This window comes from Haemaphysalis longicornis, unplaced genomic scaffold (genome assembly GCF_048455015.1).
Source record: "Haemaphysalis longicornis isolate Haplotype H1 unplaced genomic scaffold, Haemaphysalis longicornis Haplotype H1 scaffold_7, whole genome shotgun sequence".
Taxonomy (NCBI): Eukaryota; Metazoa; Arthropoda; class Arachnida; order Ixodida; family Ixodidae; genus Haemaphysalis; species Haemaphysalis longicornis.
This window is the reverse complement of record NW_027526422.1, coordinates 192,421,374-192,493,462: the sequence shown is the minus strand read 5'-3', so window position 1 is coordinate 192,493,462 and position 72,089 is coordinate 192,421,374. Positions and strand designations below refer to the sequence as shown.

The 72,089-nt window shown below is 47.2% G+C and overlaps 1 protein-coding gene across 1 annotated transcript; it reads right to left on the bottom strand.

Annotated features, from left to right (window-relative positions):
- Nucleotides 1–12,753: 12,753 nt before the first annotated feature.
- On the bottom strand, nucleotides 12,754–59,378 carry LOC144145661 (acetylcholinesterase-1-like). Its single transcript, XM_077677330.1, has 9 exons — nucleotides 59,311–59,378; nucleotides 55,435–55,537; nucleotides 55,230–55,363; nucleotides 42,251–42,579; nucleotides 39,490–39,712; nucleotides 35,055–35,259; nucleotides 19,828–20,133; nucleotides 17,386–17,543; nucleotides 12,754–14,766 (listed from the first exon to the last, which is right to left on the bottom strand). The coding sequence occupies exons 3-9, from the start codon at nucleotides 55,340–55,342 to the stop codon at nucleotides 14,589–14,591; spliced, it is 1,512 nt and encodes a 503-aa protein (XP_077533456.1). The 5' UTR covers nucleotides 55,343–55,363; nucleotides 55,435–55,537; nucleotides 59,311–59,378; the 3' UTR covers nucleotides 12,754–14,588.
- Nucleotides 59,379–72,089: the final 12,711 nt, after the last annotated feature.

Genomic DNA, 72,089 nt, shown 5'->3' with positions numbered 1-72,089 from the left:
CGCATTACATGCCCTGGCCACGTCCATTTCTTCTTAATTTCTACTATGCCCTTAACACGCGTTTGCTCCCTGACTAACTACTCTCCATCCTTGTCCCTCAATGCTACATGTGTCGTCTTCCCTTCCATTGCTCGCTGAGTCGTCCTAAGTTTAAGTCGGGCCCTCTTAGTAGGCCTCCAAGTTTCTGCCCCGTAGGTGAGTACCGGTAAGAGGCAGCTGTCATACACTTTATTCTTTCATTATCTGCCATTCTCAGTCATTAACAGCCATTATAATCTGAGAATACCTGCCGAATGAACTCCACCCCAGTCTTATTGTTCTATTTATATATGCCTCTTTGGGTGCGATCTGGGGCCACAACATGGCCTAAGTATATATATAATCGCTTACCACTTCCACTGCTTCGCCACCTATCTCAAGCCGCTGTGCTGTCCCGCAATTATTCATCATTACTTCAGTTTTCTGCATATTAGTTTTGAGGCCAACGGTTCCACTCCGTTTCTCCAGTGCCGTAAGCATGCTTTGTAATTCGTCCCTGGGGGACGAATTACAAAGAGTAACAACATTGCAAAGCATTTCATGCCTGAAGAAATTAATGCCAGCACGGTGATACGTCTTGTAGAAGCAAAAGTGTCCGCTGACCGTTCATCGTTAAGAGCAGGGGTGCTATGGTGGCGTAGAGTTCCCGAAACAACGAGAAGCCATTTCGGTCAACAAGGCTGGTCGGAGAGGCGGTCAAAAGCTTTGTCACGAAGTTTTTAGTTGGTTAGCTTACAACGCAGGCGACTATTTGGTGATCGTTTGGCACCGCGTATATGTTCCGTTATTTTGAGGGCGTAGACATCTGTCTGTTGCTAGAAAACGAAATTAGAGTGGCTATTCTCATGAATCTAGTGGAGAAATTTTAATGCGAGGACTCTACTGACTAAAGACACCTAATGCTAGGTCAAACAAAACGCGTTATGAAACAGCGCGTGTGCAAAGGCGATTTTTGTTTTGTTGTACGCGTAGGTAAAGCCATACTTGTTTAGTTGAAAAATTCAGCAAATACGTCTGCTGAGGATTTTTGGGGAGAAAAGCCTTCAGGTTGCATTTTAATCAGTCACAATTAGGAAAAAGTTACTTCAGGGCGCCTCCAAAATTGCTGGATTTATCTAATAACAGTAAAACAAACCTGCTGAGTGAAAAAAATTATTTTTTTTCAACAGGGATCAGGGAGTGACTGGCGCACACAACAGCCTTTTCTCGAGCCTTAGCATACCGTGCCGGGATTACAGTGCTTATTTCTCGTGCAATAGCGTCTGCTTGAACAAGAGAATGGCCAATCTTTGTAAAATGGCTGAGAACTGGTTCAGAAACATGGCTGGCGTTGAGATATTCCTTCACGTCTTTGAGCCCCTCAAAACACCTAAAACTAGTGCTACGTATACAAAGCTTTTCGAGGGGAGGAGGTTTCTAGCAAAAGTACAGTCAAAGCGATGCAAATATCACGTACGTTCGAAAACACTCCTGAGGACTTCCTACAAATTAATTGGGAAAGCGAACAACCGCGGCACTATTGTCCGGGTGTTGCCGTGTACCACCCTGCCTGGACAAGTGTCCAGAGTATTTGATTCTTATGCAATCAAAATGGTATTTCTTTGTGTTCAGCTACACATCCTCCGGAACAACGCCTGCGGGGACCTGCTCCAGGGCCGCGGATATTATTGAAAACTACAATAATAATCAACTACCCCTTCGTTGAAACAACATCGCTGGGACACGCGAAAATGTCCAAATAGAAGTCAAGCACAAAAAGAACCAACCCATGAGCGAGCGGACCCACATCACACCAGTACCTTACCATACCGCACTGCGACTTTTATATCTGCTGTTTTCCCATAGGAGAATTCCTTGTCGTTCTCTAGCATCCAACCACTCGTCGTCATTAGACGGAGTGGTGCATGTTATTTCTAATATCGTACGTCCTTGCACCCCCCCTCCGAATACAAACTGCTGCGACTATGCAGGAATGGCGCGACTTGGATAGACGTCGGCTTGTTAACACGAGGGAACCATGTTCCATTTCGATCGCGGGAAGAGTTTCAGTTTTAAGTGCGAATGCACTTTATAAGCGACCCCAAACCTTCCACCGCCGGCGGCGGCGGCGGCGGCGGCGGCGTCCGCCGTCCTCCTCTCCCTAGCAACGGCGTGGAGCGGAGAGGAGCGTCGGTAGCAACGGCGCGGTGACGTCACTTCACCACGTGACCGCGCTCGCTCCGCCTCCTCGCCGTGGCTGCGCGGGTGCGCGCCGCTCCCTGCACCGCTCCTCGCGCCGTGACGTCATGGTATGACGTCACAGCGCGCCTCCTCTCCCCAGCAGCTGCCGCGCGCCTCTCTCTCCACCGTGACGTCACACTCTCTCCTCTCTCCCTGGCTCGGCTGCAGCTGCCGTGCGCCGCTGTCCCTCTCCCCTTGCGCTCGCCTCCTCTCTCAGCCACCTGGCTCGGCGCGCTCGGCGCGGCGTACCCCCTATATATGCAGCGATAAACTGCCAGACCTCCGTGGGTCGGCTCGCGGGCGCTCACGGGCGAATGCCAACGGATTTTAACTTTACTCCCCCTCATAGCATCACCCCGTGCATTCGCACTTAACCATGTTCACCCTCGGGGAAATGCTTGGGAGTTTTTTCTTCACTTGAACCACAATCATCATCACCGTCAGAGAAAGTTGGCTTTCTTGCAGTGCATTTTGGACGGGCTACGGAAGACATCTGCAAGAGGCTGAAATATTCGCTGTAATAAGTATGTTGCCGAGAAAGCACAAGCCCGTGTTGCCATTCGAGGCCACAAAGAACGCTGCATGTTATTGTGTCAAATGTGGCGCGAGAATTGAAAGGTCTGAAGAGGATAAAGTTATATAGACGTACGAAAAATCCCGCTTAACAAATGTTCTTCTTTGTGTCCTGTTGGCGCATTAAAATGTGTTAATAACCGGAGCGGATATCAGTGCTTGAAAAAATACCTCTTTGCTTCTGACATTCCGAAGCGCTATCGATGCGGGGCTCAGAACGTTTTTCTTTGCAGGTGATCGTTTTCAGCGCTCGATCTTACACGGAAACGTAGACCAACCTGTATTTTTTCTTCTCAATACGGCAGGAAATGAGCAGGTGCTAGATTAAGCGCGAATTATATTGCTAGAATCTTTGGCCATTCACGCGGCCGTGCCGCCGCTGACACACTGCATGGGGGCACTGAATTGGTCAGCTACCATTCGTTGCTACCCCGTGTGTCATTTCTGTAGCGGTTCCTACTCACTAAACTTTTTTTCTCACTAAACTTTTTTTACTCACTACTCACCACCCTTTTTGATAACACCAAGTATTTGCAGGTTGGCCTGAGGTTGCAGGTTCTCTTGTTGGTCTGGCTGCTTTTTCTGAAAGTGGTTTGAAAAAAAGAGGAGGAGGACCTTGTTGGTTTAAAATTTCAATAGGGGATCAGGACCCCAATGCTTTAAATTAATCCGTGCCCTCGTTCTTCTCAGCTGGCTTTTCAGTGGCAGTGCTGGTGAAAGAAAAGCCAGAGGCCTTGCTCTCCAAGCTGTTATGCATATTTTTCTTCTGTATGTTGCCTAAGTGAAATCCAGGGTGGTACTTGTGAATTAGGCTAAATATTCTATGTGTAGACCTGCCAAGCTGTATCTGTGTTTTATGTGAAGCTTTATTATTTTTTTCCCTCTACAACTGTTAGGTGAGATTTTTCGGGCGGTCAGTGTGCCAACATTTCCCATTTATAGGTATGCCGTGCATTTACTGGATGCGGCAGAAACTGTGAAAACGGCTGTTGCTCCTGCTGGCACGACATCTAGTAGTCGAGCTTGGTATTTCGGCACCTAGTCTTGTTTGACAGTAAGTAAAACTGCATTATTGTTCTGCGTGATCACAACAGCTGTTTCAACAGACCACTGCAGAGCAAATGCGAAGGGAGGAAAAACTGCAGTTGCACATACTGCATATGTTGCTGACGCCGTAACTAGGTCACTTATTTTGTGGTGAGTTGAGGTCACAGGCAAGGCAAGAAATCACCTGGAAACGGAACATCCCTCTCGTGGATGAATACCCCTCGGGGATAAATTTATCTCCGAATTTAAAGGGGCTATGAAGAAAAAGTACAAGTATGGTTCATTTGCCCCGACAACAATAATGCTATTTTTATTGCAAGCTTCAAAAAGTATTCAGGATATTAAGGGAAACAGATGAAGCAGTGGCTAGTCCCCAGCCATTTTCCTGCAGCACCTCTGACATCGCAGCATCTTGTTCGGGCAATGGGCAGCCGCTGACTAAAGCAAATGCCAATTTGAACATGGATGGGTGATTGTAGTGCAATGTTCCTGATTCTAGGATTTAACGCACCCATGCAATGCAGGCAACGCATACCACTTTAACGGTAACGTGCAGTTAACACACTGAAAACTATGGTTTTCGTGCGGTCCACTCTTTGTATCAGGCCTGCACATTATCAGTCGCTGTAGCATGAAATTTCAACGCTTTTCAATATTTCTTGTGTTTTCTTCAGCTAAAAAAGGTCTTCTGTGGCTGGAAGGAAGCAGAGTAAGTCACCGAAAGATCGTTCTTTGAAATTGAATAAAGTTTTGTCTTAATGGCCTCTGTAACTGCAGGCTTGGGGAGCTCTAGGCAAGCTAAAGCTAATACCGTAAAAATTGTTACAAATGCCGAGTTCAAAAAAACACAATTTTAGTAAGGCTACATCTTGACAACTGCATTATGAAAGCATGGATATGGCTTTCAAGTAAAATATCTTGAATTTGAACTCGAAAGGGACCATAACATTGCTCGAATTCAGCGGAGTTCGAATTAGCGGGTGGGCACGTGAATGAATAGACATCGTGCCACACTTCGCGGGCAGAACACAACGAAGCCACCTCTGGAATCGTTATCGCCGATTAGATACTACACTTTTAATGCGCATACCCCGAGATCGCAGGCCAAAAGCAGCGACTGCGGCACAAAGAAAACCTGCACCAGTGTGCACCGTTGCAGCGAAAAAAGCCATTGCAGCAGCAAAGCGAGCGCTAAGCTGTTGTTTTTCTGTTTCATTACGTTGCATCTCTAGTACTTTTGGTTTGTTTTGGATTTGCAACAGATTGTAAACTCTCTGGACCGACGTATTGTGCGGGGAGCGAAGGAAACCAAGGGATCCCAGTTCGATTTAATCGTTCTGGATACATCAGAGTTCGAATTATTAGGCGTTTTCCTCCACTGAAATACAAAGGGCTTTGTCGGGACCACGGCGTCAGTTCGAATTAACTGTGTGTTCCAATAACGAGCTTTTACTACACTTGACTCTTAGTGTTTAGCTACTTAGGTTGCCCCTTTTAGTGAAGTCACAATGCCTGAAGCAATGACTCATAACAAACACTCAGTGCAAATATTCGAAGCATTCCAGGCACTCAACTAGCCAGCCATTGCGAGCATATCAGCAGTTTCTGCAGACGTTAAAAAACTGCCTCATAGTGGAGTGCTGACCTCCAGAACTTGAGGGCCTGACAATTTTGGTGTAGTGACCATCACAGCCATTCAAATTTGATAAAGAAGGGAGCATTGTGCCTCATCAGTGGACAATTGTGAATATCACATTGATGAACCATTAGCATAGTCACTAAATTGTTAGGTTTACGTGTATACACTACTAATTAGCGATTCGTTTTCCTGAGAATCGCTTTGTACAGTGGTTGGGTAAGGCAGGTCATGCAGTGAATGTGTCCACTGAGGAAAGAAGAGCAAAATACTGTTACTTGTGTTTCTTCTGGCACTTGCATTTGTGTGTTTTTTTATGCAGGAGCCAGGAGAGACTTCCCCTAACCCCAGGATCTTGTTCTCGGGCCAAACAGCGTAGGAATCTGGAGCCGTGACCGTGCACTTCGAAGAGTTCCAGCTGACGGCTACGGACATAGTGGGCGGGTTCGCTTTGCTTTTGGCGGTCTACTGGACCTTCAACATCCAATATGCCCCAAAGGCAAAGCAGACCTGTCTGTTTTTTGAGATGATGCTCTTCCTACCGCCGACAGAGCAGATGGTTTTGGTCATAAAAGCAGCAACTGCAATACAGGTGGAGCGACGTGTGTGAGGATGTCAAAATAAAGCATGAAATGCATTGTGAAAATGATTTGTCTTATTTTTTTGGCTAAGCACAAACGACAGCTTTTTTTGTAAAGACGCTTGCTATGTTTACTTGTGGAGTAACTTTACTGTATTTCAGTTTGAAAACATGAAGTAAAAAGGGCTGACACTAATGCTGTTGTGGATGCTGAAGTGTAGTCTTGTAAAAGGTAACACCGCGCCTCCTCTGAATAGTAGAGTTAGGCAACTTGCAGGTAATAGATAGATCCTGATTCAAAGGAATACATTAGTTCTGACGAAGAGTAAGCTAGCCGTCCTTGACAAGGCATTGTGGACTCTGGTTGAAAGAATACAATGATTCTGAAAAGAGTACGCTAACCCTTCCTGGTGAAGTATTGCAAAATGCCGTTTGGTGGAATAAGGTAATTCTTAGGGGTGTAAGTTAACCTTCTTGGCAGAGGTATATCGAGATTCTGGTAAAGAATTGTATAACTCCCTGACTGGAGGAATTATTCGACCCGTGGTGAGGGAATTGCCGGACGCGGTTCCCGCAACTCCTGTGAGAATACCCCGACCCCCTCTCCGCGAGAGGCTGGCGACTCCCTTGTGAAGGGTAAGGCTATTCTGCTAAAAAGGGAGTTGCCTGATGCTGGAAAAGGGAATCGTATATGGGACAAGGGTTTCTATTCCATTTGGGAATTGGTGGGACTCCTTTAGTTCTTAGAGTGTGTGATGTGGGAATGGTCCCTCATTCTGGGAGACCGTGGGACGACCACGCTGGATCAGCCCTCTACACCAGCAGTTGCTCGGCATACAAGCCGGCACTGGTCGTCAGGCCGAAAGCTCATAAAGGGGAAGCATAGTGTATAAAGGATGAAGGGATGGGTTATGTGCGCACCCCAAGATCAAATGAATGAGGTCACATGGGTTAGAGAAGACTTTAGTTTTGTCAGGGTATTGGTTGGGGTGATTCTGACATTGCCCAGATGACCGAGGTAAGGTCTTCGTTTCAAAGTCTCGGGGGTATTTCCTATTTTAACAGCAGCGATGTCAAGGCATCTATCCGGAGTGGAAAAGAAACCCCCGAGCGCACGGGAGCGCGTGCCTCGCAGCGACCGGCGCCACATGAGCAGCTCCCGGATAAGTTGCAATCGTGTAGCTACCGGCACGCCACGTGTCCGCCGCAACAAAAACGTTGACGACGAGTCTGTCAAGCCATCCGTTCAACATACACACGTAGAGACACCCACATACGAGCTGACGAAGTGAATGTCTGCGGGGGCGAGGATGCGCTACAAGAAGATTTGCCCTACGCGCCTGTGGCATCGGAATACGACGACGGAAGAGATGACGGTGAAGGCTACTGAATAAAAAACTCTGCGTACTTTAATGGCCTCTGCTTTACAGTGCCGTCCGAAACGATTTTGCACTGCTTGTGGTCCGGCTGCTCCCTCTCTCGTGGGATCAGCTGTCAGTGGGGGGAGAACCTACGTCGAACCCCGTCTGGTGTTTCTCCAGCCTTGAACCCACTCGTGCAAGCTGCGGCAATCTTTTTAAGCAAAACTTTAGTGTCCTCACTGATGTTTTTATATGCCAATACGCCCTGCAGGAAAGCCAACTTTCTATCACGACTATGATGAAAAATTGACTTTTAAGCGAAAGAAAAAAACACATCTGCTGTGGTCAGAATAGAACCTGTGTCCCTCGTGTTATGAAGCCGGCGTCTCTCCGGTTGCTTTGTTTCGACATGGTCTAAGCGAACGCCAGGCAGCATCTACCGCTTCGTGCCGTACACCCCAAACCCAAACGTTAGGCTTGCGGAGTGCCCACCCGACAGTTGGTGCGGGGTATTCTAAAAGTGGTTTCTCGCTCTTTCAAGGCTAAAAGTGGTTCGTACATACAGAGTAACACATACTCACAGTGTGGGACTGGCCAACCAAAGAATCAATCGCGAGAAAGCCTCGCGCTGAACCATCGTCATCGTTAGACGGAATGGTCCATGATTTTAGTAAGCTGCGGTGAGAAGCTGAGAAATATTGCCTTGAAGTTCGGTAGTCAACGTCGGTAGCGAGGCTGAGTGCTCTTACGCGCTGGTTTTAGGCACCAGTTTTTAAGAGGGCGTGGGAGTGAATCTCGCCACTTCCACTGTGTGCTTTTGCTTGCGATTGCTGGACGCACCCCTTCTCACGGCACTGCTATGCAAAATGAAAATGTTCCTCGTTTTCTCTTGTGTTTCGGAATGTGCTCTCTTCTTTATGGAGATCTCTTTTTCGATAATATTTGCTTTTCTCTTAACTGTAAGGAGTAAACACCTTTATTATCAGTAAGGCCTGGTGAAGAGCCCCGTTTGCCGACTGAGCGAAGTATTGCGCAAGTGATGCATTCCAACGTTGACGCTAACGGATGCATGTCCCGTATAAGCGAGCTAATATCTTTGGTATTGTAAGGATCTCTGTTGTAAAGACCTCTATTGTAAGGACCTCTGGCACTGTCCTGTCGTTTTCTCATTTTTATTTATGAGCTGTAAGAGGGTTTTAAATTATCACCAATCAAAATATTATGGTGTAGGGGCTCGCTAAGGCGGGGTGGTCTAACATTCTACACCAGATGCAGTTTTTCTTTTTGTAAATTTGCGATAATCTGTTTTTGTAATTTTGGATAATCTGGATCAAACGTTCAAGTATCGAAGTCTCCTCAAGTATCCTCGATGATGGGAGTAGCCCATAAGGATTTCGAAAAAATAGAATTAGGGTTCTGCCCTAACCAACACTATATACCCTATTGGTTTTTGCTGCAAATTGGTGCTTAGAAAAATTGTCAAAACCAGTTTTAGTACTTTGGCCCTGCAGCCACCCTAAAATGGGAAAGGTGACTTTTTTTAATGGTGCCCCTTACAGGCCGAAAAGACCTGGCAGATTCTGTCAACGCCCAGCCAAACTGCTGAATCTACAAGCTTGAAATACTAGGACTAGGTTCATATTATTTCCAATTCTCATAATATTTCTCAATATCTCTGAATGTTTACGGAATTAGACACTTGGGAGAGAGAAAATTATGAATAATTTTTCACAAAATTTTGTTTCAATCGGAGGATCGTTCAGATATAGGGCAAGCGTTCTTGATATCGGTTACCGATATAAATGTCTAAGAACAGTTTTACACGTTTCCTATACAAGAGCCTCGTAATTGGGACATTCAGGACTTTGGCAGGAGCAATAGTCGTGGCAATTCCTCAACAACTATTCAGACCATTGATGCATCCAATTTATTTTTACTTTAAGAAGGTCATTTCTGAAATTTGCACTAACAAATACATAAACATATAAAAAGAAGGGAGGGGGAATTTAAAATGCACCAGTCAGGAACTGGAAATCAGTTCAATGTTCGCGCAATCAAGTAGCACGTGCCATGTGTTCTGACTTTCTGTAGTTGCGAGCTTCCCGCAGGAGTCTATGATGTTTATTATAAAACTGCCAGTGATGAGTATCCCCCACACCTGTTGCGATAACACTTCGATAGGGTAGGTAGTCAGTTTATCACACCGTCTTCGTAAAACTTTTAAATGGCGACTGTTAGCCACAGGGCACAACCACACGCATTCAGTAGAGGCCATCGAATTATGCGCAGGCAGGCGTTCCTCACCGTGTACAAACTGCACGGTGAACAAACTATTTAGAAACAGCAAGAAAAAGTCAGACGACCCTTCGTCTACCGACGACAATGGTTGATACGGGAAGCTTCCTTGCTTGCGAAAGGTATATCATGAGGCGTCAAAGGCAAGGCTGATGCAATCGAAGTCCAAGCGTCGACGATCAACGGGAAATCTGCGTGCGAGTTGAAGACTAAACTCAAGCGACAGCAAACGAATCCCTCACAAGAAAGCTGAGCTTCCCGTCCCCCCCTCCCCTCCACACGCATATCAATTCGTTAGACCACCGTCGTCGTCTAAAATCCAAACTGGAATGTCCAAAGACAAAGTACACTTCAACTCGGTGAATGTTGAAAGCCAAAGTCCTCTGTAACTAAGCCAAAGTCCAAAGCCAACGCCCCTGCAACGAAACCGAAGCAAATGCTGAACGGCCCAAACATGGCCATGGCGTAGTCGGATAGACATCGGCTTCATAAATTGAGGGAATTGTCTCGATTGTTACCACACGAAGCGTTTTATTTTTCACCCAGAATCATAGCATCGACAGGGAAAGTTACTTTTTCCGCAGTGCACTCTTAGGTGGACTACAGATGACTTCAGCGAAAGGCTGAAAGCTTCGCTTGAATAACTTGACACGCGTTATAATCATTGGTGCCATTATTATAGTGACACAACCGGGCAGCGTCGGGTACCAGCGGTAGTTTTTTTGCGATAGAATGCTCGATGGCATAAAAATAAGTTATTTAAAAGTAGAGATGGGCGCCCGTCTCTTGAAGGAAGCCGAGTAGGGAGCGGCATTGGGGTTCCCAGAGCCACCGCTGGAGGTCGGGAGGTCTTCGAGAAATAAAGAAATAACTTTTATCGACATGAAGAATTGGGCGCAGTGGGCGCTGTCTTAATGGTCGCGACGACGGCAGCCGCTCGAGGAGAGAGCTCCTTCTTGAGCTCGGCACTGATCGGGCCAACGCGGCCACCCATTGGTCAGGGGAATTTATAGGTGGGAATAGGTCTTCTGCGCAAGGCCACATTTAGTGTTGGATTGTAGCGCTTTCGCTGCACCGCCATCGGTAAGCAGTCGTTTGAACACACTGTCCAGGTACAATTTGTACCATGGTAGCTTTATATTACAGGCGTTCCCGGCTATAACCACACGCCTAAGGTAGCAGTCCATGTATTGACTTCTTAATTGTGTTTAACTCTACTGTCACCTAACCATGACAACGAAGAAATACCTCAACACGTGTTACACTGATTACAGTCACTAGTATAGTGGCCCACACCGGTTTCGTCACGTACTATCGCTAGTTTATTTAAAACAGTGAGTAACGGTCATCCATCACCCAGAGCGATATCAAATTTTCATGGGTATATAGAAATTATTTTTACTGGCATGAAACATTTGCCGCGGTGGGTGCCGCCCACGAATAAGACGCGACAAAGAACATGGTACTCTACAAAATGAACCAAACGTGAGGGTCACTTACATGAATTTCTGTACATTTCATTCATTTTTGTATAGAATTTTTAGTATCGTAAATAGCCGCAGCAGCATCAAGAATTTACGCCGCCCAAGGTTTGTTCACAGCTTTCGACCAAAGTAAAGTAAACGTAGTCTATACTAGGCACTGTTAGTGGCGTGATATGGCACCTTACACTCCTTTCAGAGCTCAAAATATTGGACGGTGCCCAGACCTCATGCCTGTGCTGGCGACCATTTCGCTGTGAACGTGCAGTGGCGAACTAAGATTTCACGACCAGTTAGTGTGAACAACTGGCCTCTCAGGAACGCATAATAAATGTCACCAAGCATAATGCACCGAGGAGGAACTTTAGAATGGCTGTGGGGGCTGAGACGCCGAAGGCAGAAGCGGTTGCCGTCGGCTTCGGAAATGAGACCCAAACAGAAAGCGCGACGCTCATTCAATGCGTCAAAACCGTACACCAGGCCTTCCATGATACAGCGGCATGAATGAGTCCTGATGCCTTTTTACTTATTGAAAACGCCGAAAGGGGTAGGTAAACATCTTGACAGGCGCGGATGTTAAATCTTGACAGGCGCGGACTTTACATGTCCGCATCTGGCTAGCAAGGCAAGCCTCGAAGAATTTTAAGATAGCAGCTTGTGTGGAGCGCAGGTTTTGCGCCCGCGGCGTCGACAGCGTAACGTAGGCCATTTCCTATCAGTAGGTAGCTACCACGCCTTCAGTTGAGCGTGTTTGGTCTGCCCGATTATACCATATCAGCAAAGCAAAACGTGGCACCTACCACACAGCGCCTGAGCGCCAGCTCAAACGCAATTGCGCAAGAGCGAATTGGAACACGTCAGGACGCCATGGAATGAGCTGATCGACGTGAGAGTCGCTGAAAATGGATCTTTATGGAAATGTAGGTGGCCTAATTTTATCCCATTGTGTGACATTCTGCGCGCCTCTCAAACCTTGTGTACTAAATCACAGTGAACTATGGATTGATTAGAACGCGCATGCTAGAAAAATTACCCAACCATACGTGTTGTACATTGTAGTGATAAAAAAATGCCTGGTAAGAGCGGCAAGGGGGGCGTACGCATAGAAACGAAGTATAGCGTGTTATTTATTTATAAAGGGCAGTAACGACTATTGCGTGCGTGAGCGATTAGGTAGGACCAACATGCGACCTTTGCGGTACGTTTTAGAGACGTATATCCGCAGTATACGCATCTGTTTACTCATTGTTTGTTTTTAAATTTTAGACAGACTGGTATTGTTAGTTATGTAGTAACTATTGTTACGGTATCGCCGACTGAGGTCAAAAATACATCGTGTTTGAAAATAATGAGTGATCGCGCTCTGTGAAGGCGGAGGACCACCGACTGTCGCTAGACCACGTCATATAGGTGACACAAAAATCAAGTGAAACGCATAAAAAAGTTTTATTTCTCTTGACCGCTGAGAATGGTCATTCCCAAGAAAGACCGACACAGCTGTTCAGACACTTTTATTTTGGCTGAACTTATTTTGAAAATAGTGCTTACTTTAAACTAATCTATTCAGGATACATATCCAAGTGATGAGGCGTATAAATTTGAGGTTAAAATTGTGTATGGAAAGCGTCAAATTTTATTGGTGACCACGCTCACAACGTGACGTTCGTTTTGGAACGCCTCGTGCAGTCCAACGCCATGCGCTTAACCGCACTGTGGGACTCGGATGTTCTCGTTCGCGTACATTAAAAAATACGCCGAAGCCACTCCGGGAAAACTTTCCTTAAAAGAGTACACCGGCCTATTAATACGATACTTAGTCACAATCAATTGTGTTATTCTCTTGGAGCACAATCTCAACGAATATAGGTAGTGTTAAGCATTTGGGATCCACTCCCAAACCGAAGTTGTTATGGTGAACTCGTGTATCTGATATCACAACATCTGGTGTACGTGAGCTTCGTTCTTTTAAAACAAAGTTCATATCTGCGCCTATACATAATATATGGTGACGCTAACGTGCAAAGCTCGTCTGCAAAAACCACCTTAGGCGAAAAACCTTTGGTGACCATACCCTATGGTGAGGTAGATTTAGAGAAATCTGATCCGCATGGTAAAAACTATAAAAATGTTGCCGAAAAACGCCTTCGCGAGTCAGCAGCTTACAACCATCCTTCCTACGTGGAAGTACTGAAAAACGTTTCTCTTTGAAGATGTGTTTCTGTTATGCAGCCGATGAGAACGCGCTAACTCGCTCACATGTTTGCGCTCTGGGTGAGTTGACAGCTGTCTCAGATGAAACACTATTTCTAGTTTGTTCGCCGCCATAAATCTTTGTGGTGGGTTGAATACAAGCACCGAAAGGCCACCGAGTTCTGAAAGCTTTCGCTCGCATTCCGTATTCGTTCTAATACAGCACAACCACCTGGGTACCTGGCACAGTCCAGCTAATAGTTTCAAGAGAGGTAATAGTGAATTTAGAGGTGACAAAATGTAGAGAGTTCAAGGAAGGGTACATGGGATGGGACTGTCACGTTAGATTCCGGTATGTGTTGGAAGCAACTAGACCAGTAGAATTACCGCATCCTTAAAATCTGTGCGTCCGAATATTCGCTCACCGCCAAGGATGTTGCGTATTTTAGGTCTAGCTCAAAATTAGTATGCCAGTCTTGATGATCGATGCACCGATTACGGAGACGCAAGGTTGGCTGGGCTATCACGGTCAATTGACGAATTTAACGGTGGTGCTTGAGCTTGCGTGCCATTATGAGAAGCTCAGCGGGGTGGCGAAGCAACGGTGCGAATGGGAAATTCCATTTCATGCTATTGGTAACTGTAGCGTTAACTTTATTTCCCTCCACAGAAAGATTTTTACGGAGAACATCTCTTAACGTATTTCAGAAGGCAAATGGAGGTTTTGGCTAAAATGGTCGCAACAAAATTGGTACACCGCATAAGTTGCACAAGCTTTTCATAGGTACAGAAGTTGTGCATTGCCGCTGCAGTGGGGATGGCATTAAATAAGCGGCAGTATGAGGCGCTAAGAGTAAAACGCGAACAAACTCAATCATTACCAGGGAAATAAAAGAACAGACTTGTGGGCATTCCTTGTTTTGCTAAACTTTGGCTTGTATATTTTCACATTGAATGACCAATAACCACAGAAGAGAACATTTTGAAACCGTCGCGAATGCATTTGTAATTTCTCGGATTAACAAGCATAGCATGTCTTGTGCGTGTGTATGCAAAAAAACCCTAAGATAGCCCTTTCAAATGAGCTTGCGATGCTGGAACTATGGAGATGCCCGCATGTCATAATTTGCGAATCGCACACTTCAAAAACAAGAACCACGTATAGACTATTTCAGCTCTCTCGAACTAACATTCAGTTCTGGCAAGAACGACTTGGTGAGTTCATCGCACTTGATGCCGACGTCATCTGGAATCAATTGGAGTCCTTGGAGGCGGATTGATACGCGCGTCTTGTTAGAGCTTGAGTAGAGCGGCCAAGCCTCACCTCCTACATTCGGTAGCGACCTTCAAAGAGAAGGAATGCAGATTACACACCAAAATTAGCGTATACAAAGAATAGGGTTAAAATGTTCGAAACAGCGAAAAACAATTCAATGTTAAAATATTACACGCAACATAAGTTCGAAGCTCTCAAAACAGAAAGAAGGGTGCAGAGTGGAAACACGAACAAGCACTTGACAGTGTCACCAGTCTGCGTCTTTCGTTCACTTAATTTCGCAGTGTCAAGTTTTGCTGAATGGAGCAGAAATTGGCCTAAACTATCGCGTTACTAGAATATTACGACGGGAAGTGTCTACATTAATTCCTTAAGGAGCACCAAAAGCTGGGACTCGGCAAATTTTATAATCTTTATATAAGGACAACAGCCGTTTTCTACATGTTTCCAAACAAGATACAACAGGAGTTTCAAATTTTATTCTTCAGTGTTGTTTCACCGTTCGAGATCGAATCTCCTTCGTATGCACTTTGAATAAGCACTTGTCGTTTAATTTGCCAGCAAATACCAGTGTGGGCTCTTATAGGAAGATCTTGTGAAAAACTGGCGACAAATGTGCCTACCTGCCGTCACCGACCAACTACGTCGTATAAAGCGAACATTGCTGTGCTTGTTTTTTGAAAACATTTTTTTAGGGGTTTAAATGCTTCAAGAAGTGCACACCCTATCCACTTGCTCCCGCGCATGGCTTCACATGCACATGAAAAAGTCCAAAATTTAGTGTTATCTGTCGGCTATTCGGTGCAGCATCTCCGTGCCGAAAAATTCGAAGTTGTGATTTACCGAGTTATGGAAAGCTTCTGGAAATATTTAGCCGGAAGCCGTAAGTGCCCCACCCTACAAAAAATTAAGCAGTCTATCTGACTGCACCATTTAGACATGGTCGAAGCCACAGCCACGCAGCAGGTACCGATTAGCGCCGTACATCCTAAAAACCCAGGCGTTAGGCCTACGGAGTTAGGCAGGCGTTGGGCCCACGGCTATTCTAGAAAAGTAGTGCGTAGCTCCAGAGTAGCATATACTCGCAGTGTGTGATTGGTCAACCAAAAAATCCATCCCGAGAAAGCTTCGCATTCATTCATCATCGCCGTTAGACGGAGGGGTGCATGATTTTTCGTTACATGGCGAATTTAATCGATTGAGAATTTTGCAATAGTGTAAGACGTTTGCGGGAGTTCGCACACAACACGAACAGACGTACGGCATTTGTAGAGTGGAAACTCCATTACTCCAGATAAAACATTCGGCCGGCTTCCTAATTGAGACGCGAAGGCTGTGGTAACAGCGGAGCTGCTGGTCTTTAGTAGGTTTAACTTGACTTTACTTAGGTCGGCCGATCTCATCAGTAGATCATACACCGTTGCCGTTGAGCGCACGCCGTCTCTCTCAACTAGGAGATCACGTGCACGTCAGAGCTTACGTCACACTTAGGCGTATGCAATCCGCTACGCGAGGCTCCCCACACGAATATCTGTGCCGTGGAGCACTCCCGACCCCTGGTTGTCAGCGCATCTCTTCCTCAACACTTTTCTTAACGCCTCTGGGCCAAACATTTTCATCCACTACAGTTTGATACACCGCCTTTTAGGCAACCCCATGAATCGACAGTGCCATAAGCCGAAAGGATGCAAAACGCTGGAGACCTAGGTTTGTTTCCCATGGCAGGAAGCTTTTTTTTTGTGGGTGTGGCGCGCACTCCCCACACCGGCTTGTCGACTGCTTACCTCCTCGCCATTTCCCCTCATTCAATATTCTCCTAGCGCTTTCCCGCTATCCACTGTTAAGGGCAGTGCTTTGAGCGACGTTAGCCATGGACAGAACTCGAGATTAAGCTTCTCCCCTGTTGAAGAACTAGAAAATGCCTTGTTCCGTCAACCTGGCTTAAACCTCAGCCAAGCTAAAGGCAGCGCACCATTCCGCTACGGAGTATACGCTTGTAAACGATTGTTCGTTCCAAGGGAAGTGGTGTCGAGGAGAGTAGGACAGGGGAAAGATTGGGAATGCGCGTAATCAGAACACTGTGCAAAGAGGCACTGGGAGCATCAAAGTCAACTACGGGTTCGCAGCTTATCCGTGAGTGGTTTTTTTTGCGCTGGAAACGTGCGCGTGTACACTGACCAGACCGAGTTAAAATACTTGGCGTAACTGCGCTCAACCATGGCAATATTTCACGAGGAAGCTGCGCGCATGTGTAGCTCTCGATCTGCCTCTTTACTTTGTTTTCTGGTACTACGAATTGCGGCGTCAGAGTCACCTCCTGGAAAAAATTAATTGCGATGCCTACGAGGGGTTGCGCCGTTAGACAAATTATACCGCAGGGCCGACGAGAAAAGATGTTAACCGATAGAAATGCACAGATGAAACTTCAGCAGGCTCACCGCATTGTTAACTCAGCGGATGCTGGAAACTCAAGTGACAATTGTCTTTCACCTATATACGCGACTTGTCGTTCAGCGTGCACAATTTCCAGGAAAAGGCAATCCGGCGGTGTATAGCATGCCGGGCTATGTTTTCACGACATCCACGGCCTCCTTTTCGGCAGTTTAATTTAGCGCTGAGGTTCGCATCATTTGATGTTCGCTAAAACAACAGTGGGAGAAGAGATAAGATGAGTGCTGTGGGCTCACCCGTTCTTGATAAATGTGGACCATACTTGCATCATGAATTCGCTTAGATTTCGCTCTTGCTTGGTTGAAGCTGCCTCTTGCATTGGCTTTCCGAAGATGAACTCCAAGTCTTCCAGACGAGACGCCCCCGGCTCGTTTGGGAGTTTTGAAAAGGTAGGCTGTGGATGGAAAATTTTCGTTAGGTTCGCTCTGATGAAGGTAATATCATGGAGATTAGGGCTTTGTAATCGTGCAGTTGCACTGGGAGTGGCACAAATCAGCCAGTCATATTTATGTGTATTCTTACGTTCATTGTGTGTGTAACAAAAGGGAAATTAGATTCGTTCGCTACACGAGCATCACTCACTTTTCTTGCTTTCGATGTGCTCATTCCTGATAACTCTGACGTTGTAATAATAACCCGAAATACTGTTGCCAGTCGTAAAAACATGTTTATGTGTCCAAAGCGTCCACAGTACAATGGCGTGTGCTACAGGTAGGCCTAGGTGCAATAAATTAACAGCTTTATGTTTCCATGTTCGGAAACCTCCTGGGTTGGAGGGCTCGGGGTTATTCAAGTGAAACTCCTTTCACTTTTCGCTCGAGCCAACCCACATCTTCACGAGTTAAATAAAAAAACTTGAACTTGAACTTGAACTTGAACTTGAATACACACGATAATGGATCAGATTATTTGAAGAGGGTGGCTTGCATAGCGACTAAAATTTAGTTGGAAACAGTGGTATAGAACAGAGGTGAGAAATATTGAATATTTTTTTATCTTCTCCCCCGCGGAAAATGGTGGCTGAAGGTAATGAAGGTCTTAGTAAGCGCATCCAAACATGCAGCCTTCCAAGGTTACGCACATTGAAAATAATGCCAGCATCTCCACTCCGTGGATGATGGCGAAGCTGCGGAATAAGTGGACTCGAAATGACATCCAAGTTGCGCCCCGAGTGATAACCGATTAGCGCCCCGACCGTCATTCGATTGGAGCCGTGAGTTACACCTTGATTATTCACTAAGTGAAACTGCAACTCACGGTTCAAATCGATTCGACGCGGACACACATTGGGAGGTACTAAGGTACTCCGCACTGTTACAGGCGAGGGAGTAAGCCGTTTGCCTCTCGGGTGCTAACTCACGGCCGTAACCCAATGGGTAAGGTGACTGACACTAACTCTGTCTGGTCTTCCAGACACAGGCTCCAATCTTGCCGGTGCCGGTGCCGGTGCCCCTGTGATTTTTTGCGATTGTAAATGCTATGCTCACGGATGCGGACGGACATTGTGCGGTCCTAAGGTGCTCCGCACCTAACAGTTCGAAGCATTGACATTGTCAACATGTAGTTACTCGCTTTGAAGTACAATCGCGTTACAAGGTGATTTAACAGAAGCGGTTCTTATGAGGACCCACTAAAAATCATGGTACGTTCCAGTTTTTTTAAGCAGGAGCAGGAAATATGGGATCATGACCACTGTTACGGTAAGTAGGACAGAAGGCAACAGCGGCTTTCCAGGGGGCAGCGATGGCCAATTCTGTTGATACAGAGATACGGAGCGGAGACACAAGCAGTTGCAACTGCTTCAACAAATTTAGGCTTCAAAATCAATATCAATATCAATTAGGCTTCAATATCAAACTCCCGCATACAGATCCCAGAAAAATGGGTTTCTGTGACCCCTTGTAATATATAAACTGCCCAAGAGATACACTTAGGCGCATGCGAGCGTGAGGCATGTGCGCATGTAAATTCACAAATAAAATCAGCAAATAAACATCGCGAGATTGATAGTCAAGTGTTGCGGTGCAAAAAGGAACCGCGGTGGCATGGCAACGCTCAAGCAGTGTGGTATTGATTAAAAAAAATTGGGATATCTCGCAGTTTTTCGCTTCTTGTCCATATTATTCCAATTAATATTTTTTCTAAGGCGCCTCCTATGTTTTTAATTATCTGGAAGAACATAGCAACCGCTTTCCCGCATCTGCAGTTCCATTTCACGCTAATGGGCCGGTAGTCGGTAGGAGAGGCTATTATGTCTTGAGCGTTCAAAGCCTACTTCACGCACTTTGTGGCATAGCCCTCTAGAGCAACTTCTTCTTATCTATCTCCTAATCTTCCTATGAAGCATTGGCGAAAGAGGACACCAGGACAGAACAGTAAGAAGCATGGGTCCAGTGAAGTCGTAGTGTGAGGGGCAGTTGGCGAGAAGGACAGAGTAGCAAGGCTGGTGGAGGAAGTGGCAGGTGGTCGGATGGTGTGCCGAGCAGTGCGGAGAGACCAAATGGTTGGTGTGGGGAGCGCACGCAGACGGCGCGGGAGGACGACGCCGAAGAATGCTGAAGGGCGCATGTTCGCCTGACCTAAGAGCGCGATTCCTAACGCCAAAAATGTAGGGATACACTTCCTCAACCCTTTCGTTCTGCGATCAGCGCCCATAAGGCAGCCCAGCGATTTCTCACCTTGTAGTCAAAGCGGTAGACGTACACGCGGTTGCCCCTGGCACTGAGGTGCTCAGCCAAACTGAGCAGAGGGCACTCGAAGAGCACGTCCCCCAGAAGGCGGTGGGCCCATGAGAGGGCCCAGGGTCGGTCCTGTGATCGCGACACGTACAGCTCGACCAGGGCGGCCGAGCGGTTGACGCCATAGGCAGCAAGCAGGTTTCGAACAGCCTCGCGCATGTAGTCCTCGGACGTGTCCCCGCTTCCCTCCTGTTGCAGTATTTCCACCAGCGGGGATCCTTCGTTGGAGACGGTTCCAAGTAGAAACTGCAAAGTCCAAAGGTACTTTCGTATTTAACAGTAGAGCAGATTAAGCTGACAGAAATCTTTCCGGTTGAGACAGAAAACCCCGAGCGCATGTGAGCACGGGCTTCGTAGCGACTGACTGGCGTCCGACTCGAGGCACCCGGCACACGCTTCGCGCAGTGGCTTTAGCAAAAATAAAATACCGAGCGCACGTAAGCACGTGCCTGGCAGCGACCGCTAGACGTCGTCGAGCCTTGCGCGTGGGCTTACCCCACATGAGGAGCTCCAGCCTACGTCTTAGTCGCAGTGTAGCGACTGGCACGCCATGGGTACGTTGAGCCAAAGACGATGAGGACGAATCTGTCAAGTCATTACTAACCAATCGACACATAAACTCGGCAACTAAACCAGCTTGCGAAGTGGAGGTCTACCAGGGTGAGGACGCGTTACAGGAGGATTTGCCCTACGCTGCTGTGCAGTTGGAGGATGACGAATTGAGGGGTGACGACAATTGCTGCGGAATAAAGGACTCTACATACCTAAATTGTATTTGATTTACAGTGCCATACAGAACAGATTTGCACGGCTGAGGTCCCGTCTCCTGGGATGCGCTGTCAGTTTCTGGCGAAGCTCTGCTCGACTCCCAGCTCAACCCACAGCTCTGCTCTTGCTCCAGACCAGCACAACTATTGTAAACTGATCCCGTTTGCGTTTCAGTGAATCTGATGGTACAACTAAATACCATGGAACACTGTCGATAAACGCTTTCAGTCATTCCTTCGCCACTGGAAGCACTGCGAAAGCTATTGGCGGTGAGCGCGACCACGGGCGGCGCTGCGAAGCGCGTCTCCGTGACGTCGGCTTAGGGATTCTCGCATTTGTCGTCTGCTTCACTCGGGGTCACTCTCCCTGCTGTTTCTTTGCACTCGGTTGACGTCTGATGCTTATCTGAACCAGATTTCGCGCGAGCGTAACTTTTTATCATAATAACAGACTTAAAGTCGCATACACTAGCTCAACGCTTCAGTTAAAGTATAGTTTCGGATGCCGCTGCAGAAGAAACACTGCCGGTGTCGCCCCATATCCTTGCGAATCCGGTCCTGTGCGGAACGCGAGGAGTCGGAGCTAGGCGTCAGCTTCTGTATTAAGCAATCTTTCGAACAACGGGAACAGCCAACTGCTAGTAACCGGGAACAGCGAAAATACAAAACGAAAACATATTCCAGGCCTTCGGAGCTGTCGGCTATGGCAGAAGGCATTACGATTTCCCGGTAATCATATGTAAGGTAAAACCGTTTTCGCAACTTTGCCGAACGCTCGAAAGCATTGTATCACATCACTTTACATTGTCATGGCACGAAAGTATGCCGACATGCACTACGGGCTGCAAGAACCATAGACTGAGTTCCAAATTACCCACTGTGTGTAGGCGCGTGTCGGTTTTTGTATGGAGGCATATTGAGCAGTATGGAGGTTTATTGTATGGAGGTATGGAGGTTTATTGAGCAAAACAAGTCACGTAGATGGTAAAGATACAGTAACACTATGTTTGTTCAGACCTGGACTGATATTTCCGTACATTTCCCACAGCCATATCTTCCAAATATTCAGATATGCGTTATGGAAAAACCGCACTCCAGAGGAGGAGGAGTAAGAGCAGGAGGAGAAAACTTTATTTAACAGTAAAATCGAGCTGATTAGTGGGCTGTGCCCTCAGTCCAGGACAAGAGAGTAAGAATGATTTTTTCAATTCATATAACGCCATCCCGAGTAGGCCAGGATTTGTTCTTTACGCCTGGAGGGGTTGGAAAACAATAAAGAGCTGCTTGGAAATATTCATCGTTTTCGATTCTTGTAATATAAGTACGTATACTCTTTATTGCGTTCGTTAGCGAGTCATGTCATAATTGTTAGGATTGCGAGTCCCTTTGTTATGATAACGGTGGTTACGATAGAAATTCGGAGTGCAAAAAGCCCCCTTCGTGTATTCTGGACAATCTGGACAACGTTGCCTGGGGTGCCATCGCGGTGGCGTAGCACAAGCCTTTTAATTGTATTTGAATGTGAATAAACAACGCACGCTCCGGATATGCCCCTTCTTGCACGCAGCCATAACGAAAGCCAATTTGTGAAGGGAATGTATGCCATACAGCCTGAAGAATATATTCGTACCATTTTTGTGATCCTCCCAAACATCCCCAACCCTACTAATGAGACGTTTGTGATGGTGGAGAAAAATTATTGCGTTGGCACAAAAAAAAACATTAATATTATGCAAGTCAACAACTACGAAAAAAATAGAAGGCAGCCGCTTTATTTCCTGCTGTGCGATGCGCTTGTAGGGGCCCGCTGCTTTGTACGTAGCATTGGACTGTTGAGTCTTTATAAGAGCATCTCAAAAATACTGTGGGGAAGCCTACGCATTTTGAATACTTATCGAGGAGCTCTGAGTGCTGAACCTTGCAAATAAGCTAGAAAGGACGAGTTACACACGATCTTCTAACCGATACCCTGAAGAAAGTTGTTCTCTCTCTCCTCGTGTGTTGCAAACTTGTGAAGGATATAGCTTAAAATCATTTAGGTCTGTCAGAAGCTGGCAAAAATAAGTGTATTACCGGAAATACGCATTTTAATGCACTAAAGCATCAAATAGGGTGGTTTTTTGCACAGGCACTGATACCCGTCACACGCAGACTGTAGCAGACGACAGCGGCGCGAGTCCCTCAGCCGACGTCAGATCCAGGAGGCGCCACTCAAGCATCTCACCGCCAATAGCTATCGCCAGCACTGAGCGGCGCTGCGTGATTTGCTCGTCGCACCAGTTATACCTTCTATTTATGCTTTGCTTTCGTGGCTTTCTTTTTAAAGTTGCGGCAGAGGGCTCAGCTCACGCCGTTATTTTCATGCTTATAGGCGCCGCCATCACAGTGGAGCAAGCCGCTTTTATCGCCGATAACACTGCAAGCTGATTGCAGTCACCCAGACAGCCATCCAGCAGCCTCGTGTCTTGGCCCTCCCACACGTTGGTGATCTGCGCCGCAATCTGCGCCGCAGACGACTATGGGCGACATCGCACGCCGCGCCCTCATGCCGATCGTCTACTTAAAGGATCATCGACAGTGAACCATCGGGATTTGCAGCAGAAGGCTCAGCTCACGCCGTTATTTTCATGCTTATAGGTGAATGTGGAAAGCCTAGCTCTTTAATAACACTTGCAAGCTTTTTGCTGCAAATCCCAATTTAAGTGTAATGAATTATGGGTGTTGATCTGTCCGCGTACCGTGCGAGGATTGGTTGTTTCATGGCACGTAGTAAATTGAAGACGTCATGTTCACCAGTGTGGTTACGGCCTGCCTCACTCGCTGATTGTTGTGTTCTGTAGGACTGTGTTTCTTGGTTCCGTTCGGTGTGGCCCATTTGATAATCGGCGCGGGAGATGTTGAGACCAACCCTGATCCAGAAAAAATAGACCAAGTTATTTCTCCCCTAAAAGACCTAGCACAGTAAAATGAAATATTTCACAAGGACACGTCAATGAAGCTGAAGGACATTCAACCGAACGTTACCGACATTAAAAGGCAGCTCAGTGAAGTGGAAGGCAAACTAAGCGCAATTGACAACCTGAGTCAGGATGTCACCTGTGTTAACGAAGCCATTCAACAATCCCAGGTACAGGTGCAGACCATTAAGACTAAACAATCAGAACAAACCGAATTTGTAGTCAACGACTTGGATAACCGAAGGCGAATAAAGAACCTGATTTTCAAGAGAATTCCCGAGGAACCATATCAAAAATGGGCAGACAAAGAACGTTTGGTTACGGAATTCGTGTCCACACATTTAGGCATTCAGGCAGGGGAAATCAAGCGAGCGCACAGGGTGGACCGGTCCAAACCACAACAAAGTCGCCCAATTTTGATAAAATTGCGGAACTAAAAAGATAAAAACAACATTCTAAGGAACGCCTCTAAGCAAAATAAGTTAAAGGAACTTCGCGTATGAATTGAGGAAGACTTCTCGCGACGATTACAACTTCTGAGAAAAAAACTGCGAGACTTCGGTCGTGAGAAGCGTACCCAAGATGAGAAGTACAGGGTTGTCTTTGATAAACTTCCTCTCGGAAACAAGTGTTTTTCATTCCACTCAGCAAAAAATGAGATAGTCTGTCTTCCAAGGCACGAAGAAGCTACGGCAAGCATGCCACCTACACAGAGAGTGGCTAGTCCAGAAGGGGAAGATGATGCTAATGGTGACTGACATAAAACCGTTAATGTAGCAAAGAATTTATTACCTTTAGTGTGCAATTTTCGTAGTATGCTCCCAAAGCAAGATGAGTTATGTGCATTTGTAGAATCATGTTCGGCAGACATTATTCTGGGCACAGAGACGTGGTTGACTCCCGGCATTAACAATACCGAACTGTCACTCTCTAATGCATTTAATATATTCAGGAGAGATCGAGTGGTAGCACACGGTGGTGGGGTGGTAGTGGCCGTAAAAAATACGTTTCGTGCACGCGTTGTTTCAACGAGCCCCGATAAAGATATTTTGTGGGTTCTGATTGAGATGTGCCGTTCTGTAACTTGTGCCGTCGGGGTGTGTTACCGCCCGCCCGATTCCTCTCAAGAATTCGTGGAAAATTTAAATCATTCTTTAAGTGCTATCAAGGACAAATACCCAGAATCAACAATCATTCTAGGTGGTGATTTTAATTAGCATGCAATCGATTGGCAATCCTACACACCCCTGGGGGGCACAAGAAAGAAAGAATGGAAGGAATTTTTAGATGTGCTTTCTTTATTTGATTTGCAACAAATGGTTGGTGAATACACACGTGGCGATGCAATTTTGATCTGGTAATAATAGCCGAGCCGGAAAAAATGACTGTTCGTGTTTTGGAATCTATTAGTGATCACCATGTTCTCCACTGTGAATATTCATTAAAACATAACGAACCTGGGCACCCAAAAAAACAATCTACAATTACGCACGTCGAAATGTTGATGATCCTCGAAGAGTTATCTTTTTGCGTTGAATTTTTATGCACAGTGTGTAACCGCTATGTAATATTAACTGGATCTGTGTCAAAGAGGGCCCATCTCCCCGCGAGGGGGACTCGAGTAAATGCGTTGCATAGGGGGTGGGTGTATTACATTAACGTTTAGTGTTTGGGGAGTTGGTGGTAGTGAATGCGTTGTATCAGCAGCTTCTTGACGTAGTTTGAATGAGTTAAGGATATAAGGCGCGTTCGTAGCCTTTCATTCTGTGTCGGTTTTGTGGCGCAGTGGTACGAGCACCATGTACCTCGCGTTCCGCCCACAGGTAGTTATTGCTGTGTATCAGCAGCTTCTTGACGTAGTTTGAATGAGTCAAAGATATATAAGGAGCGTTCGTAGCCTTCCATTCTGTGTCGGCTTTGTGGCGCAGTGGGTAGAGCACCATGTACCTTGCGTTCCGCCCGCAGGGTCGTGGGATCGAAACCAGGCGCCGGTAAGTATTATTTTTAATATAGTGAGGGGGAGGGGTGCGGACCTGTTGTTGAGAGCGAGGACGGTGGCGTGATGCGGGAGAGGAGGAGTGGGGGAGAGGGCGCACCTGGAACGGCTGTTGCGGACGCCGAGGCACGACAACGCCGGGTGACATCGTGAGTTAAAGAAATGCTCTGCATTTAAAACAAACTAATCGAACTTAAGCATTAGCACATTCCCAAGGTCAAAATCATTTCATCAGCTCATAGCACATGGTTTAGGTCACACGTAAAAAAAGCAATAAATAAGCAGAAAGGCATGTACTCAAAAGGCAAGTCCTCTAACTCGGATGGTGATCGGGAACGCTATCGCGAAGCATAAAAAAACTGCAAATATTTATTTCAAGATTCCAAATAAAAATTTTACAATAATGATATTGTCAGCATGTTAAAAAATCAATCGAAAATTCTGGAATATAATCAATCCCAAACGGGACTCACAAGTTAGTATAGATGTAGTCAAAGAAGGCGACTTACTTTTCCCATCCGAGGTTGCGACCAAACTTCACTCTTTTTATTAGCTGTTTTCACAGATGAAAGCCCGGTACCACTTGAACTCCAACCAGCTTCTATTTCGGCTTTTAGGAGTGGCATTACCATCACACCGGAAGACATTGAATGCGCTATTGATCGACTTTCAAATAATTCCGCCCCAGGACCCGATGACATTTGTACGAAACTGCTCAAAATTACTAAACCAGTTATATGTCGTATCTTAGCCGCCATTTTTTAACAGTCACTCGACACCAGTATCATTCCACATGAATGGAAAATCGCACGCGTTGTTCCCGTATTTAAATCTGGCAACTGATCAGAACTTTCAAATTATAGACCGATCTCCTTAACAAGCGTACTATGCAAAATTCTAGAACACATCATATCATCAGCCGTTATGATATATGTTACAAAGCAATACGTTTTTTATATTCATCAGCATGAATTTCTTCGAGGGGGTTCATGCGAAACCCAATTATTTAAGCTTGTCACCGACCTACATCAGGCCGTTGATGACTCATCCCAATCTTAACAATACAGCGCAAAAGAAAACAAAGACTTAAGATGAGGCACACAGGACGACCGCTGACTTGCAACTGAACTTTTATTACAGAAACAAGCCATATTTATACACACGCATGCACACACCTACGATGAAACATTGGACACGATAGGTAATCTATATCAAATGTGCCGGAAACATTGCATTCAAAACAAACCAGAATATGATTATCAGCCCGCATGCACTCAGCACGTGTGTGTACATTGAGCTGGCAAGCTAGGTTGCTCCGTTACACACGTGTAGATACTCAAGTTCCTTTGTGGACAGGGCTATGGAGGGACGCTGACACAATCATCGCCTAGCCTGCTGATTTCCGCAGCCTCTACAATTTCCCTTGTCAACTGGTCACAATGATGCTGAATGACCTAGCATTCTTCAAATTTTGGAGTGCATTTCTCGGTGGTGCCCTTGCAATCTCGGCAGTGTATGCCTAGGTGCCCTCTCACACTTTTGTGGACGTTATTACTGTGTTCTCTGAGCCTTGTGTTCAGACACCTACCTGTCTGGCCCATGTAGGTTTTGCCGCATGAAAACGGAATCTGAGAGACTACCGACGTTGTGCATGCGACAAACTTAGGTTTGTGCTCAATGGAGCATTTGCGGGGTTCCTGTTTCGGGAGGTAGGTCTTTTTGCAAAAGGCCACCAGTTTGCGATCGGCTGAAAAAAGTACTTGCACATCAGCGGCATTTCCTATTTTCATAAGCCTATGGGTTACATCATGTATGTAGGGAATCACCGCGACCTTTCTCTTACTTTTTTTCGGAATGGCCGTGGCCTCACCCTCGCTCTGGCGGCTGTTTTGTTTCAACACCCTCAAAATTTGCTCAGCCACAGACGTCACCACGTGAAGTGGGTAGCCAGAGCTGTGCAGGCGTGCTCCCTGTAATTAGATGCTATCTCTCTTCCTGTGGGGGCATGATCTTTTTAGGGCATTGAGCAAGCACATCTTTACAATACCGCTTTTCACCAGATTAGAGTGACCAGATGAAAATGGAAGAAGTGGCTTATTACTGCGTGGCTCATACTGCCAACAAACGTGATCGTCTGAAAAGGAAGCCTCAGGTCCAGAAACCTCAAAGTGTTTTCCTCCGGCATTTCGTGCGTCAACTTCAACGGGTGAAAACACCTCTCGAATACTCCTCACACCTCTGCAACGCTCTTGCCAGCGGAAACCCCCACGCCATCTATGAACACTAAACCATCGTCGACGTAACGTAGAACTTTACGTACACGCAACAGCTCCAACGGCTGTGGCTGAACAAATTTTGAGGGTGTTCAAGCAAAACTGCCGCCAGATCGAGGGTGAGGCCAGGGCCATTCCGGAAAAAACAAAGAGAAAGGACGCGGTGATGCCCTAAATACATGATGTAGCCCATAGGCTAAAACAGAGGGAATCCCGCTGATGTGCAAGTAGTGTTTCAGCCCCTCGAAAACTGCTGGCCCTTTGCAAAAAGACCTACCTCCCAAAACAGGAACCCCACAAATGCTCCATCGAGCACAAAACGAAGTTTGTCGCATGCACAACGTCGGTAGTCTTTGAGATTCCGTTGTCATGCGGCAAAAGGTACGTTGGCCAAAAGGGCAGGTGTCTGAACACAAGGCTGAGAGGACACAGTAATAACGTCCACAAAAGTGTGAGAGGGCACCTAGACATACACTACCGACATGGCAAGGGCACCACCGAGAAATGATCTCCAAAATTTGACGAATGCAAGGTCATTCAGCATCATTGTGACCAGTCGACAAGGAAAAATGTGGAGACTGCGGAAATCAGCAGGATAGGCGATGATTGTGTCAGCGCTCCTTCCATTGCCCTTTCCACAAAGGAACTTGAGTATCTACACGTGTGTAACGGAGCAACCTAGCTTGCCATCTCACTCTTGCTGAGTGCGGGCGGGCTGATAATAATATTGTGGTTTGTTTTGAATGCAATGTTTCTTGCACATTTGATATAGATTACCTATCGTGTCCAATGTTTCATCGTAGGTGTGTGCATGCGTGTGTATAATTATTCTTGTTTCTGTAATAAAAGTTCAGTTGAAAGTCAGCGCTCGTCCTGTGTGCCTCAGCTTAAGTCTTTGTTTTCTGTTGCTCTGTGTTGTCAAGATGTATCACCAACTAGCCCAATACTAGACTCATCCCAAATTGATGCCATATTCATCGACTTTGCTAAAGCATTTGATAAGTACCTCATAAAGGCCTAATGATGCAACTTGCCCGGCTTAACGTAAGGAGCAGCTTTCTCAATTGTATTGCAACATTTTTAACCAAGCGGTATCAACGCGTTTCAGTAAATGACAACTATTCCCCCTTAACAGAAGTCAAATCAGGAGTGCCTCAGGGCTCTGTACTTGGACCAATTTTATTCTTTGTTTACATTGATGACGTAAGCAATAACTTAGGTTCTAATGTTCGGTTATTCGGCGAGGATTGCGTTATTTACAGAAAATTTAACAGCTATGAAGATTCTAATGCTTTACAGACCGGCCTGGATAATATTGTTAACTAGTGCGAGGATTGGCAAATGCAAATAAATGCTTCCAAAACAAAAGCTATGACATTTACCAGGTCTACTAACATGCACCTAAATTCGTATTGTATTAATAACACAGTGATCGAAAAAGTTTCTGCGCTCAAATTTCTCGGTGTCTATTTGTCGCCCAACCTTTCGTAGAATTAACATATTGGTGCTATAAATTCCAAGGCAAGTATACCACTCGGTTTCATCAAACGAAATTTGTATTTAGCTAGTCAGTCAACAAAATTTTAGCTTATACTACATTACCTCACTCGAAACTTGAGTACGCGTCCATTATTTGGAACCCAAACCAGGCCTACTTTACAAACAGACTGGAGGCCTTGCAAAATAAAGCGGCACGCTTCATAACTAAGAACTATTCCCTCACATCTCGCATAACTGCCAGTAAAGAATCTCTACTGCTGCCCTCCCTCGAAAAACGAAGAACACTAGCATTACTATCTCACTTCCATCGGCTTTATCATAGTGCGTCGTCATTTGCTGCATCAGATATCAAACCTGCACATCGCATTTTCCACCTAAAGATCACCCTTTCAAAGTCCTCCCCTTGTTTGCCCATACTAATCTTCTTCGTAAATACCCGTTGTTCTTGGCCATCTTTCATTGGAATTAATTACCAGAAGATATTCCCACAATTCATAATCATGATGCGTTTGTAAGCCATTTGAAGCGATTTTGATATATAGATAGCTAAAATTATCAGAGCCATGAACCACGTGCTATGTGCGCTTGGTTTGTATTTTTTTCATTTACTTTTTTGTTTGCTTTTCTACCTTTTCCTGTTACATGCCTGCTCTTGACGGTGTTCGCTCTTGAATTGAAATGTATCCAACACATTGCCCCCCCCCCCATGTATAGATTTTCGGGGCCTTTATGATATCTGAATAAAAAAAGTTGCTATCAAAAAGCGTTCACTGCTGCAACTGAAGGAAAACCGGCCAACTGCGCTACATGGCCTTAGTGACGTAATTCTGGAGGTCGAAGCACGTGACGAACAGGGAAGAGAGAAAAATCTTTTGAGGGACTTTCCAAGTTATCTGATGGGCATGCATCAGTTATTTTGCTTAGGTACTTTGCGACCCCCTTATCTAAGTACTGAGTGTGTTGGGTGACTACGCTCTGCAAACATATAGATTTCAAAAAAAGTTGAAAAAAGTGTTCCAGGGTCTCTTTAAAGAATTTACGTGTCTTGAAAGAACATTTGGGGTGACGGACGAATACGTTCAATGTGATCGCAAACGACGTACATCAGTAAACATGGGAGGAATTCGCATATGTGGGGGAATTTTCGCGCCACACACTATTTAAAGGCTAAGGCAGAAAACTAGCACCTACCTAGTAGAACACGGCACGCAGTGAACAAAAATTTCGCCATATCTATTTGGTGCTGAATACTTCAGGGCCCTTCGCCTTGTTTTGAATTTAGATATCGCTAAGGTAAAACAATCGGCAGTCACGAATTCGTGCCCGCTTCTGTATCTTTCTGCCACCTGACTTTTTGGGGGGAGCAGTGCGACGCCAGCGAAGCAAGTGTGTTTGTCCTTGCCATTATGAAACACGGGTCGAGAGGCCGTGCGTTTCGTAGAGCGGGCGAAAGTACTGTGTCCAAAGGAATTTTCCTGCCCCCAAATTCCTCAAAATCGGGGCAGCTGAAAAAGCTCCGCCAAGGACAGCTCGGTGGTCGCTCTAATTAAGGAAACCACGGGATTCAAACAGGCGGCTGGGACGCAGCATCGGTCGTGAAGGCTTTGGTGGTGGGACTCCCGTGCGACGGAAAGCAGTGAACATCAAGGCCCGAAAATGTCCTAGATAAGAGGACACTGGAGACGGATTGGCTGCCTGACTCGTATTCCGGGGAGAACATAGACAAACGCACATAAGACGTTGACTTCGTTATTTTGATGCCACATTCATTGCTCCACTAGCGAGTTTACAGATCGCTTGCAGACTGACACTGACGAGCTGGCAAGTTCTCGTTGGCATAATGTTGACGTAAGCCCCGACTGCTTCCGGAGACAGTGCCCACAAAGCCAACTCGGGCCGGTGCAAACAAGCATGTTATGTCACACGGACGAGCCAGGCAAGCTCCAAAAGTTGCACAGGAGCACCTCGCAGTTGAGCGTCTCCAATGACGCAGAGACTGCTATGCCACAGGCACAGCGTAGGCCTCGGCTAGTGGGGGTTAGAATTTAAAGTGACGGTGGAAGGCTTATCTGGCCCATTCTATAGCCGACAACGTGCCCGAAGAGTGGCATGCCGATTCCTACGATATCGGGAATGCCCAAATACCAATAACATCTGATGCCAAGCATGTTGTTGCCCAGAACCGAAACCGGTTTGATTTCTAATCTTCTGTATCATCCAATCACGCAAACTAAAATGCCGCATGGTGCTTTTTTACCGGATGAACAATAAACACTGTGTTAATGTCAACCAGTCTACGCAATGCAAATGAAAACATAAGTTTGACAAAAGGAATGACGCAGCTTGCAGAAGTGGCGCAGGGCTAAAGAAACAGGAGACCTGGCGACCTCTCTCCCTTCGCCGGACACTCAAATTTGGCCACTCACATTGATTTCCGAACCGTTCGCTGAAAGGTCTTTATGACTGGAAGGCCCGCATCCTTTTTTTTCCGGAGGCTTTGACATCTTTCCCAAAGTGGACCTCGTTAACACACGCTATAACCCGCGGCAAAGGGCTTCCTGAAGTCGCCATGTGTGCGGTGAACGCACACACGCGAAGGCACGGGAACAGGCGAGTACGAAAGCACCCGTGAGATCACGCCACGAACGCCGGGCAGTGTGTTCTCGACGGCCCAGCTCACCGACGCCAGGGCGGTGCGGACGGTTACGGGTGCTCGGTATTTTTCGCGGTATGTTTTTGCAAGCTCCTTACGTGGAGCAAGCTCACGCGAAAGCCTGGACGACGCCGGGCACTCCTCACGAGGCGCAGCTCACGTGCGCTGACTTTTCTGGTAATTCTCGACGGCGGAACTGCAAGCTTACACAACTCTGTACTTAAAACCTAAGTCTGCTATGGACCACGTTTCACCACAATGGCAAGTTGGTGTGGCATTAACCAGCGGTGCGGCGCCATGCTGCTGTCGCCCTATGGTGCGCCGGCAAGGCAACTCGCCGCTACTGTACCCGTACCTTTACGCTGTCCAAAATTTTCGAATTAGCGTAACATGTTAATACGAGATTAGTCTGAATGTGTTTACAGTGTAAACAGATTGAAGAGGCCGCACAGAATAATAGCCACCGATAGGCTGTTTGGTTGATTCTACAGGGAAGGCGCGATTGCAACCTCATCGCCTTTTCAATTTGTGGTGCTTTCGGGTCAGCCTTTTGTATCCGCCGGAGGGCGTCTTCATTGTCTCTCACTTCTGCCAAGTGCCTACTGCGGCAATACCGTTCTCTGTGAAGGATGCGGCCGCACTTGCGTGTCGTGTTGCGCGGCAGGTACAGCTTTCAATATGAATGGATCCTTCACGTCGCTATACTCCGCTTTATTCTGTCGACCCAGAATGTACTTTCAAGTTGCCCTCTGATCTCACCAAACACGACGCAGCCGTAATACACCGCATACGCCTGAACGTCGCCTACACTCGCCTTTTTCTTTTCAAGCTTCAGCAGACCAGCTCACCCTTCTGTCCGGACTGTAACTGTCCCGAAGATATTTACTATGTCGTATGTGTGTGCAAACGATATGACGAACCAAGACGCTCCTTGACAGTGACTTTGGGGAGGCTACCGACATCGTGTCTTACGTTGAGTGATGTGCTTGGCCCCTGGTCATGCGCAAACATGGCTTCACGTGCGACAAGGGCCTTCCTAAGCTTCCTTCGCAGTTCAGGCCTAGTTCACAGACTTTAACAGTGCCGAGCATAGATTCGACATGTGCTACAGGACCGTGACCGTTACCTTTGCGCTCTCAAACTGTTAGTGGCGTCCCAGTGAACATTTCGGGGCTGTGTTCACCGTGACTACTAGGTTGGCTGTCAAAATGTTATGATTGCTCGTGGTCGCTCCGCAGTTTCCTGAACTTTGCTCAATTCAAAGTGAACCTTCATCCATTGCGTGTTTATTCCTTCTTTTATTTTTAACCTGACCTTGTGATCTCATGACCACGTGTAGTCGCTCCGCAGTTGCCTGAACTCTGCTAAAATTGAAAGCGAACATTTCCCCAGTGCGTTAGAATATTTCTCTAGTGTGATTTAACACTTCTTTCATTTTACCTTGAACTACTGAACTCTGTCTACAGACCGCTTGTTGTTTTTTGTTTTTCTTTCTTTTTTCATTTGTGTCATTATTCACCTGACGTGGCATGTTAGGCTATCTGCTGGACAGACCTCGTCAGTACCATTAAATTGCGTTCTAAGGTCTAAGGTTCTCACTTCAAGGATATATAAGCTGCTCGCGTCAGACGTGTTATAAATTTGTCGGAGAAGGGACTTTAATGAAGGGGCGGCTGCTACATCTGATTTTATTAGTAACACACTCATGAGAATCGTTCGTGCCCTCGTTCTCATTCTTGTCCTAATTCACACAGACCAAAAACAATGAGGTGACCCCATTCAGAGCGCGGGTGCAACGCCTATATCTGTGTCTGGAAGAGGGCTGGTTATCCCTCTGGGCACGGAGAAAGAAGTGCTTGAGGAGGGCAACCCGAGGGACTAGGATTGCGCGGGCGTGTGGCGCGTTAATGTCACAGTCTGGCTAGGAGGAAATGCAGATTGCGGAGCAGCACAACAGATGACGCGTCAAGCACGTTGCCATAGCTTACATGTTCTTCTACGGACGTGACGCACAAAAATCGTAATATCATCTAATATATCGTAAGAATTGCCAGATTTCTTACTGTAACATAGATGAATAGATGTTCTGCACATTTTAGAAGCAGTTATTAGTTGATACTGCCCTAGTTACAAGCCGTAGCGCTCTTGAAACGAAGCACTAGAGGTAATCTCGGAGCAGACGACGTCTGTCGATGCCGCCGTCTTGCCACAAGTGATTCACTCTCGCCACTCTGGCCTGTCGGGGACTCCTCAGATTTACGTGCGCAATTCATATTTCGCAGGCAGGGCGGCGAGTTTAATATAAACTAATGGCACAGAGGACAAGAACCATCATTCACTAGAACTACTCATACCTAGCTTCTGAAGCACATGGTTTTTTATTGTTGGTTTCGTGTTCTAAAAAAACGAAAGCACCTTCACCTAACGTCAACGATGTTTGAAACGCGAATAATAATTCCACCGCAAACCGACTGCAGTGAAAGTCCAATAGCGTAATGAATTCGTTGGCGTCCTCTTAACCTTCAACCGCAGAGCATTTCTGGAAAGCGCGCCATGTGCGTTTTCCTTTTGGCGCCACGCGACAGGGGGCGCGTCTGTGCCGTATCTGGCACCCTGAATTTATCGCGCCGCCAGTGGAAGCGGTGTTGCACCTCGCCAATATTTCTTGCTCTGTGCTTTGGGGTAAGATGATAAGAATAACAGCCTTACTCAGGCGGGGCACCACATTTACTTCGTTTTGTGATTTCTTGTATAAGTTTGGCTTTTGTGCTGGTAAATAATGGCAGCTGTACTTGGCCATCTTTTAATCAGATGTGATTGTGCACGATTTTTTTATTGTACGCCGCTGTCTCTTTTGGGATAGGGATCCTCTAATTCTGGTCCTGATCATATTGCTCAGTGCATGTCGTCGTTTAGTTAGTTCAAACATGGCAATGATAATAACACTTCTTTGTGGCACGCGTACTAAGTGCGCACAGAAGCATGCAGGCCCTGAGCCCAGCGCCAACATTCACTACTGACCTCCTTGCCGGCAATGCTTACTCCCTGTGCCAAGTTCCAGGGAGCGTCCTTCAAGAGCATGGACTCGTAGTTTGGCCCGAACTGGAACGTTCGACCCTTGTCGAGGATCACACCCAGAGGAACTCTCTCCACGCAGTGCGAGAAAATCGAGCTGTCGCTGCACCCAATGGCCTCCGCGAATGCTGCAGCACTCGACGAAAAGACCCTGCGTGTTGACAGTGGCTACCGTGAATCGAAAACACTAAGGAACGCAGCAGCCTCCACACTCCGAAAGCTATCTTATCTCTCATGGCCAATGGGGGCATTAAAAAATTGAACAGCGTGTGTTGGATACCCAAATAATATTGTTATATTCATGTACCAAAAATGACATTGAAGCGTCTTAAGAAGCTGATTAAGGCCGCGTTATAGAGGACCCCTTGCCTGAAACCACACAAAACACTGATTCAAAAAGAATACACTGCACCACAACACGAGAAATGGGAACTTGAAATATCCCATGCCCCCGCGGAAAAATTCGACATCAATATTTTACAAAAAATATTGCAATGTTACAAACTGTTTCAAAAATACTTTTCCCTTGTTTACACTGGAAAACAAAGCGTGAGAGTATGACAGTACAGAGCGAATGAATGAGGATGAATCAGTGTACCAGAGCATCAATTGCATTGAATAATAGAATGCAGAAAAGAAAACCAGCAACAATTACATCCATCAATGGTCATGCGCTCCACAGTAATGCAGACGGTCTCCTCAGGCAGCTCTTTTAGTATAAAACGTATATAAAGTCAGGAAGATGAAAAAAGTATGAGAAATGTAGATTAAACTAGGTATTCAGGCTGTTGGCCGAAACACGATATATCGCCTTACCTCTAGATGATAGAAATTATTCGCAAATATCTTTGTTCATAGGATCCAAATATATATATAATCTTATGCAAAAGATTATCATATATAAATTTTAAGGTATCCAAGATTTCTTCCTTATATTTTGGTCATACACTAGGCTATTCCATTCACACAAACAAAAGCAAAATCTGGAAGCAGGCCTAGGAAAAGGTTGAACTGTTTGACGTCGGAAGCAGTCTTAGGCGAGCATCCTCACTTCCGGATCATTCAGTATGTAGGAAGTCCCGTTTCAGATACTGCTCCATACTAAGAACTCTGCTCTGCGTGGCGTTGAAATTAAGTTCTCCCTGTTGCAAGGCGGATGTGGTCGCCAATACTTCACGCTGGCACGAAGTATGTCACAAGAAATGCGTTCGACGTGGTATATGCACTGTGTGTGTTGCAACAGGCGCGGTTACCACTGCTTCATGCAGCCTGCTGCAATAAATGCGTCATAAAAATTTGCGTTCCCGCAATATTTCACGGTTCGGGCAGCCAACCCGTCTGCCCTATATTTTTGTCTAACCGTTAAAGCACGCAAAAGCGTTACTTATTGCCAGGGCAGAACATTCTTGCTTTAAAGGACTGCCGCACTAGATGAAGCGTTGGCCATCTCCCTTTCCTTCTCGTGATTTCCTATAAAGCAGCGACTGTATACTTTCATTGCTACATATAAGGAAGTATGCAAAAAAGCGGCTATGCCAAAAGGGTGGCGTACTATAGGCGTACAAAAAAGTCGCGAGTTTAAGACTGAGCAAAAAAGTACAATCTTTACTCTTCGAGCGAAGATGGTGCGTAGAGGATTACAATTTCCTCCGTGGGCACTTCCGGAGATGTATGATTGATTGCAGGGTTTAACGCGCCGACGCAACGCAGGCGATGAGGCGCGCCGTAGTGGAGGGCTCCGGATTAATTTTGACCGCCTGGGGATCTTTAACGTGCGCCGAAATCTCGTACACACGGGCCTTTTTGCTTTTCGCCTCCATCAGAAAAGCGGCCGCCGCGGCCGGGAATCGAACACGCGACCTCGTGCTCAGCAGCGCAACGCCTTAGCCACTGAGCCACCGCGGCGGGTCTCTTCCGGAGATGTAACTGTCGTTCTCAAGGTTTTGTACTCTTTCTTTCGCTTGAACAATAGACGTTGTATGCCAGCCAAATGTCAGCCATGTGTCTTAATTTTCGCTTCGCTCTGTCAACAGGGTGAGCGGGCGCGGCAGCCAATTTTGAAGCTGAAGAGCGCTGAGAACGCTTGGAAAAGTGCACGAGGAACGCGCACAAAAAGCTGCGATGCGTACTTCTGTAGTAGTAACAAGGCCTGCGCAGAGGGCTCTACCCCAATTTGGCGATACAGAGGGACGAGATGGCCTTGCATTCCTCAAGATCTGCCAATGGATCTTAAAATAAATTCACGGGAAACAAATGTAAACATGTTGAGTTAGTGCCTCTATTATTCTTAATAGCTTTATTCGTTAATATTTCTTCTTTCGTCTGATGCTTCGAAGCAGGAGAAATGTCTCTTAAAAGTTATTTAGTTTAAGTTGACGAGGTTGGTGTTGGAGGATTAAAATGTATTCATCATTAGCAATCGGCACAACGAACACTAGGTACAAAACAAGTAACTGACAGTACAGCAGTGCCATTTGGGGGCTCGAAATATTTCCTCCCCGTACGACTGCATCTTCGCCGAGGAAGTGTCTCGGTTTAGCTGCCCCATTGGTAATAAAACCGGGAATCACGCAAAGTAGGTCACGTCGCACTCATTTATCAATTGCCAGAGGTGAACTCCTACAGCGAACCCGCCGCGGTGGCTCAGTGGCTAAGGCGTTGCGCTGCTGAGCACGAGGTCGCGGGTTCGATTCCCGGCCGCGGCGGCCGCTTTTCTGATGGAGGCGAAAAGCAAAAACGCCCGTGTGTACGAGATTTCGGCGCACGATAAAGATCCCCAGGTGGTCAAAATTAATCCGGAGCCCTCCACTACGGCGCGCCTCATCGCCTGCGTTGCGTCGGCGCGTTAAACCCCACAATCAATCAATCAACTCCTACAGCGAACGAACAACGTACGCCGTAATGCCATTTTTCATATACACTGTGTGCTAGTTAACTATATATACTGGCTAAACATATTCAACAATTTTGAAACATTGCAGTCTTAAGCGCTACACTGTCTGTGCTGTTTAGCGAAGCGAGCTCTGAGTATCATAAGATCATAGCATCTAAGCAATCCACACTGCAAGCCAGGGTTCGGCAAACGTTTCATGCGAAGGGCGAGTAGCACAAAGCCGACACTGCCGAGGGCCGGAAGGCAAATCGAAACGGGAGGTGGGGGGCTTCGCAGTCAAAGAAAAAATTGCCCTATTGACCGTATTATATGACAATATTTCACAATATACAGGCGGAGTGCGAAGACGAAATAAATTGCCAACTAGGAGTGATTTTTCTATATTCCTGTCTATCCCAATTTGAGGTGAAACCTGCCGTGCAGGCAAGATATAGGAAGTGACAAGGGGAATAGTGGTTCTGACGTCGTTCGGGGGGCCGCATCATACTCCTGAGTTGGCTGCACGTTGCCAACCCTAACTAGTGTAAGCAATGAGATAGGTAGTAAGATCGAAACGTCACCATTTTTCAGATATCTAATGGGGGCGCAAAAACACAGCATGACAGAGCAAATAAATCGGTGCATCCTTATCTCGCGATTTCAGAGATTCAATAAAGCATTTTAAAATTTGAGTTCAAAGAACATAGCGTGGGTACAGCAAGTTCCAACATTTGATGCGGTGGTACACACGCTAATATTAAACTTGAAAAACGAAAAACATTCGTGATATAGAAAAACCGTCCCAGGAAACAAAAATATACTTAGAAGAGCATAGCCCCCTTCATGCCACTTTCTCTCTGAAAGCACTTCCTAATCATCGTACTAAGAGTTATCTTATCATTCCTATAAGCCAACCTGTCGAGGTCGCCCGAAAGACGTAGCCCTGCCCCAGTCACTTTCACTTTTTACAAAATCGCAGTCCTGTTCGAGCTTTCTGCATCTTGATATTTGCAACCCGTTCACGCGGTACCGAATTCGTTTGTTGAGTAGTCCACTAGAGGCTATACTAAGTCTCAAACTGGTGCCCATTTATGATACCTCGTTCTTTACTTGAACTCTGATGTCTTCTAAACAAATTAGTTCATCCACGACGGTCATTTCATCCCCTGAACGCAACTCCCCTTAAGTTCCTTCATTGGGCTACTTGGGCTGACTAAACGCTTTCTTGTAGGTGCTCCGAAAAGCACGTTTCTGCTGGTAAGTTAGCACCAGTAATGAAAACCGTCTTTTAACAACGCAGTCTGTCGCTTAGCAGTTGCTTAGCAAACTTACCGTTCCCTGTTCCGAATGCCTCGCGAATACACCCAAGTTCATGCGTATTTCAAGCTTGGTGTTGTCCCGCATACTAGCACCATAACTGACTTGTACAAGAAGTTAGCTACATGCGTAACGTTACTGCGGTGCTCAGTCAGACGGAGTAGCATAGTGCTTGTCGACGTGCACACGTGCCTGCGGAAGGCTGACTCGCTGTGCATGATGAGTCGCGGGTATCGCCAGCGCCAGAGCGGGTTCTTGCTCAACAGGTGGGCTCCCAGCGACCAGGCTCCCGTGCCGGCGCCCATCAGCACCGTGCGGTTCAGGTCGCCGCCGAACCACTGCACGTGCTCATGCAACCAGCGCATCGCCTCCTCCTGGTCGTGCAGCGCAAGGTTTCCGGGCATATCGTGACCTTCTGCGAAGTATCATTCCAAGACATGCAATATACAAATATTCACGCTGAAGCTGTTGTATTACGCAACTAGCAGGGACGTGGCGGTGTTCTGTTCCTAGTATTACCTGACGCAAATACCGAAAAAGAGAAGCTGCTACAACGAATATGACATATGCAATAGGGAGAAGGTCAGCTATAACGTAATAGACCGGCAGCCAAGTGCCCAGCTGAGCGATGTGGATATTCTACATCGACTGCCCCACCCAAGGGAATGTGGCATTACTATGACCGCAGATAAGATGCAAGTATTATCTTTTAAACACTTTTAGATGCCTTCACACTAGCAAACGAAGAAATTGTACACGGTATGGGAAATGCTGTATGGACTTATGATATGTTCCGGCTCATTTTGCGGTTACTTATATAAGCTAGCCATTTGTAAGCACGTGCCATGGGCAGTTATTTTCGCTAGCGGCACAAACGTTTGTTTACTAGTGTTTGTTGACATCAGCATTGTAGATGACTATGACACCCTCCAGAAGAGAGTAGCCTTACTAGAACCACCCTTGAGTAGATAAAGCTGGTGCTCCGTTCTCGACAGGTAAAATTAAGAAAATATAGTATTCACATTTGTTTGTCTGACGTAATTCCACAGTTAACATCCCCGACATACCATGGCTGATCGTAAGCGGAGTGCGTATGACAGGCAACCTTTGTATGGCCATGCGGACAAATAGCTGCGCTTCTGTACTGCAGGGGAAAAATATTTTCATGCAGCAAAATTCTCGCCCAAGCGATACTACATTCTTTGTGACAACAAGCGATATAAATACCCTCGGGGAACTAAAATTGGCTTAGTGGCTTTGAGGGTGAAGTCGTGTGACCTCTATTGATGCGTCTAGACGGCTACATCACATTTGCGTCGCTCTGTTAGCTTTTGAGTCTTCCTCTTGCTGAGAAATGCAAGCACTATTCTCGAACAGCTATGTTCCCAGTTCCGATTAACGTGAATTTAGCGAAGCGGGCACATTTGCTTTCTTAAGCACCCAGTGCCTGGAGGCACGCAGAAAGAAACAACTATGACAACTATTTCGTTCTACCGCTTGCTACAGGCAGTGATAGCTCAGTGATTGCATCGGGGTGCTATTGGGAGGACCTGGGTTCAAATCGCATGAAATCGCACATTTGTTTTATTTACTATTTACAGAGACGGCCATTTCATTCGCAGGACTTGTACAACAAGAATAAAAATAACGACAGTTTTTCGCAGAATGGGGTACTTAAGGTTTTTCCTTTAAAAACTAGGTGTGTTCATGTGAAACAACGATATTTATTTGCCCAGACACTTTTCCTACTGCTGTCAAAGGCATCTCTTCGCTGGAACTGCAAAAAAGGCGCTTCTACTGCGGCTTTTCAAGGAGTAAGCCCAGTTTCCTCAGCGAGGACTGAAGAAGTCACCGGTCATCAATGATGAGTTTAAATCAACGGCCATCGTTCTATATTTATGGTGCCCAACAATCGGTTTTTTTTTTTCGCAGTAGGCCATCCCGCTAGACCATGGGGATAAGGGTAGTCATGCAATAAAAGGCATCGTTTTCATGCAATTGAGTTCAAAATAAAAGACCGACATTTCCCCTAACATCCGTAGTTAATGTTATTGCTTTGTTAGCCATCGGATCGTTATTAGCGTTCGACGTCTTCGTTTAAAGATTAAGCCTGTTGCGTCGATTGTCTTCCTTTTTTTGTGAGTGGCTGTGCCACTCCGTCCACGAAGTATCACCGATTGGCTTCCCTCTTTCAGCAATTTGACTCTGCTTCGGGGCAGTCTTAGTTGACAAATAATAAAATTATTTGCGAACGCGATACTAGTATCAATAAAGCCGTAGTAAAATCGAGTTACGACTAACTTCTTGGTTTGTAAGACCAAGACGAACTTTTTCGTGTTCGTTGCAGAACGTTTTGAGTAAAAATAAATAAGCATAGAGAGGATCTCAACAGGAGGAGTGTTACCGCATCACTATTTGGTTTCGCTAAACTCCACCACAAGCGAAACTTTCTAAAAACATGTTTGTAAAAAATCCGCACGGATAGTTATTTTTCAGCGAGAAACAGGACTATGTGAGAAAAGCGCGAATACAGAAAAATGTACACTAGGTAGTACACTACAAAAAAGTGCAGAAGAACAATACTTTTTTTTTTTGCTTTGCCTTGCCCAGCGGCCTTATATCTCGTGTCGCCAATTTATACCCAGAAAGCGGCTCGTGCAAAGCCCAAAGAAAGAGACAGTTCTGGGTCAGTGGCTTAGCAGTGCTCCCACATTAAATATCTGGCCTAAAAACGGCATCGTCGTAGCAAAGCGAAGAAACGTTGTAGCAATCAATTCCAAAATATTGCCGTCAGTGTGCCTCTCATTGGAGCAAGTAACATTAGAACTGAAGGAATATAGCAAGCGAAAACTGGCAATTTTTTTCTTCCCCGTTCTTTAGCTTCCTTCTCCAAAGGTGTTGAGTAGCAAGGGTCACGCGTATTGTTGTTCTTCTACTCAGAGGGAGTGAATACCTCGGTGGTAGAAGCCGAGCACTCCGAGGCGGAAGTTCGGCGCGACGACCACCATGTCAGAGAGGGCGGCCAGGAGAGCGCCGTCGAATCGCATGTTGCTGCCCGCTTGGAAGCCCTCGGCGAAGAGGAACACTAGCACCGGCCTCTGGCACCGCCCTTCCCCGGGCTCGGTGGCCGGAGTGCAGGGAGTCCACACGTTGAGCCGGAGGCAGTCTTCGCTCCCTTCCCACCCAGCGCCTTCCTCCGACAACCAGTCCCGCTGCGCGCACGGGGGCCCCGGTCGGGTGGCCGCCACCACGTACGAGCCCTCGTTCACCGGTCTGGGAATCCTGAAACCACGAACACACGACACCCACGCGAAGTCAAAATGTTTTGCTCAATCCACTGCGGACGGGTAAATAGTCCCCACACCTCTTTCTCTAGCGGATTGCCTCTGAAGTTCGCATTTCTCAACACTTCTGTTGGTAGGTGAAATGAACTCCGGGCTGTGAGTGTTGTAATACCAATGGTTCGGCAAATCAATTATGATCAGTTATGTTCTTTACTTCACTCGATCTTCAGCATTTTTAAACTTTTACTTTGTAGGCCAGCGTTTGGACGTATTTCCCCATTTCCCTCGGCCACTTCCTATTCGTATTTTCTATTATTTCCATTTGTTCGCCGCTTCACAAAGCTTCAGCCCTACCATTTCACTAATGACTGACACCGCATGCGGCAGTGGTTTTTTTATTTTTTACGTGCCCTCCCTGACTGCTCGCACGTCTAGGGGCCTGAATGAAGGGCGGCAATGCCACTTCAAACTGTAAGGTGTTGTTTCCTAGATGTGTTCGTCTAAGTCCGTGACCTGACTTCTGTCTGCGCCCGTTTTCATTTTGCGGTCACCTTGAGGGCCTATTTTGATAGCTTTATTCGGCGTTTGGGTAAGCGTTTGTCGTTGGATGATTGGCCGCGCAGGATGTTCCGCGCGCCGTGTTGTGCCCAATCGCCCAGCCCAAATTCGCTGCATGGGACGACGCGCCGACAGCAGGGACGATTCGCGTCTCAACCAACCCACGCGCGACCGAAACGCCCAAACTTGCATCGCCACAGAGTCCACTCTCCTTTTCCCGTCATGACGGCTCCGCCGAATCATGCATCGGGCGAACAGCCGGCGGCAGACAGGCAGCAACATTAGTGGGTGATGTGCCGCTGTGTCACTCTCCATTGCCGCGTCGTGGCGGCTTGGCTGACGCAACCACTTCGCCTCGGCCAGCGAAAGTCGGTGATTGGAGCGATTCAAACTTCTCGGGGCTGCAACGGACTGGCGGAGTGTAAAAACCGCCGGGAAGCACAGCGAGCGCGGAACTTTGTGGCGGCACTTTTCGGAGGCACCGAGTGGAGATGTGCTGTCGGCTTTGTGCGGGCCATGTAACGGCTTTGTTACCATTGTACGTACTGTATAGAAATGTTACTGTATACAAATTTATATAAATGTTTGTCGGCTCGAGAACTTCATGCTCTGCTCTGCGCCGCGTCGATAGCGCAAGGAGCAAGGAACGTCGCTACACCGCTGACGGCGGCGGGGTGGCTGATTCCCAACAGTGGTAATAGCGCTGGGAAGGTCAGTCCCAACAACCGCGGGATTATATGAACTCCCATTAGAGAAAGCGATTTAGTTTGAGTACGTTTTGAGCTGACTCAGGCGAGCGTGCGTGGATCGCTGAAGATGTGGCGCAAAAAGTAGTGTTTGGTTTACCTAAAAATGATTTATTGCACAGCACTTAAGCTCCCGCTTCTTTGGTTTCGCGTCATCCGTCGGCGTCTGTCTCGTTGTAATCCAGCGAACGAACAGCACAAGGAAGATAGGCGAGATAGAGCGAGCAGGAATGCCGCGGAGGAAAGTACGGCGAAAGTGCGAGGGAGCGGATTGTATGGTGAGGCGGCACGGCGCTTGCCGCATGGCGTCGGCGAGCTACGAGAGGATGCTACAGTACAGCAAGCGTCATCATTAGTTCGCTGATGACGCGATCATTTCCTGAGACGCCGCCTAAGCGCTTTCGCTGAGACGACTGCAGTTACCAGTGCGCTCAAATTTCGCATTAGGCAGTATCGTAATCGCAATCATTTGTTTTTGAGCCATTTTATCCTGTTTTAATTAATAATCTCTGTTGAAGTAATCATAAACTCTTCCTACAGCCATTCCATGCAAAAATCAACACAACAAGAAATATTCTCAAGAAACTAGAGCAACAAATATTTGACCAAATGAATTGCACATCCATGGGGTAGAATAGTGTGCCAAGTTGTACTTCGCCGTAGTTTACAAGATTCGCCCACAATGTGTCGCCGTGTAAATTTTTGTGCCTCTATGTTTAACGCATGTCCCTTGTCCTGCTGTGCGTGTTTCTACGGAAATCTTTCTGAAACAAAGAACAGGAACGTTTTATTCCACATGTGGCACTCAAGAGCAACTGCACTACTTACTCAAACGCCTGTTACCTTTTATAGCATAGCTATAAATATTTGAAGCCTTTCGACTAGGCGAATTGAAGCGCAGCAAACACGAGGACAAGAACATAAACGACGACACACAGGGCGCAAACTTCCAACTTTAATGACACAAAAAACCCAACCACCACATATATAGTGCTCATTATCCGCCAACATGCCGCATTTGAACCAACCAGGATGTAGTCAATATCACAACTACGCAAATAAAACTGCGGAGAAGTTTAACATTGTCAAAAGACGATAAAAGTATACAACGCAAGTACACCGATAAAAAAGAACGAAAGAACTTTACAAACGGGAAGTTGCCGAATTCACGCAAGGGCGACCAGAAGACGCATGCGCGCGAGAGAAACGCTCTGCACAAGAATTCATGGGTTTGACCTTAAATATTCTAACTCTTTTGGCCCCCAGAGCAACCGACGGCTTCGAAATGCAGTTATCCCCCAAATCAGCGATGGTTTTCGCCTCCAAAACTTCGCGTGTAAGGGGGTGTCGGTACTTGGCCAAAAGAGGACAGGGGAACAGCCACACTTTTTGCAGCGCATATCGAGAAAGCCTCCGTTCTTAGTACGAACATTGTAGCTGTGCTCCTTTAGGCGTTCGTTCAGGCACCTGCCCGATTGGCCCACTTACAACTTGCCGCAACATAGCGGAATCTGGTACACGACACACTCAGTGCACTTAACGAATTTATTCCTTTGTTTTGTCTTCCATAAGGGCTTTGCCGAGCTATTAGGCTTTGTCAACCGGATGAGCCTACCTAGCTTCTCGGGAGCAGAAAAAACTACTTTTATGTTGGACCGAGCGACTATCTTCTTGAGATTATGGGACAAGCGATGCAGGTACGGGAGAACCGCAACCTTGCTTCTCTCCGTTGGCGTTTGCGCATCATCACGCTCTTTCATGCGAGACTTCCTGAGTAAGCACTCAGCCACCGATACCATAACATGAGTCGGGTATCCTTCTTCTGCCAGGCGGACCGTCTGCTTTGCGAAGCTTAGGCCAATTTCGTGCTCGCAAGACTTCTTCAAGGCGTTGGTAAAGCACAGATTGACGATACCTCTTTTAACAAGTTTCGAGTGGGCAGAGTGATAGGGAAGCAACGGCTTATTCGCTCTATGTTCGTACCTCCAGCAAATGTGATTGTCGTGAAAGGAAAAACATAGGTCAATGATGCGGATTCGATTCTGGACAGGTAGCTCAAACGTAATTTCGAGGTGTGTTAGTCTTGTCTTCATCAGAGCTAGAATTTTGTTGGCATCAGGTTGGAACTCACCAGTGGAGGACTCTAGGAGGAACAGGTAATCATCGACGTATCGGAATACTTTTCTGATTTTCGTGACTGCGAGGGAGTTTGCTATGCTGGTATCCATTTTGGCTAAGTACAAATCACTGAGGATGGGTGCTATGCACGAGCCAATGCAGATCCCGTTTCTGTGTAAGTGGGGCCTGCCTTCCCAAACAATGAAGATGGACCTAAGGTAAAAACTCAAAAGTTCAAAGAAGCCACCACATGAGGTACCGGGATTATTTTGGAAGGACACAGCACCAATACTGTCAATAGTGTCCTCGACACATTTCAGCAGTCCGGCGTGAGGTAGCGAATAAAACAAGTCTGTAATGTCTACAGAGAAGCCCTTCAGGCACTGGTCAGACTGGGAGCTGAGAAAGTCCAGAACTTCCTCCGAACTTCTTACAAGAAAGGCGTCATCTAGGGCGAATAGGTTGAGCTTTGATTGTAGGTACAAAGCAAGAGCCTTTAGCCACGTGCCATTCTCGGAGACAATAACCTTCAACGGCATGTCTATCTTGTGGGTCTTTGCAGTGAAAAATACATCCAAGCACACACTCTTGGCTTTGTTCACACTTTTTAAAACCTGGCTCAAGTCAAGTATTGTACACAGCTTTTTCGCCTAAGACTTTAGGCGAGACAGGGACACACCTGATTTACACTCGAACACTTTCGAGCCAGAATCAGCAGCTTTCGCTTTGAAGAGCCCATGCGAAAGTACAACAAACCCACCCTCTTTCTCTGCTGGCAAGACGCACAGCGAGTTATTCTTAAGGAAGGACAGAACCCGTTTAACGGTCATTTTAGGAGGGTGTGGCTTACAATGCTTCAAAACATCCACGCCTTCAGAGACGTATCGAGCCGCCTCCTCATCAGGAGGCGGCTCGATACGTTACGTGTGTTCTGGCTTGGTCGCGTATGTGTGCTTTGCACTTCGTTCGCCGTCAGGGATGCCAGGTTCTCGGAGAGTAACCCGCCACATTTTTTGCGCCGCATAGCCCAAAAGTAGACAAATGTTGACATAATGAAATAGCCCAAATAGCCAAAGGGGAAAACTTCACACACAATTCATTTGAAACGTTTATTCAGCTGACAACTGCTAAAAGTTTGCCATATTTACAGAATGAGTGCTAGTTATTTAACCAAACATCAGTTTGGAGTCCAAACAGCTCCACCACTGTACATCGCGGTGGCATTGAAACAATCCAAAAAGATTTCGGATGGTGTAAATACCTTACAACACTTTCCACCTCTCGTTAGTCCAAATTTTACATGTAGAATGTTCTCCAAAGTTTCTATGGACATTCGGTTCCGCAAGTCGGTTTTTGTTAGAATGCCTTTACTGAACACTCGTTCTACTGCAGCATTGCACACTGGCAGCGTGAGAACTGAAATGGCTAGTTGCGACAGCAACAGAAACATTCGGGCACCAGCGCTATTTTTGGCATGCAGGACATTTTTCCAAAACACTGTAACATTGTCGTCACGGAGTTCATCAAGCCTACATTGCAGAAAGCAATATGAGGACTCTATTGCAGAAAAACTTGACCGCAGAATAAATACTTGAGGGCGGAAGCTTGTAACTACGCCCAGTCGCCACTACCCACCTATTGAACTTTCATATCTTCGGATTTTTGTCTTTCACGTTCGGAGTACAAAATCGCTTGACCGCTCCAAAAATAAATCAGCCGAAAGTCAGCGCCTGTCTGTGTCCCTGTGTGTCTAGTTTCTCGTGCCGTTTTTCCGCGATGTTGGCAATGGTTTCAAGACCACGAGCCAAATTAACGAGCTCGCACCACATTCCTGCTGTGACTGATTCGTTTACTATGTCTTGCGAGCCAGCCCAAAAGTGGTGGGTCGACAAGTCTAAAACGAAGCATTTTTTAAACTTTAGGATGTAATATAGAATAGCCCAAAAACAGCAAAATAGCCAACAACCAATTTTCCCCGAAAACTACAAAATCAAGTAGCCCAATTTGGCTATTTATAGCCCAACCTGGCATCCCTGTTCGCTGTGGTCAGCTCCACCGGTCCAAGGGGGATGTCGTCGTCACCTGTGGTGGGATTCGTGCACTGTGCGTCTCCTTTTACCTGGGAAACTCCCCTAACATTGGTGTGCAGTCATTCGCCACGTATGGCGCGTTCCGTGCGCCGTGGGTCTCACAGGTCGCGGCCTATCCACCAATCCGGATGCGATGTCGTTGGTTGCGCGGATCTGGGCCAGGACAGCATGTGTGGAAAATGTACGTACTGGCCCCGTAGCGTTCCGTGCTTTCAGCGTTTCGTTCATGTGCGTCTGGACCGCAAGAGCTGGTGCCAGGCACGTCGTGCTTCCTAGCTCGCGCGAGCTGTGTACGTTGCGTGCCTCGTTGCTCGTTGGTGGAATAACCTGCGCGCCTGCGATGTAGCTCGTCGATTGGCGCGGTGTCAGGGCAGCGTGTGTTCGTGATCTCGCCAGATGTGCACTGAGCGCTTTCGTTTTTCTAATCTAGCGATTACCTGGGAGAGGTCTGGAGAGCAGGCAATCACAGATTTGCATGCGTAGACTCGTTCGTGTGCGTGCCGTGGTGCATGCTCCCTGTGTCCGGATCTCGTGCTGTTCAGGCACTGTGGCAAAAGTGTGGCCAACTGTCGCCAGTTGTATCAGAAAAATTTCTCGTTCTTCACCAAGCATCCCCCTCACAAACAGCGCCCCTTGCAAGTTCGTCTGCCTTTTGTCATCGTAAGCAGCCTGAAGTATCGTTGGCACACGTTCGTTTGGAGAGCTGGCGACGTTGATCGCTGTCTACTAGAAGGCGCGAGACGATGCCGTCCTTACGGCCAGACCGGGCAGCCCTCTTATACGTAGTGCGCTCACGAACTGCTGTTTCTTTGTTGAACATAGGACCTAGCATTCTGTTGAATTCAGCAGTGGGTCGACCACCATTGACGTGGGTTCTGTCGGTGCCCCACATCTGCGTGTCGCACTCGTAGCTGTGGTGCGGTGTGCCAGCGTAGTTACTGTGTTCCTCTGTTCGTCCTCCCGTGGCCTCAAATCCTGATCCTGTCGACTGCGCCATGTTACCAAGGTCGTACTCGAATGAAAGGCTAAACAGGAAATTTTTTAAAATTTTTAACTAATTAGAAATTCTGAGGATACATATTGATTGATTGATTGTAGGGTTTAACGCGCCGACGCAACGCAGGCGATGATGCGCGCCGTAGTGGAGGGCTCCGGATTAATTTTGACCACCTGGGGATCTTTAACGTGCGCCGAAATCTCGTACACACGGCCGTTTTTGCTTTTCGCCTCCTTCAGAAAAGCGGCCGCCGCGGCCGGGAATCGAACCCGCGACCTCGTGCTGAGGATGCATATACATCAGGACAAAGGAGCACGGGAAGAAACGTCTTACCCTCTGCACTATCGTAGAGTGACGGACTACGCGAAGACGCGTACACGGGAGAGAGAGAAACAAAACGCAAGCACTCGCGTTGCGTCAGGCGTCTCCTCTTTTTTTTTCAGGAGAAAAACAGCGGAGTCTGGGGCGCGTCGTGCTCTTGTGGGAATAGGGGCTACTCGGCGCTGCCGTGGCCGTAAATTGCGAATAAATAAATATTGTACAAATAACGCGGTCTTGTTTTCTATTTGGTGTTGTTCTTTAGCATGGGAGGAGGATACGAAACAAATTTCCGGAGCAGGAGTTGTAGCAAAACAAGGAAAGAGGGGTCACTATCGTATAAAAGGCCCAAACTTCGAGGTATGCGCATCATGGGGATACGGACCGCGGAGGTCAGTGAAAAGGTGTTGCTCTGACGATTGTTTGTAAGCCCAGCTATGGATTCCTGCAGCACGCACCCAGCGAACGACCTAGTGATAGCGCAAGATTTTAGTATGCAAGAGAGTTTGAACGATCACTATGATTACATCGGCACTATCAAGGATTCTTTGCAACGGGACCTATCGCTTCAAGTACTGCAAGAAACACGTACGAGGCAGGAAGCTCCCATGAATGCAACAGAGAGGGATATAAGTAATTGCCATAATAAATTATCTTTATCACATACACAAAGAGACAGACAGGCAGACAGGCCAACATTTGTCACGCTCGAGTAGGCAAAGAAAACTATCTCCTTGAAAATTAGTTAGAAAGAGACGCTGCCGCCACTGTTCCGCATGCTGCGAACATTGCGCAGCCATGCCCCTCGTCGCCAACGCCAGCCCGCAAAATAAGAAATAAACGCAAAAACGGAAACCGGCTAGCGCGCGAGAAGCCCGAAAGGGAGGTCCCGCCCCGAGAAAACGACAGGGCGAGGCGCTACGCGTTGTTATGTTTATTTCCTTTAAGAGCCCGGGCAAAACACGCGCTCGTCTGACTTTAACCACTCTTTTTTGTATGCGTGTGCGTGTAGTGCCTGCGCGCCCGATACAAATTCGCTGCACCCGGCGTCGTTCCCACGGTGGAGTTGATTCGCGCCTAGGTCAAACCGCCTACGGCAGACGTGCCGCAACTTGGCAGGAAAGGCGCAGCCGAGTCTGCTCTCCCTTTCCCATCGCGACGGCTGGACCAAGTCACGCCGGGAACAACGATTCCCGGCATACACGCAGCGAGTAGTGCCTGGAGACGGCGCGGCTGTGTCGTCTTCCCTTTATCTGTCGTGGCGGCTCGGCTGACGTGATCGCTTCGCCTACATTCGTCAGATTCAAGATGCGGCCAGTGATAGTTTCGATTGAAGGGACAGGAACTTCACTCGGCTGAAATGGAACCCCGGGCGTATAACACCAGCCCGGAAGCAGCGATGGTGCGGCGGCATCTCATCGGAGGCACTGAGTTGAGAAGTGCTATAGCGTTTGTCCCAGCCATGTAACGCTGTTGCTACCTTTGTATACATTGTATATAAATACAGCTTCAAATCACCATCGGCTCGGCTACTTCGTTGCTCTGCTCTGCGCCGCGGCGATAGCGGACTGAGCAGGGTAACTTCGCAACAGTGGTGACTGAGCGTGGATGGCCTAGTCCCAACAGTGTGTGTGTGGGGTGGGGGGCGTGGAGCAGGTACCGCTTGCAGTCGAGGGCCGCAGTGCACCCAGTTGCTGCCCGTGCTTAGCAGCTTTTGCAGCACTGTCCAAATGCTCTCTCGTGCTTTGCGAATTCGAAAACAAAGTTTGCAGATGCGTTTTTTGGAGGCGTGATATCTTGCACTGACGTCGCTTTGTTGCCGTGTTGGTGCGCTGGTTGCATAGTGGAAAGCTGCAGCTCTTTTCTCGAGCAGCGTTGAAGAAGGTGATAGCTATCGATCAAAAAATGCGGTGCGTTATGGGCAAGCAATATGGTTTACGAGATGTTCCAAGACGTGAGCTTAAGCTAAAAACCTAACGCTGGCGTTGCCGTTCATCATATAAAAACGGCGCTTTCACGAGGGCTCTCACAGGGCGAGCTTAAACTCGGCCGCAGTTGCTACTAGGCGTGGTCGCCAGGCAGTAAATAGCAGATGAAGGTAGGGGAAGAACAACCACCGAAATTCACCATCGTCGTCAGCTTCCTCATTACACGGTGCCATAAACGAGAAGCGGCACATCGGGCTGCAATTCGAAAGCAAAGCCATTCGAAAGCAAAACGCTCCTCCAACGGCAAGATGCAAGAGCTCTTCGACAAAGTATGCGAGGCGAAACAAGCTGTCACACGCGTTCAACTAGGCGTTATGATGTGCGATTAACAACCCACAAACGTGCCTCGGTGTACTGAGATATTTTATTTCCAATGCAGGGGCAATTATACCGCGGTGCCTGCACGGTCGGGCTATGTGCTCACTTGTTTCTGGACTGGACGAGGCCATAGTCCTGAACGCGAGCAAAAAGTTTCAAAATGGGATCCTAATAAAACCATATAGGCGCACGTTCATCAGCCAAATTATCGCTTGAATGCGGCATGGTGCGGAAAATTTCGGTGACACAAACCATGGAGGCGATTTGAGGCGAATCACGTAAATTAACTGCGGCTGTTAAAATGAGCCGTTCCGCTCGCGAAACGACTACACAGCGTGACATGCGTCTACGGAAACTGCTGAGGACCGGAAAAAGACGACTTTAGTGCGCGTAGTGGATGCATTGTTAGCAGCACCCATGACCTCCCATAAAGCAACTTGAACGGAGCAAGCGGAACCAAGCAGCTACGCGTTCCAAGGGCGCGTATTTGTAAACAAAAGTAACTCCGCCAATCAACACGTTCCGTAGAATCAGAGTCGCTGCGGCTGCACTTCCCGCCGGGACCTCAACCCCTCATTTTTCTTTTTTCACCGCTACCCCTTAGCGAGGTACACCCGAAAAACGCTAACAGCGGCAAACAGGGACAGGGAAAGAATGCAGGCGCAGTTTTTGTTGTCTGATTTTACCATCCTTCAGAGTTGAGCTGCACAGCGGCACCGCGAAATGTTTGCGACTCGTACACGCACGTCCAGGTGCGAGTTCGTGATAGAACTTCTTTTCACTACTGTACTCATGAGGGCATGTACTCACGAGCCAAAACACTCGAAAATACAGTATTTATGAGTAATGTACTTATCAGTACTGTACTCATGAGGACCATGTACTTATGAGCAATTTATACTCATGAGTACGCATACTCATGAGTATTCATACTCATGGGTACTTAGTACTTATACTCATCAATACTGCACTCATAAACACTCATACTCATGAGTATTCATACTCATGAGTACTGATTTTTATCAGTACTGTACTCATGAGTACTCATACTCATGAGTAGTGTACTCATGAGTACTGCACTCTTAAGTAGTGGACTTACCCCTGTACACACTCGTCGTCGTACACACGTTTTTAATCTAGGCATGTACTCACTCATAATCATACTCTGAGTTTGAGTACAAATGAGTACAAACGAGTGTACGCACACATGAGTACGCCGACCTATCTGGACACAACAACGTTGCCCCCTGAAACATGCAATGCAATGCAATAAAATTCCATGCAATAAAATTGAGACCCGGGGAAATGTCGCCTCCCGCTAGGATCGATTGCAGCGCTCATCGCTGCCAATGACAGAAGTCAGCGCCCGGCAACAGCCCGTGGGTGTAGTGCCGATCAGCAGGCATTCTTTGTACAGGCGGCAGAGCTGTATGCGGAATTCCCGCTCTCATCGACGCGCGAGAACCCAGCAAAGTCCTGGCGTTGTAGGCTCGTTCGCCGCCATCGGAATGAGCTCGAACAGTGCGCCCGCTTGAGTGGAGCCAGGCGGAGAGCTAACAGTGGTCGGAGCGTCTGTTCTGAAGACATGGCCGGACTTCACCTATATCACTTGTGGTTCGGTTGGAATAACCGACGGCCCTTGGGCGGTGTCTGTTGGCTAACCGGTTCCTGGACTTGGCGAAGCCGTAAGCAGGTTCTCGGTGTACAGAAGTCGTGGTTGCGGAGTGACAACCGTGCTCGTGAAGACCTGGGCTGTTGAAGCGCCTGTAGTAGCCGCGTCATGGCCTTCACCGGACGTGGAACATGGCCTTGTTTTGAGAAATCAAACCTGAACTTCTCTTTACAACAATGTCTCCTCCGCGCAAGCTTATTGGCACATTTAAGATGTATTCAACCCGCTCCAGCACTCATCAAGTTCAACTCTCTAAAAACTTGCCACACCGTACGCTGCTAAAATACTATGTTAAATTGAGTCCCCCTTCGGGACCTGCGCTTGTATATACACTGAATGTTGCTGCTTTTGTGAACCATAAAACACCATCGAATAGGACTCGTTCGTGACCACGCCTCAGGCCGTCGTTCACGGATAAATGATGAGTTTCAAACCTACCCCAAAAACTGAAGACGGCACTTTCCGGACAACTGCCGCTAACTGGCGTTGTCATTACAAACCCTTTTTTCGGTTTCGTTGCTGTTTGTTTACATTTCGCGCGGGAAGACGGCTTCGCGAGTGAATTTGCATACCATGGTAGAAGCGAGTTGGGCGAAAATTGTGTCCTTCTTTACAACGCGCTATGGAAAGCCAGACAGCGGTTTCAGTGACTTTGGCCTGTGCTGCCGCTGATTTTTTACCCGAGCAGCAGTAATGACTCCAGCAATGATGTGGATTCTTCAGATTTTAGTTCTTATTCTCTTCCGTTCAACAGCCTTAGACTTCGACAGGTGCTGCCAGCCAAGGTTCGTTTTTGCTTCGCCCGGAATTTATATTGAACACCTGCCTAATATATCGCGACAGCGGTATTACTTTCATGAGTAGGGTGTGGACAACGTTCGACGGGGATATTTTGTCAAATGCGCCCCGCCGTATTGCGTTAGCACATTCAAGATAGCCTGGCCATCCTGTAAAATTAGTGCGGTGGAACTACGCGCGCTGCTTCTGAGAGCGCTAAAAAATTTTTCTCGGTTTTTACCACTGCAGTGATAAAAATATTCAGTGAACACACAGACAAACGTGCTTGAATGCATATTTTAGAGAGACCGACTGCTCTTGTGTGGCTTCGCGGTGTCAAACAGCCGTCATGGCCGCTAGGTTGGCGGGCCTGGAGAAAGCCAATACTTGAAGTACAGCGTTGATGTATATATTGAATTATAGCTTAGGAACGTAAAAACGGTTTGGATTTCTTAGAATTTGTAAAATAATTTTTGGCTCAGAAAAATCGCCTATTTGTGTCCTGTGTATGCTTATTTTGTGCACTTGGTTTGTTTCACTGACCAATAAACACTCAATAACTATATTTTTAGCAAAACTACTGTTATGTGTTTGAACGAAAAACTATAAGCTACAATTTTGTGAATAGAAATGCTAAATGTGTCAAGTAGCTCAAGAGGAAAAACACGTTTCCTGGAAGCACTCAAAATTGGCCATTTTTCAGTGGTCACGAAAGATTTAAAGTACTCTTTCTTTGTACGGACCATCGACAAGTGTAGTTCCCTGCGTTCCGGCAGGAGCATGATCCGACGTTTCCTAGGATTGTCTTTTGTGTTTTAAACGTCCTGGAATCGTTTCCTGCTATGTCTTTGAAAAACTATACGCAGTACTTCGAAAATCAAACACACCACGCTGCATTGCCAAGTTGAAAACACGTGTAACGTTCCCTGTTTTCCGGAATACTACGTCTAAATGCGCCACAATACATTCCTCGATTTGAAATTGAGCACGCATACTTTGCGCGTGACCAGCGAGACGGTTATTATTTTGCACGCCACAAAAGATATTGCAGAGAAGGGAGGCTCACCTGAAACGCAAGTCGTGGAGCGGTGGCTGCGCGTAGGGAATTCCCAGGAAGAAGTACAACCTGCGGCCGCCAACGAATGACTGGAATCCCCGCACTGCTGCGCCGCCTGACATGTGAACTTCCACGAGGTCCACCTGATGAGCAAACAAGGGTAGTGCACAAGATAAGGGTGGTAGTGCACAACGCAAACGACGCAGCATCTCACCTGAAGCCAAAAAAGGAACGCCACTCCAGCCAGGCAACCCAGAAAAAGAACTGCAGTGACGCAAAGCCTGGCAGCCCGGGATACAGCGGAAAGCTGAGTGGCGCTGCAGTAACAAACAGTTGCGGATGACATCTGCGTTAGGTTTTGAGATTTATGACGCGCTAGCGTTACTCTGGCGTCGAGGAAGCGTTTGAGAATCGAGTTGCTGCATCTACCATTTGTGCTTTCCAGATACTCAAGTGGTGTGACGAGATCAGGGCTAACGGACGAACAGGAAAGTCGGAGGAGATCTACGCTGCCCTTGCTTAAGGTAAGGGCGTGAAAAGTTGCGGCGATGGGCTGTTGGTCAGTTCGAGAGAGAAAAAAAGTGTCGAAGCTTCATTCATTTCATTCATTTTATTTTCCTTAAGGACCCCCAAATGGGGATATTACATAAGGGGTGGTGTGAGCACAGGAAATAGTAATTTGTAGCCACTAAAACTTTAACAGGACAGGTGAGCCGTTACTTCGGCACTGAAAGAAGACTGGCTGGTGATGGCGGCGATATGGTGGGGAAGGCCGTTCCTGTCCTTAGCCGCGCGCTGAAAAAAGGAGACAGCGAAGGTGGTGGTGCGGTTGCGGTTGCGGTGACCTGAATGGATGAAACTGGTAGCACGGTTTTGAACAGTTTCAAGTGCGTTGATGAGAAACATTTGGTGTGGGTTCGAGATGGCACATGCGTATTGAAGTTTGGAAAGAACAGGGGATTTGTATGCGAGTTGCTTGACATGTGGTGGAGCATGGCGCAGATGACGTTTGAGAAAACCGAGCGTTCTATTGGCTGAGGCGATAATGTTGGTCACGTGAGCCTTCCACGAAAGATGATGCGACAGAATAACACCGAGGTATTTGAACGAAGGTACTAGGTTTACTGAAACGTCAGAAATGCTGTACGAAAAAAGTTAAAGGAATATACCGGCGGGTTAATGATGTAACTTTACATTTGAAGGATTGAGTGTCATCAGCCACACATCGCACCATCCTTAAATATGAAGAAGGTCTTGTTTTAGGGCTAGCTGAACGGATGTGTTGGTGACGGGCCGATGTATAAAAGCTTTCCGGCCTCTAGGCAAGATACTAATGGACTATTGAGCGTGTGCAATAATATTTAAGCAGATATTCGATACTTTTGCTAGGGGGATCACAAAGAGGATTCAATTCCCGTGTGTAGGGAGTTAATGCATTTACAGCAATTGCCAGGTTACTCAAGTACAGAAATGGAGCCCTTCGTACTCTCCAACATCCCGGATTTGGCGTACACGGCTGTTTTCATGGTTTTGGAACTTGCCTCAAAGGAATTTGTTCCTGACTTGTCGCCTGTCCTTGCGTAGGTGTGGATCTATGTTTCTCAGTGGGGTGAGGGCTTTTATGAAAAGTTCTTCAATCGGTGACATATCCATCCTGGTGCGCAGCCTTTTTGCTCTGGAAGTGGGTCTATTTTTCTAGCATGACCAGTCCCCATTATGTTTTTCCCGGATACTCCATTTGTGCTAGTAGAGTGGTCTCGCTAATTTCTTCAAAGGTGTTACAAGACACAATTTAAATAACCTTTGCGGAGGTTGGGAAAATAGGGATGTTGAGGGCTCATCTTATATTCTGCCGTGATAATGGTATCTATTTGGCCTTCTTCAGCGCGGATTAGCAGTTTTTGGTACTGCAGACTGTACCACAGCCGGCTCATGATCAGTTCCTCCGCAAGGTATGTCATTTTTTCGGTCGTTCCTGCACTTCCCCTAAACAGGATGCTTACAATGTGGAATAAATGGTCAAAGATGCTATTGTATTTGTTCTTAATACTTGTATTTGTATATTTGTATTTTGTTCTTAATACTTGTATTTGTAATCTTGTATTTGTTATTAAAAATTCTTACGCGATTTTTCTGCGATCACATATAGTCCGATGTTTAGGGCTTCTTTTAAATATGCGTCGTGGCACCACTAATCATTTGTCGGTCAGAGTTGCAGCGGAGAATTGACCGCGAAAAGGTTTGAGTTATTTCATATTCGCGTAATTGAACGCCATATACTCGCTTTTGTTTCTTATTAGGACACATTTTAAATTGTCTCTAGTTGCAATGTAGGCGTTCATCTGTTTTTTAGACGCGTTAATCTTTTGCCCCCTTTGTAAGCTTCGTGACACAATGATGACGCCCGAATCATTTTAGGTCGTAGAAGAGCCGTTGGTGGTGTCGTAAATTGCGAGCATTGGAGGCGACCGTGTCTGCTCAGCGTGTGACTACACACGGCGTATAGAACGAACTTCAGTACGCAGGCGCGGGGCCTGCTCAAATCAGTGTTATCGCAGTGTTATCCGGCTCCTTTCAGCAATCTAGTTGGCTCTATTCAACATTCGTGATTCCGGCAAGCCCTCATATCTATATGCCTCAGCTGTGGATTCCTGTAAGCACCGATGACGTACTTCCATGGATGCTTGATGAGCACGGCTGGTAGTGCACGGCTAGTAGGTACGGGTAATGAACCTAAGAATGCTATTTCGCTAAAAGCGAACTTCTATTTGGCTTCATGACCCCTTTATTTGCGCCGGTAAGATGTGTAGGGAAAAGATTTGTACGAGCTCCTCCCTCATGGGGAGGCTCAGCATTTATGAACTAAGCGCTAATACCAGCGCAGGGAATTTCCTGTTAACAACAGATTCCGGCATCTGCAAGTGCTCGAAGGCCTGCCTCCCCAAAACGCCATGAGCGATACGGTGGTTTTGTTCAGAACTTGCGTACAAACGGAGAGATTCTTAGCGCACAAGTTCTGCATGCATTATTAAACGCGCGTAGCTCATTATGAGCACGCGCGATTAACGGTGTAAGAACTATCCGAATATCGTGCTTTATGCGCCGTATCTTAGAGGCCGCGTTCAAATTTTTTCTTGGTTATATTGCGAATGCACCACCGCCGCGTTGTGCCTATCGTTTTGTGCCTCGCGATATTTTAAGTGCAGATCACTTCATGGGCTCGCCTTTTCGTCGTAGCTACGCTAATGGTCGATGTCAAGCGACTGCCGCAGTCCGGCGGAGCAGCGAGATAACGGATCCAAGTAGAGTCTGGTGTACCATCATCAGGGAGTTACGCTGAGGCTTTGAAAACCCCGAGGTTTAAATAGTCACAACCGTTCGAACCTCGTAAACCATTGGCGCTTGTCATACATCTCCCCGTTGTTTAGAGCAAAGAAAACTGCAGGTACATTTTAGGCAAAATGTGTGTACATAACCAGCAGTACCCGAGTTCATCTACTTAGGAACGCTCGTTGGGTTGCTTTTTACGATAGTAAGCAAAAAAAGCCGTCGTGCAAGAATAAAATTGCGCGTTGGTAAGGGCGCAGAAAGGCTAGAGCCACGCGAGAAAAAACTTTACTCGTTCGACATGACTATAAACAGCTCCAGCAGACGAAATTGATCCAAGCAGAAAATGAGCAGAACTCCCGTTGGCACAGTTTCAGGCATGAGCCCCGCGAGCACTGCGAAGGCGGGAAATTTCAATTGCATATTGATCAAGAAAGGACTGAGACGGCGCCGCGAAGAGCGGTATGGGTGGTAGCAGTGAGCGGATATAGGCGCCCCCGCATGCATTATGGCGAATCTCGGCTCTGTACATCCGACAGCTTTCACAATGAGTGGAACGGCTTTAATTTTACGTAATTTTTGACGTTCAGCTATAAATTGTACGGGTCGTAATTTGGAGGAGATGTTACAAAATTTCAGCCGGTACGTCTACTGTATGACTTCTTTCACTGATATGTCACGCTCCTTTCTGCGGAAGGTCCCAGCCGCCTTCGAGAACATATTAGCATTTAGGTGGCAAGCACTGAACTACCAGAAGACTTACGAATCTTGTTGCGGCGCCCCTGTATCTTTATGCTGAAGCAACGACGCTTGTTCTTTGCCGTCTGCTTGCGCTGCATAAGCACGCGTAGCGTTAATACCACAGTACGAGGTGAAATGACACAGAACTAGGCAATCAGGGCAAATTTTTTATAAAGATAAAAACATACATACCAGTAATTTTGACCGTACCACGCCGCCCATATTTTCCCTGCATTTCCCTTATGTTGAGCGGAATTTACGGCTTGCAATCAAATATTTCCTACATCCTCAATCATTGCTGCAGATCGCAGACACCGCAGATCAGAGAGGGAGTTCTGGTGAAGGAGTGCTTTGTTTTCTGCCAGGAAATTTTAGTCCACCGCTTCCCCTTTATGCTTGCACTGTACCCTTCTACAATTGCTCCTCAAGCTCTCTTCACTATGGCCATCTTTTTTTTTCTTTCCTGTCTCGTTTTCTGCCCTCTATCTTCTCACAAATCATTAGATAACCCTCCTTGTTACGCCCACACTGCTAAACTGATTGCGAGGGGCACAATTGATCGATATTTAGAACTCCCTCACGGTTTCTAGACACACAGATGTATCAAGTTAGCAGACAGTATTGAAGTTAGCAGACAGTAAATGAAGCTTAAGTGCTTTAACGTCACTACGCCACGTTTGCGTTTCCATTACGTACTGGTGTGCCAGTGTGTGTGTACGCCCAGTTGGTTCGTTAGTGTCACTTGGGTTCAAATAAAAGCGCAGCTACACGCTACAGTCACCGTAACCAAATTCCGTAAATCTGAAGCACAAGCTGTTACTCTTTTCGGCAGAAATGAACCCCGCGATTCCGTCAGGGTACTGTGGTCAATATAAGTCGTACATCTATTGATCCGTAGAAAAATGGCGGGTCTTTTCAAAGAAATTACGTGCCCAGGATAATCTTTGTTTTTCACATTTACGTTACCGCTACGCTAATGTTTTATTGACGATGTTCATGCTCACCAGCTTCAGTGGACTGTGGATTGGCACTTCCTGGGGGCACTTCCGAGCTTGCGTCTGGGAGGGAAAAACGCAAACTGAAGGCATGCATCACCTCTTGGCAAGGTGTCAGATAAATGTTCTCGGGGGAAGGTTGACAATAAAAGACCACTTTGCAGATCGCAGCAAGTCAAAGGAACAATAAAACCAAGATGCGAAAACCTGTTCTACGGTTGCCATAATAATTTGAACTCATGAGATTCGTTTAACTGATCGCTTCAAAATCACCGTCGAACCAATATTGCGGCTAGCTGATTATGGCGGAAGCGACAACATTGAGTCAGCCTGTCTCGCTATTCCATAACGCACCGAGCCTAGTGCCAAAAGGCACTTAACCACGCTTTGGACTGGCCAAAGAGGAAGAGAATGGGTTACTCATGGTTGGCACCCGGGCCTGTCACTTACGATCAGGTTTGTGCTGCGCAACTAAGGAAAAGATCTGCAGGAGGCGGTGAACGACGGGTACCCGTGAAAAAAAATTCCCCCGTATTTCCCCGAGGGGGAGAATGTAAAAGTGCGAATGCACGGTTGTCGGCCCGCTTGCGACGCTTGCGCTCGGCCCCCGCAGCCCACCGCCTCGCCGCCTTCTCTTCCATCTCTTCCATCGGGTTTGTAGTATCACGTGTACACCACGCAGTTATCAAGCCGCTATAACGCCGCTGAGTCGCCAACGTACGCCGCTGACGACGTAGTTTGAATGCGTTAACGATATAAGGCGCGTTACTAACATTGATATCAGCGTCGCGTCCGTGGCTTAGCCGGTAGAGCGTCGCGCTGCGGCCGCAAAGTCCTCGGATCGGAACCTGGCGCCGGATGCTGTTTTTTTTATATAGAGAGGAGGACTGCGGACGCCGCCGCCGCCGCCGCCGCCGCCGGCGGTGGAAGGTTTGGGGTCGCTTATAAAGTGCATTCGCACTTAAAAGTGTCATCGCCTGGCTGACTACAGCACGAAGGAAAAACCGAGGCTGAAAGAGACGTCCGCAGGCCGACCGCTGAGGCCCTACTAAGTTTTCTTATGTAAACGTATTTCGACAAAAAGCTCAGAGCAAATAAACAATGTGGTTTCCCTCCCTGCCTGTCAGTCTACTGACGGATTAGGTTTTGATGAGATTTCTAGATGTCACATGTGGCGCGCCCGTTTAAATATTCGAGTCTCTTAGGAGACAGTGATATCGAATGCATACGTATGCATGCGCCACCTAATTTTGCAATTTGCGTGGCCGCAATAGTTTCCCTGGTCAGCTCCTCTTCATGTCGCTGGAGGTCATGACGTAGGTCAAAGTAAAGAGTACAGTTGCAGTCATGACAGTGCAAGCACAACTGCGCCGTCACACTGCACACACTGCAACTCTGCTACCGGGGTCTCGTGTTCAGACATCTTCCCTTTCAGCCGACGCATTTTCTATCATACGACAGTAGTATCACGGCACCCGCCGCGGTGGCTCAGTGGCTAAGGCGTTGCGCTGCTGAGCACGAGGTCGCGGGTTTGATTCCCGGCCGCGGCGGCCGCTTTTCTGATGGAGGCGAAAAGCAAAAACGCCCGTGTGTACGAGATTTCGGCGCACGTTAAAGATCCCCAGGTGGTCAAAATTAATCCGGAGCCCTCCACTACGGCGCGCCTCATCGCCTGAGTTGCGTCGGCGCGTTAAACCCTACAATCAATCAAATCAGTAGTATCACGGTCTGTGTTTTGCGTCAGAATCGCATTCTGTGCATAACAGCACACTCGGTGGTACCATTCCTTGAAATATGCGTGTTTTGCTCAGGGGCCCTATTCTCGACTGCACAAATTGCCGGCATTTCGCCCATGTTTTTTTTTTTGCGTAAGCACGGCGTAAGCAATCAGTGACGTGCTGTACCTATAGATATGACGACATGCCGTGTAGTTTGAAGAATCACTCATAAAGTTCGCTACCAAGGTATCAAATATTGTGCAAGAAAGATATAAAAACACTTGGCATGTACTATAAAAATTAAGACGGTAGCTGAGGCTGACAAGAAAAACACATTTCTGGAGGTCAAATTTGGCGCAAACACCACAAGGCGATCGAGTAACGTTGATTCAAAAGCGAGCGAAAGGCGGATGTCGAGGTAAAGAACATCACACAATTTTTTTACCGTATCTATTTATTTCTTTCAATCGCTTTTATTAACATAGCTGGGCTATCTGCTTCAATGCAAGCTTTATTGTGTTATCACCTTCCCTGCCGCCACCGCCGCCACGCCATCGTCTGCTGCTATGTTACAAGTTTATGGCGTGATCACAGAAAAAGAAGGCCGTGACCATCGCTTCTATGACACATAGTAGCAGCGAAGCGCTATGCCTGATAACCGCGGAGCGCACCGATGTCGCCGATTCACTCATTCGTCAAGCTCGACTGCAATCAGCGCTGTAATGAACTAAATAGCCACTTTTCATTGTTATTTTTCTCTTAAGTTCGATCATGTGACCCAACAGCTTAATAGGACAAGTATGGACAAATGCCATGCATTGGGTTCTCTTTGTCATGGAGAGGCTTGTACTGCCCTCTTATGTTGCGGTTACGCCGAACAAATAATTTTTATTTAATTTCCAAACATAAAAGCAAAATACTGCATGTTATTTGTATGTTCCATGATCGCTGACTTGGAAGCAGTTGAAACTATAATTTGTTTCGGTAGGAAACATGCTTTAAACAGCGCGCATGCGAAACTGCGCCTGCTGCAAATTACCGCACATTTCGCGGCGCCGTAAGCCGGGGCAATATTTCGCCCTATTTTGCTTGTATTTTGCGACAAAAACAGCCGCCATTTTCAAGCTGTTACGTAGCATTACGTCACTTTTACGCAAGCTGAAGTTGCCAATGCATGTCGTAATCGTTCCCGCCAACTGTTTAAATTACGTCACGCCTTCTCAGCCAATCACAGATGGGGTGTGTATTACAAGCAGTGTTGTTGAATAGCAAAGACAGGCTTATGTTGTCATGTCCGCTGCATTTAGTCTGGTTTTTCATTGCCGGTCAAGAATTATGCGCCTTTAGTAACGATAAATAAGGCAAACTTTAGAACTGGTGTCCGTAAACGACATGAAACGTCCAAATGACGACAGCACACCCAACCGCTTTGTCATCCGGAAGCACGTGACCAAAATTGAAAGCCAATCAGAAAAGACTTCCGGAAAATTGCCTGAATTGACAGCAATTTGTGCAGTCGAGAATAGGGCCCCAGGTTTCCCAATCTGGCGGTGGGTAAAACTGAACTACATCCTGTACGTGCAAGATCAGCGTAAGTTTTATTTTTTCAGGCCCGGCTTTACTCCCATTCCGGCTATGACTTCGCTTCGGCTCTTGCAAGATTTGTCCCGCTACTGACGTCACTATGCGCATTTAAACTGGAACTATCCAATAGGGATACTTGCTCGTTGACAGTATCGCACATACTGTGGAGGCGCCACTTTTTAAGGGCATTTTAGGAACTCAGGAACCAACTCGGAAAGTTTTGCGTGACTTTCCTACGTATTTGTAATTGTTCGCTGGTCTGCAGTTGAATATGTATTACCAAATCGTCCAATCCTGCTCTGAGGGCAGCAGTTTATAGGTTTTCCTATATCGAGTAATAACACGGGTAATTAATGTGTACAGACGGGGACTTAATATTCTGGACCACGGGAGCGCGTGGCAAAAGCCACCCATGCGCACTCTGGAGGCCTGGCCCCTGTTGTCGAGACCGGCACGGCGCGCATGCGCATCCTTTTTTACTCGTAGGCACGCTGATTTTCTCCCTTTCTGTAGCGGTGCTGCGATGGTCACTGAAGCACCGCAGAGCGGCGCCTTTGTAGCATTTCTTTCATTCCGACGGAAATTTGTGGCCTATTATTACGATTACACTGGCTTTCTCGCAAGTGCTCCTCGAGTCCTGATAAATGTTTACGGGGATTGTGATTGTTTTGTTGGGTGTGTTTCTGTTTGTGAATTATCGTGCATGTACGCTCAGACTAGCGGCTTGCGAACGGCGTCGTCAAATGAAGCGTGTGTGAAGTATAAATCACAGGGTGGTGCTGCGCTATCGACAACAAAATCCCAGTGAAATGGACCGCAAACCTTTATTCAGTTCATTATGCATACTACTCGATCACTGATCTTGTCTTTCAGATCGCTTTCCGCTGCCGATAAAGCGGATAATTTCCAAATATTTTAAAATAAATTATCTCGGTTTTGTTTTCTGCTGTCTACTTCCTTACTTAAAAATTATCTGAAGACATACACATTTATTTGTCTGTTCGCCCTGCACATCAGCATTCGTCAAAATGGCACCTCGGATTCCAATCGTACAACGCCCAACATTATTCGCTACTTCTAGAAGGGATTCCTCAAAAAAAATTTTGCAGGCTTACTAATAGGTCGAGTGATGCTGTTACGCGAGCAGTTCATGCCTACAGGGATTAAGAAGGCCGGCTGGCAGATGGCCAGCAGAGCATGAAGGGCAAGGTCGACAACAGAAGAGAAGGACAAGCTGATTGTTGCTACAGTGGTTGAAGACCCGCGGCTTATTGCCAAATAGGTACGGGATGCCCTAAGCGAATAATCTGACGGCGTTTTTCGATTGGAACCCGATGTTGCCATTTTGATAAATACCAAAGGACAGAGCGATCAGAAAATATCTAGGTATATGTGTCTTTGGGACAATACAACAAAGAAAAAAGCAATTTCTTTTACAAACTTCCAAAATGCCTAATTTAGAGGCAGCGGAAAGCGTGCTGCAATATAACTTCAGTGGTCAAGTAGCATACAAAATGAAGACGATGAATAAAGGCTCGCGGTTCATCTCACCGGCATTTTATTGTCGATAGCACGGCATGCACTCTGCGATTCTGTTTCATACACGCTTCATTTGGCGACGCTGTTCGGAAGCTGCTAGTCTTATGTAGTATAAACGATAAAACATACAAAAAAGCAAATACAAAACAAAACATTCCGCGTAAGTATTTATCAGGACGAGAGGAGCACTTGCGCCAAAACCGGCGCATCGTCACATTACGCAGCAAATGTGCCATCGGAATCATGAGAAGTTACAAAGGAGTCGCTCTGCGGTGCTTCAGTGACCGTCGCAGCCCCGCTGCGGGAATCGAGAACATCAGCGTGCCTGCGTGTGAAAAAGGACGCGCATGCGCGCCGCGAAGGTCCCGACAACAGGCGCCGGGCCTCCAGAGTTCGCATCGGTGCCTTTTGCAACGTGCTCGCGTGGTCCGGAACATTATGTCCCCGCCTGTACATACACGCAAGCCACATTTTTTCTACCAAAATAAAAACGGCCCTCCCGATGGAATGAGCGCAGCCTTAGCTCTACCATTCGTGATTGCCCGGTGGGGGATGACGTCATATCCGGAATTACCGGCGCTCCGCTTACAGCACGCCCTGAAGGAAATAGGTGAGGGGTAAAAAGCGCAAAGGTTCATGGGTGAATTGTTTTCTCCCGCGGAGAGCCGGCACTTCCGGTTCGGGAGCTCTCCTGGCCTCCCGTACGCCGTCGGCTTTCACGCGCGTGTGTGCTTGTTGTTTACCTGTTTCCACCGGGAAAAAATACGCTCATGCACCGGGAATTTCATAAATGACAAAGATTGACCCTACTAGGAGTTTATCTGACAGGTAAGCACCCTCTGACAAATAAAGAACACGCACGCACGCGCCTGACAGCCGCCGGCGCACGCAGACGTACGGGAGGGCAGGAGAGATCTCGAACCGGAAGTGGCGGTAGCAGACGACGTGCCCATGAGCCTTTGCGCATTTTACCCGTCACCTATTGATACAGGCCAGCAAGAATTCATGCGGATGTAAGGCGCCGGCCACCCTTACGAGATTAGGGGAGACTGAGGAAGACACAAACGGGACAAGCTCGCCCTTGAAAGCGTTTAGTAAATGGGTTACTCCCAACGACTTCCGGCCTGCTGGAGTGTGTTGGGTGAAGGGAACATACGAAATATTGGGTGGTTCTTCAACTACCAGCTCTCAATACAATGTTTATCCTGGTTTCACAACACGCCGCCATCCCTTTCTTTGCACACGTTATTTCGTTTGTGCATTTTGGAGAGTGGCGACAAGCTGTCTGCAGCAGCCTGCAGAGTACACCGTTCGCAGCGGTGCAGGCAGCGGGGCAGATGACGGCAGCGCCCGCAGTCTTCGGCGACAGGTACGCCGTTTCCTTTTCTGGAGGTTCTGTTGATTCGTTGCTGCCTGGCCGCTCAGCGTAGAGAACGTTAGGATTATGATGCGGCAGGTATTTACCCGACGCTTTGTCTAACAGCGCGAATGATTATCCATAGCGCAATTTTTAACCTATCGGGAAGACAGCACACCCATTTGGGAAATCCAAGGCGTCGTGGTGCTTTAAATTTTCCTAGCCTCTCCTATAGTGGACCAGAAACTTGGGGAAGCTCCGCATTTGTTTTAGCCCGCCTTTTTTGGGTCAGCGGAGCAGATCCCTGATGATACAACAGCCCCGTATTACAGGGCAAAGTGACGCAGTAGCCGCGAGTGGTCGTGTGGAATAGCCATTTTCGTATCTAGCAGCCGTTTCTGAGAATCGCTTATTACCGCTAAAGAATCCACTCGTAGACAACTCAAGCCAAAGAAGAATAATAAATTTCGAATGTGGCGTAACTTCCGGTAGCTGCCTCTCGGTTTCTTGCTCTTTATGAGTGATGTTAGAGGAAGATTATCGACGAATACCGCTTTACCCGAGTAGGAACTGCGGCGAAATATACAGGCATCCCGATGCTGTAAATGTACAATACATGATTTTGCCGATCTTAAAACCATATCAGTAGCAACAACCCTTAATGCGGTTGTGTCGTCGTTGTCTGTCGGGACACAGGGTTGCTTTTTGGGTCAGCAGAACTTTTTTGCTATGGGTGTTAGTACGTTTTCTTACGCCCTTATATTAAATTTCCCTTCTTCAAATTTGTGTTTCACATAATGTATGTAAAATATTGTATGTAATCATACAATACTGTGGGATATTGTACAGATACATACTTGAACACGCCGATACAAATGAATGCAAATAAAGTCAAACTGACATAAAAAAATACATGCCTGGACAGACATACAAACGTACGTACGTACGTACATACATACATGCGTACATGTATGCATGGATACATACATACATACATACATACATACATACATACATGCGTACATGTATGCATGGATACATACATACATACATACATACATACATACATACATACATACATACATACATACATACATACATACATACATACATACATACATACATACATACATACATACATACATACATACATACATACATACACACATACATACATACATACATACATACATACATACATACATACATACATACATACATACATACATACATACATACATACATACATACATACATACATACATAGGCTCGTATGCACGCCTTAGCGTAAAATTCAATTACGGGATTTCGGCCCGCTGATGCTTGTGGGAACCACACATTTATGAACACCATGAATTTAAACAGCGAAATAACAGTTAACACCGACCTTGCTTCGCGCTCGCTGGTTGTGTTGCTAGTGCAGTTGTCGTAGGAGTCTCTAACGGCAGCGGCGAAACTTGCTCAACCGATTCGCCGGATCTTGGCCCTCCGGAAGTCGTTTCGACGGGCACTGCCTGTTGTTCTTTTGGGAGCTTATTCTCCGGATTCATGGAGCTGCTTCCTGCCACGTTTCCTTCGCAGCCCACTGCCAGAGGAGATACTGTGTTCACGTCCTCCTTGGAACTTGCATCAGCCGCAGCGTGTGGGTGCCTGGCGTGATCTTTTCTCCGCACGCTGAGCCCCGGTTTGCGTGGGCTCTCCGCGTACTCGGCTGCTGGGGGCGATTGTGCCGTTGTGGCTGTTCCCAACAGAGTATTCTTCGGCAGATGGGACCCACGACCGTGCGACTGGGGCGACGCATCTTCCGAGCTATGGAACCTGGCAGATGGTACACAGGATGATCAATATGAAGTCAACAGGTTTTTTTTTAAATTGTGCAAGTAGTTTTACGTGAAGGCTGCCGCTGCAGCGAAGTTATGCACTCAAGTGGACACAGAATTGTGCGGTAATATTGAGGTCGGTGGCGTAATTACAATTTGAATTGAATAAATCATTTTAGGGGCTACAGCAAGCAGGTATGTTTGTATTTAAAACGTTAGACGCAAGCCTGCTTCTACGCATCGTCATTTCGCAGACTTTTTCTCGGGCATCCGCACTCCGAGATATCGAACTGCGAAATTTTATTGCCGCTCGCATGATTATGCACGTCAGACAGTGCAGACGGGCGCAAACCTTCTCCCTTTATTTCTGTGTTTCAATTGCGCCTGCCGGCACTGCAGGTGGCGATAAAACATTCCAAGACTGAAAGGGTGCCAGTTATCGTTGTTGCCTACCGCTCAACCCCATTTGTAAACTGCACACCGAACTCAACACGCGTGTTACAAAAGGGAGGAGCTTTGCACTGGTCCTAACTTTCTTGCATACGTAAACATGCGAAGCCAAACGCACGCGTTGTACTTTTGTATGGTTCCATATTCCTTCAAATACTATGCCCTGTGCAATGCCCGAATGGCAAGCAGCATGCCACCACGTAGAAATATATGTCAGGGTGGGTTGTTCTAAGTGGGAAGACAAGACAGTAATAAAAAATAGTCACCTTCCACTCTGCGAACAAGAATGACCTGCGCAGCTTGAAGCCGAACTTGAAATACACGAGAGAAAACGCGTTTTTTGTCATTTCCGATTGAGCAATTAGCACTTAATCCAAAAAAACTTGAAGGACTCGATAATTACTTCTGTGCACAAAGATAAAGCTGTCTGTTTCCTTCGCGTGTCGTAGGCAGTTTAATGTCTGCGTAACCTACCAACCCTGTCTGCTCGACCACTAAGGACACCGGGAAGTTCACTTTGGGGTGGTGGACGTACGCATTTAATTCTCTCGCAAGCACAACAGACATGTCATCAGTAAGGGCATGAAACCTATACCGGAGCGTCCGTACCTCCCCCGTACCTTTCCTCCACTCCCAACCGGCAAACCTGATAAACCGGCAACCGGTTCGGGAGAGATTTTCAGCTACTCGGCGAGCTGGAACTTACGGTGGAAGCGGCGGCGGCACAGCCTTTGGTTATTTTCGCACCCGTTCTCGCTTCTGTTCCGGGAGACACTCCTTCGAATCCCGCTGTTCTTCCTCCGATCTAACGACACGCGTCTTTCCATAGGGAGTTAAAACATGGAAGGACTCGAGCTTTCTTCTAGTGGACAAGCATGTGGCTGTCCTTTTCTATCCCGCGTCGTAGGCATCTCATTGTTTGTGTAACACCGCTGGACCATTCAGAACAGCTGACTGTCACATTAAGCAGTGAGACTTCCACATTTATATTTCCCGCCAGCAGAACGGGCATGTCAACGGTAGCGGCGTGAAGACTAGCTGTGCATGCACGCCCCCCCAGCTTGCACCCTCTACCAGTGCAGGCATAAACCGGCCACCAATGATGAGTGGGTGCTAAGGTGTGAAATACTTGGGCGAAAATGTCGCGCGTAAAGCCTTTCATACTGAAAAAGAATTATTGGCTCACGTCGTCGTTCAAAGCAGGCAAGTTGCTCTGGTACGCCTGATAAGGGCCCTAACACCGTTATCAGCCGATTTCGCAGCTGGCGAAAGATTCATCGGTGGTGGCGAGGAGAATAACAGTTGGGAAAGCGATGTCGGTGGTGCCGGGGAGGAGCACCGTAGCGGTGCCGAGTAAATCGGCTTCACCGGAATGTAAACTAGGGGTTAGACATATACTGCTTCGCTTAAAAAACACGTCGCAGCTTCAACGCAGCAAAGGACATTGACTCGTCACGGTAGGGTGGGACACGGCCGGGCTGGAGGAGCGGCGGGCGCGCACTTTCATACGGCCTGCGCTTCGGGTATAGTTCCCACCTTTGACCGCCGCTAGTTCGTGTCGCTGCGGACCAACCCTCGCCGGTTGACCTACAGCACGCGCGGGGTAGGTAGAGCGGCGGCGCGCGCGCACTTGCCACAGCTCTAGCCCTGCCGTGGCTACACGCGATACCTGTCCGTGTAAATTTACATGTGCGTCATTAAAATAGGCGACTCCTCCCCCCTTCTGAATTTTCTGTCTAATTGGGTCAAACAGCCTAACATTATCACTCGGAAGCGGCTAATCAAAAAATTGAAAGAAACATTTTAACTCGGGGCACATGAAGAAAAATATGCGAGGCCTTCATATCTTATCAGCGACTGTATTATATGAAAATGGTGAGACAGGCAAATAAACACGGCACTTTCCGTGACTGAAATATCATTTCTTATTTTTTATTTTTCCTTTCGGATGATGTCTTGGTTTGCACAGGCACAGGGCACGACCAGTGACGCGAATGATTTCCCGTCGAGGGAGATAGGGTTATCGCTTAGCTAAACGTGATTCTGCTATTCACGCTCCAGTCGGGCTGAGCGGCCCGCCGGCAGCGAAGCGCACTGTCAAAAACACACAGCTGCTCGGCCAGAGGCGATGCGTCGACTAACAGAAAGGCGGGTTGGAAGGGCAGAGGGTTGGTTCGAAGCGCCCCCACTGTAAAGAATCTGCTGTATTGGTTCCTTCTTGGGTGCGCAGGCCGTATGAAAGTGCGCGCTCGCCGCTGCTCCAGTCCGGCCGTGGGCGCTTCGAGCATAGTTCCCACCTTTCACCGCCGCTAGTTTGTGGCGCTGCGGACCAACCCTCGCCGGTTGACATACAGCACGGGCGGGGTAGAGCGGCAGCGCGCGCGCATTTGCCACTGCCCTAGCCCTGCCGTGGCTACAGGTGATACCTGTCCGTGTAAATTTACATGTGCGTCATTAAAATAGGCAACTCCTTCCCCCTTCTGGATTTTCGGTCTAATAGGGACAAACAGCCTAATATTATCACTCGGAAGCGCCTAATCAAAAAATTGAAAGAAACATTTTAACTCGGGGCACATGAAGAAAAATATGCGAGGCCTGTATTTATTATATTACTGTATTATATGAAAATGGTGAGGCAGCAAGAAACACGGCATTTTCCGGGACTGAACTATCAGTTATTTTTCCTTTCGGATGATGCCTTGGTTTGCACACGCACAGGGCACGACCAGTGACGCGAAGGATTTCCCGCCGAGGGAGATATGGTTATCGCTTAGCTAAACGTGTTTCTGCTGCTCACGCTCCGGTCGGGCTGAGCGGACCGCTTGCAGCGAGCGCACTGTCAAAAACATACAGCTAAAAGTCCTAATCATGCAACTGAAGTGCACGACGAGTGTTCTTTTTGGTGAGATATAGCAGCGAAGGCATTCATTGGTACCGGTGATTTTCCGCGGCAGATCTAAAACACGTGCGGCAAGCGTTGTCGGCTCGCTCGGCCAGAGTCGATGCGTTGACTAAGAAAAAAGAGGGTTGGGAGGGTCGAGGGTTGGTTCGAAGCGCCCTCACTCTGTCAAGAACCTGCTGTATCGTTTCCTTGTTGGGTGCGCAGGCCGTATGAAAGTGCGCGCACGCCGCTCCTCCAGCCTGGCCGTGCCGGCACCACCATATTTCCGCCGCAAGTTGTTCCAAGGCGGCACTTTTAAATTCTTCAAGTCGCATTCTTCATCACGCGTTATTCGCGATAACAAGTCCAGATGTGGCTTCCCTGGGGTCTTTCCGTTCAGCGCACTACCATGGCCGCTCTTTTGAGTGACCGCTTCCGGTAATTGGTACTCCCCTTA

Coding starts and splice junctions, on each gene's coding strand:
- LOC144145661 (XM_077677330.1), bottom strand. CDS start 55,342: ATGTCAGGCGGCGCAGCAGTGCGGGGATTCCAGTCATTCGTTGGCGGC. Junction 42,580..55,229: donor CTCCACGACTTGCGTTTCAG/GTGAGCCTCCCT, acceptor TCGTGGTTTCAG/GATTCCCAGACCGGTGAACG. Junction 20,134..35,054: donor TAAGCATTGCCGGCAAGGAG/GTCAGTAGTGAA, acceptor TGGACTTTGCAG/TTTCTACTTGGAACCGTCTC.